At 42.7% G+C, this 72,089-nt stretch overlaps 1 protein-coding gene across 2 annotated transcripts; it reads right to left on the bottom strand.

Annotated features, from left to right (window-relative positions):
• Positions 1–17,166: 17,166 nt before the first annotated feature.
• LIG3 (DNA ligase 3) lies at positions 17,167–49,138 on the bottom strand. Of its 2 annotated transcripts, none has more exons than XM_073664973.1 (21): positions 48,985–49,138; positions 46,812–47,271; positions 46,065–46,208; positions 45,422–45,616; positions 44,319–44,470; positions 43,851–44,017; positions 42,812–42,889; positions 42,209–42,368; positions 37,458–37,613; positions 37,201–37,332; positions 30,821–30,900; positions 30,651–30,738; positions 30,146–30,223; positions 29,836–29,959; positions 29,604–29,746; positions 29,145–29,219; positions 25,385–25,531; positions 24,026–24,218; positions 23,842–23,933; positions 18,763–18,828; positions 17,167–18,069 (listed from the first exon to the last, which is right to left on the bottom strand). In XM_073664973.1, the coding sequence occupies exons 2-21, from the start codon at positions 47,263–47,265 to the stop codon at positions 17,833–17,835; spliced, it is 2,961 nt and encodes a 986-aa protein (XP_073521074.1). In that variant the 5' UTR covers positions 47,266–47,271; positions 48,985–49,138; the 3' UTR covers positions 17,167–17,832. The 2 variants fall into 2 exon arrangements, with proteins under 2 accessions (XP_073521074.1, XP_073521073.1); XM_073664972.1 differs by lacking the exon at positions 48,985–49,138 and adding an exon at positions 48,655–48,890.
• Between the last annotated feature and the right edge of the window lie 22,951 nt (positions 49,139–72,089).

Here is a 72,089-nt window from a genome sequence, read left to right as displayed (position 1 = left end):
CAGGTGGCTTTGATAGCAGCCTTCAGCTCATCTGCATTGTTGGGTCTGGTGTCTCTCATCTTCCTCTTGACAATATCCCATAGATTCTCTATGGGGTTAAGGTCAGGCGAGTTTGCTGGCCAAGCAAGCACAGTGGTAGTGATGTTTTTAAAGGTATTGGTACTTTTGGCAGTGTGGACAGGGGCCAAGTCCTGCTGGAGAATGAAACTTCCATCTCCAAAAAGCTTGTCGGCAGAGGCAAGCATGAAGTGCTCTAAAATTTCCTGGTAGACGGCTGCACTGACTTTGGTCTTGATAAAACACAGTGGACCTACACCAGCAGATGACATGGCGCCTCAAACTATCACTGATTGTGGAAACGTCACACTAGACCTCAAGCTGCTTGGATTGTGGCCTCTCCACTCTTCCTCTAGACTCTGGGACCTTGATTTCCAAATGAAATGCAAAATTTACTTATCATTTACTTAGTGTGTGAATGACTGCCTTCTGGACATCTGTCAAGTCAGCAGTTTTCCCCATGATTGTGGAGCCTACTGAAACAGACTAAGGGACCTTTTTTAAACTTAGGAAGCCTTTGCAGGTGTTTTTTGTTAATTATATTTGTTATTCTAATTTAGTGAGATGCACCTGTAGCTCCAGATTTACTTCCTTCAGCCCCTCTGCATATAATCCCACCTTTGCAGTACATCGCTCCTCTATACACAGCCTCCATATACAGTACATTGATCACAGCCCCTGTAAATAGCATACATATGCAGAATATTGCTCTTCAACCTTTGTATACGCAGCCTCCAGCTGCAGTACTTAGCTCCTCAGCCCCTGTATACGCAGCCTCCTTCTGCAGTACATCGCTCCTCAGCCCCTGTATACGCAGCCTCCCTCTGCAGTACATCGCTCCTCAGCCCCTTTATATGCAGCCTCCATCTGCAGTACATCGCTCCTCAGCCCTGTATACTTACGCAGCTACAGCTCATTGCATCTCGATGCCACACTTGGTGACATGTCCTCAGCCATACACAGCGTGCATCTGAGTGCACATGTACTATTCTTCTTGATGCAGCTGGAAATTTAAAGGTGCATCGCCCCAGAGGCCTGCTCAGGGCCGCTGGGTGCCTCAGCAGCCCTTGCATTCACCAGTGGTCACGTCACAGTAGCACCATACAAATTGTGATGTAAACCCAGATGCTGTTGAGATGTCTGGCAAACAGATGGGCCCTAACTCATCTCTAGGTGACCCGCTCGGGGGCATCTGCCACTTCAGGCCCAGCCCGCCCCTAACATCTTATGAAGTACAAGCACGTTTATGTTGGGTGCCAGTTGGGCACAGGAGGCTTGGGTTCAGGAGCTGAGCCTACTCTACACAACAGCGTCAGGGGTATGATTTCGGGGGATGCACCATTTAGTTCCTATTAGTCCTCCCCTGTGCCGTGATTGCAGGATGCTATGGGTTGCCATGCCTGCTGACGTCCTCCAGAGCAGCCATTACAGTACTCCTATGAAGCTCAGGAATCTTTCTTATATACGGCAATATTGTTGTATAGCAGTGCATACACTCCCTGATAGAAGTTATGTCGCTTATCCATGTTATGTAAATAAAAGCTTATAACCTGACGTTAAATTCATCCATTGGTTTTATAAATTACTCTTTTGAAAGCTGAAACCCTCCCAAATTTGGTTTAGGTTAAGAAAATAAATTGTCATCAATGCTGAAATATTGATCATTGAATGAACACAGAATGGTCAGATTTTGGCAAGACAAAAGTTTTGTCGCCCACAGAAAGTAATGTGATATCCAAACAAATAATTATCTTAAAATACAAATATGTGGCATAACATTGGTGAATGAAGTTGTGGTGCTATTAGAGTCATATTTAATATTTTGTGTGACTTCCATGAGCTTGAAGGACTGCATCCATGCGGTTCAACAATGATTCATCCAATTTATTAATGAAGTCATCAGGAATAGCAAAGAATGCAGTCTTAGGCTAAGTGCCCACGTTGCGGAAATGAAGCATATTTTTTACGCTTCTCCCTGGGAGGAAAAACGCATGCAGGTAGAAGCGTTTGGGAAGCATCTTTGCATGCATTTCTGCATGCTGGTTATCAAGCGCTTTTCCAATCGATTTTAGCATCACTTGGAAAAGTGCTTGACAACTTGTTCACACTATATAAATCCATGCAACCGGCATGGATTTATAGTAGTGTGACCAAGTTATTTAAAATAAAGAATAAGAATGGTGAAAAATAAAAAAAATAAAGTTTATACTCACCTTCCGATGTCTTCCCAGTGTTTTGTCTGCTCCCTCCAGTGTCTTGCACTGCTCGCGGTGGTGTGAAGGACCTGCGGTGATGTCATTGAGCCATGTGATGGGTCACATGACTCAGTGACGTCATGGCAGGTCCTTCACATCTACGCGAACATTGCAAGACACCGGAGGGAGCAGACAAAACACCAGGAAGACATCGGAAGGGGAGTATAAACTTTATTTTTTAATTTAAATTATGTTTTTTACAGTTTCTATGGTACCCAGGTCTGGATGAGAGTCTTCTCTCCTCCAGACTTGGGTACCATCCGCACATTGAAACGCATATAATCCGTGAGTACAAATGTACTGACACGGATTATATGCGTCTCAATGCAAGTCAATGGCGGCGATTACGCCGCGCTTCCGCAAAATTAATGGACATGCTGCGGATTTTTGAGCGCAGCATAAACGCTGCGGGAAAAAAACGCAGCATGGGCATTGAAAGTGCGGCTTGTCATTGGGGACCATGGGGGGCGGATTACCAAGCGTTTATGCTGCGGAAATTCCGCAGCATATCCGCTTGAAAAACGCTACGTGGGCACTTAGCCTTACATGCCTCCCAGAGTTAATCTAGATTCTTTGGTTTTGTCTTCCAAGCTTCCTCTTTCATCGTACCCCAAACATGCTCAATGATGTTCATGTCTGGTGACTGGGCTAGCCAGTCCTTGAGCACCTTGATCTTTTTTGCCTGGAGGAACTTTGTTGTAGAGATGGATGTATGAGATGGAGCACCATCCTGCTGCAGAATTTGACCCCTTTTATGATTTGGAATGTAAGAGGTAGCTAATACTTCTTGATATTTTAGGCTACTGATATTGCCTTCCACCTTGCAAATGTTTCACTCACCCCCATACTGAATGTAACCCCAGACCATGATCTTTCCACCACCAAATGTAACTGTTTTCTGGGTGTATTTTGGATCCATACGGGCTCCAGTAGGTCTCCTGCAGTATTTGCGGCGGCTGTGGTGTAATTCTACTGAAGATTCATCAGAGAAATCCACCTTCTGCCACTTTTCCAGCGTCCATCTGTTTAGCAGGCTGTGGTACTTTGCAAATGCCACACAGTTTTTTATTTGCCTTTTGTTTAGTGCTGGCTTCTGGGCACTGATTCGACCATGGAGGCCATTTCGAGACAGAGTCCTACAAACTGTTCTAGTTGACACAGGGACTTGAGGTGACCAGGCCTGTTGGAGCTCTGCTGCAGTGGAAGAGGGGCTTGCTTTGGATTTTCTAACCAACAAACATTCCTCCTGAGCAGTTGTCTTGCGGGGTCTGCCAGACCTGGGCTTGTCAAACACATCTCCAGTCTCTTCAAATCTTTTTTAAATTCTTTGTACTTGACGCTGAGACACATTAAAGGTGCCAGCCACCTCTGCAGTGGATCTGGTCTTCAGCCTCTTGATAATCAAGGCTTTGGTCGCAGGGTGGATTTTTGGCATGTTGTCAGAGCTCAAGTTGCAGTTCAAGTGAAGGTCTGGGGTGCTGGGTTTCTTTTTATACACACCCACTAATTAACCGATCATTTACGGAGCACTGGTGAGGATGTAAACTAGGATTGGGTGCATTATATGACCAGGCGACAAAACTTCTGTCTTGCCAAAATTTGACCATTCTGTGTTCATTAAATGATCAATATTTCAGCATTGATGCCAATTTATTTTCTTAACCTATACCAAATTTGGGAGGGTTTCAGCTTTCAGAAGAGTAATTTATAAAACCAATGGATGAATTTAACGTCAGGTTATAAGCTTTTATTTACATAACATGGATAAGCGACATAACTTCTGTCAGGGAGTGTAGCTTAAATGATCACAGACGCAAGTCTCCAAAGGAAAACAATTTTTTTTTCTCAGAATGCACAAAAAGTATAAAAATTTGAATGAAAAATAGATAAAAATTTAATATGTAACCTATAAGGTAAACGCTGTAGTGAAAAAAATAAATTGAGACACCAGAATTGTTTTGTTTTTGTTTTTTTGCTGCACTTCTTCAAAAAAAGTTAATAAAAAGCAATCAAAATGTCATGTGCCCCCAAATGTTATCAAAAACAGCAGTGCTTAAAAATCAAAATAAAAACGGTACGGATTGCAGAAAATGAAGACAAACTGTTTTTTTAACACACATTTGAGTTTTTTTTCACCTTTACTGGTTTGGTATTGTCATACTGATCTTAAGAATGACAGCAGGTCTTGTTTACCACACAATGAATAATTGTCTTTCCTCACCTTCTCCATTCAGCCATGACACTTCACCATTCATTACAACTGTCATAATGCTTTTCGAGCCACTCCTCAGGTATAGTGCCCACATAATTGTAAGGACACATTCACACATTCAGTATTTGGTGAGTTTTTTACCTCAGTATTTGTAAAACCAAACCAGGAGTGGGTGCAAAATGCATAAATGGTGGTGTTTCTACTATACTTTTCCGCTCCTGGTTTTGGCTTACACATACTGAGGTAAAAATTCATCAAATACTGAACATGGTTTAACAGTCAATTTTAAGTCAAATTTTTAATTAATCTAGATCACTGCTCAAGCAAACTAGTGGCAAAACAACTGAACAGAGCCCGATGCTTAAGGCCTCAGCCGGGCACATGTGGTGACACAGGGCATAAAGCTGATGGCTCCGGAGTTTTGAACTTGATCAGTTTTCTCATGATGGTGGAGACATCGGTCAATCACTTTGTGTATAGCAGCTTTACTCACGGTGTGTAGTACAGGTTGTGGAAGTGTCACTCACACATGCCTCATGGATGAACCCTGGCCTTTAGCAGCCACAATACGGTCAATGCTGGCATAAGATGGCAGGCAGTGACCTGCACTTACCCACCAATGCTGGTTTACTCCTGGTGACCGCTGCACAGTTCTCCCCATAGGCTGTTGGGTGGCATGTACTCACGCTGGCAGTAGGCAGAGGAAGCTGATATTGGTGTCCAGAGGACCTAAATTAGGTTGCCTTCCCCTTTTGCAGTTAAAACAGCCTCAACTCTTCGAGGAGGGCAATCCATAAGATTTTGGATTGTGCCTGTAGAAATTTGGGCACCTTCAGTTAGGTACTGATGTTAGACCAAAAGGTCTGGCTTGCGTTTGCAGTGGCAATTAATCCCAAAGGTATGTGATAAACCTAAAAGTCATAAGTTACTTACCGGTAACGGGATTTTTCGGAGACCATGACAGTACCACGAGAGATGGGATCCGCCCACCAAGGACAGGAAACCTACAGGCTTAAAAGGGGGCGGCCCTCCCTCTCGCCTCAGTTTGGATTACAGAGCATTGAGAGGACCGCCAGGTTAGTAGACATAGCAAAACAATCATAAAAATAACATTTTTATACAACACCACTAAGTGAGAAAAGACTGTAATTAATAGATGAGAAATGCTCCCATAAAGGTGAAGGGAGGGAATATAAGGGTGCTGTCATGGTCTCCGAAAAATCCCGTTACCGGTAAGTATCTTATGGCTTTATCGGTCGACCATGACAGCACCACGAGAGAATTGCAGAGATGAAAAAGTCTAGGGAGGGACCACAGCCTGGAGCACCCTTCTCCCAAATGTGAGGTCAGATGAAACACCCAAATCCAGTCTATAGTGCCTATAGAAGGTAGATGGAGAAGACCAGGTAGCAGCCTTACATATGTCTTCCATTGAGACACCAGTCTTCTCCACCCATGAGGTAGTCACCGCCCGGGTAGAGTGAGCCTTCAACCCCTGTGGCGCTTCCTCACCGCTGGAGACATAGGCTAGGGTAATAGCCTCCCTGATCCACCTAGTTATGGTGGATTTAGCAACCTTAAGCCCCTTTCTAACCCCTTGGTAGGAACTATCTTTCCTGAAAGCCTGGGTGACCGAAAGGTACCTAATCACACATCTCCTTACATCTAAGGTATGGAACTCTGCCTCTTTTTGGTTACTTGGATTAGGACAGAACGAGGGTAGTATTATTTCTTGGAGTCTATGGAAACGGGAAACTACTTTAGGGAGATATGCTGGGTCAGTTCTAAGAATTATTCTATCGTCCAGGATCTGAGTGAAAGGTGGGGCTGAAGACAGAGCCTGAATATCACTAACCCTTCTAGCTGATGTTAGGGCTGTTAGAAGCGCTGTTTTAAGGGAGATAGACTTAAGGGATGCTGAATCTATTGGTTCAAAGGGTGAACCAGTTAATGCTTTTAGAACTAAATTTAGATCCCAGGGTACTAAATTGCTTTTGATAACAGGCCTGGATCTAAACACAGCTTTGATGAAGCGAGAAATCCAGTAATTTCCTGCCAAGTCACAGTTATATAGGTATATATGGTAGTATACTGATCTCTTTATAAGGTATTTACTAATAGAATTATAAAGGGCAAGAGAATAAAAGATAGATTTAGTCACTTGTTGCAGGCTGTTCATGAGGAATCAGTTGTATATACAAATGTAATAAACAGTATTGTTCTAATAAAAATCTTTTTGAAAAAATTAAAAAATATCAAGGAATTTTTTCCAGAAAAATTATATAATGTTGAATGTGTTTAATAAAAAGAACATTGAGAAATTTAGATGGGAATATTTTTGATACATTTATGAAATGGAATCCATGTTTTAGGATTTATATTCTCATATTTGGTTGGAGATTATTTATATATATGAATTTACTTGTCATTGATATATTTGATTCCATGGGAAATATTAAAAAATCTTAAAAACATTAAGGATCTTTTCTGGAAAAACTATGAAATGTTACATATTTTTAGCTAAAAGAATATGGAGAAATAAAGATATAATGTGGTATATGCATGTAATAAATTTTACAATCTGCGATGTATATGGTTTTATGTGTAGTCGGGGATTATTTAAATATATGAATTCACTTGTTCTTTTTCATTGTGCAACTTGAGTTTATTATTGCTTAATTTTTGTATGTTGTTGTAAATTCTGTTATATATAATTTTTTTATTGGTCTACTCTTTTTTTTTTTTTTTTTTTTTTTTTTTATGTTAATGAGAATTATGTCATTTCCGTGGATTTGTTTATAAATATCTTGACTGAATGTATTTAACCACAATTGAAAAAAGCCTTGGACAGGCTGAAACGTCTTGTGTGAGTTGTGGAATAAATCAACTGATTATCAACACGTGAGTGCCGGGATTTTCTTTTCCTACAGTTATATAGGGCACCTAATGCAGAGACTTGGACTTTAAGGGTGCTTGTTGCCAACCCCAACTCGAGTCCTTTCTGTAAAAATTCTAAAATTTAACCAATTGGCGCTCCCTCACCAACTGTAGAACCAGAGAAAGATAAACATTTTTTCCAAGTTCTAGCGTAAATCCTGGTAGTGACAGGTTTTCTACTACGCATTAGTTTAGTCACTGGATCTCTGGAGAATCCTTTGCGTTCTAACAGGGACCTCTCAAGTTCCACACCGTCAAGTGGAGGCCGGGAGCTTGAGGATGGACTATTGGACCCTGGCTGAGGAGATCTGGAATTTCGGGTAGGACCCAAGGATCGGAGATGGGCATGTTCCTCAGGCATGAGAACCAGGGTCTCCTGGGCCAAAAGGGGGCAATCAGGAGGACCCTGGCTTTGTCCTCTCTGATCTTTCTTAGAACCATGGGAAGGAGATTCAATGGTGGGAAGGCGTAGGCCAGACTGAAATTCCAAGTTATTTGGAGAGCGTCTACTGCCAGGGGGTTTTCTCTGGGATTTAGGGAGCAAAAGAGCTTTGTCTTTCGATTTAGCCTTGTGGCAAAGAGATCTACCACCGGAAGACCCCATTTTCAGACTATTTGGGAAAAAATATCCTGCTTTAGTTCCCATTCGCCCTGCCTCAGAGAAAATCGGCTTAAGTAGTCTGCTTTCACGTTTTCTTTTCCTTTGATGTAGAGGGCCGTTAAGGAAAGGAGATGACATTCCGAAATCTGAAATAGATGATCCGTCACTTTCATCAGTGATCCAGCACGTGTACCCCCCTGATGGTTCACGTAAGCTACAGCTATCCTATTATCTGAAAGGATTTTAACGTTCTTATCATGAAGGAAAGGCAAGAAATGATTAATCGCCTTATCCACTGCTAGCAGTTCCTTAGTGTTCGAGGAAAGACTTTTCTCAGCGTCCAACCAGGACCCCTGGGCAACCATATCCCCCAGATGAGCCCCCCATCCATGGAAGCTTGCATCGGTTGTAATTATTTTAGTGACTCTAAACACCCAGGGAACATCTCGTGACAGGTTCGCCATGTTCACCCACCACTGCGAGGACTCAACAGTTCGGGGAGACAAGGACATTCGTCCTTCTAAGTGCCCATTTAACAAAACCTCATTATGTAGAACGTCCCATTGTAAAACCCTGGAGTGGTATTGTGCCCACATAACCCCAGGAAGGCAAGATGACAGGGTACCCAACAAGGACATCGCAGCTCTAAGGGACATGACCGGGTTTGATAATGCTTTCTCTACCAGAATTTTATTCTTTTGTTTTTTGGCTTCTGGGAGGAAACATATTTGAAGGTCTGAATCCAGCATGATACCCAAGAACTGTGGTATTTTTGAAGGCACTACCCTCGACTTCTCTAGATTTAGGATCCAACCCAGACTTTCCAAGATGGAGGATACTAATTTAAGATTATTATCACATTGGGAGGCTGAGTCTCCCACTATCAAGAAATCATCCAGGTAAGGGATAATCAAAATATTATGTCCCCTAACATGAGCCATAACTTCCGCTATAACCTTAGTAAATACCCTGGGGGCTATGGCCAGACCGAACGGTAAGGCTCTAAATTGGAAATGTTTAATTTCGTCATCTATGACCAAAGCCACCCTAAGGTATTTCTGGAAGTCCATATGTATAGGTACATGGTAATAGGCGTCTTTTAGGTCTAACACTACCATGTAACAGCCTGAAAAAAGTAACTTTATTGTAGATTTGATGGATTCCATCTTAAAGGTGGGAACTAACAAAAATTTATTAAGGGCTTTAAGGTTAATGATGCACCTAAAAGACCAGTCAGGCTTAGAAACCAAAAAGAGGCGAGTAGAATCCTAGTCCCCTTTCTGCTGTCGGGACTTCTACTAGGACCGCTTTATGGACCAAGTTCAGGACTTCCACTTGTAGGGCCCTTTGCTCTAATGCTGAGGAACGGTTTGGGGTCAAGATGAATCTCCCACGAGGAATCTGCCGAAACTCGAACCTCAGACCGGAACCTACCAGATCAAGGATCCAGTTACTAGAAGAAATTTTTGTCCAGGCACGTAAGAAGCCCAACAGCCTCCCCCCCTACCTGGGCTGCGAGTCATTGACTCGGTTTTCGGGGACCTTGGTTAGAAGAAGAAGAGCCGAATAGGAGCCCTCTACCTTTCGGTCTGCGGTCTTCCCATTTCTCCTGACCCTTCTGTGGTCTTTTTCGTAGAAACCTCCTATGGAAAGGATGTTTATAAATGGGGATAGACAAGCTAGGGAACCCTTTCTTTTTGTCACTAGCTGTTTCCAGAAGTTCGTCCAGAACAGGCCCAAAAAGATGCTCCCCTTCACATAGTACAGAGTCTCGTTCTTGCTTGAATATCACCTGGCCAACATTTCATCCACAAGGCTCTACGGGCTGAGTTGGACATGGCGCCTGACCTCGCTGCCAATCTGACTGAATCCGCAGAGGCATCTGCCAGGAAGGCTGCTGCCCCCTGTAGGAGTGACATATCTGATAAAATCTCCTTCCTGGGGGTGTTATTTCTCAGATGGGATTCAAGTTGGTCCAGCCATATCATTAGGGACCTGGCGGTACAAGTAGCGGCAACCGCTGGTTTTAAGGCCCCTGCAGATGTTTCTCACGTCCCTTTGAGAAAAGGGTCAGCTTTCCTATCCAAAGGGTCCTTAAGAGCCCCCATATCATCAAAGGGGAGAGAGGATCGTTTAGATGCCTTAGCTATAGCCACATCAATTCTGGGGGCTTTCTCCCAGGAAGAAGAAGCTGAGTCTTCAAAGGGATATTTTCTTTTAAAGAACGGAGGAAGAATACCCTTTCTCTCTGGCCTTTTCCATTCTCTACGTTTCAAGTCCTGAATTTTATCGTTAAAGGGAAAACTTCTTTTCCTCTGCCCCAGCCCCCTGAACATAACATCCTGGACTGATTTTTCCGGTCTGGCATCTATAATACCCATGCTTGACCGAATTGCTTTAATTAAACCATCGACACCATTAAGGGGAAAACAATTCTGACCCGCACCACTATCTGAGGAAGTGGATGATGAAGAGGCTGCATCGTCCGAGTCCAACTCATAAGCCGATGATAAAGAGTCATCAGGGGCTGGGGAGATCTCACAGTCTGTATCCACCTTTTCCTTAGTTTTTTTGGCGAGGATTTTATTGATTTCAGACTTGACCAAGGTTTTTAATCCCGAGGTCAAGGTAGGGGTCTCCTCTGCCAGCATTTGATTTATACAGGACTGACAATTTTTTGGGATATGAGTCGGGAAGGACGGAGTTACACAATGCACACTGAATATGCTTGGTCTTGGAGGTATACTTCTTCCCCTATTAAAATTAGAAGGGGAGAAGGGATACTCCATTACTAAGGGAACTTTCTCAAAGATCACTTACCCAGGTGGCTCAAAAAGGCTGGTACCGATTTGGAGGAAGGACCCTTCTCAGCTGGGGGATCATCCCTGGAGGCTGCAGATTCGTCCATCCTACTGAAGCCATGATGACTGGACTTAGACGCCGAACCTCGTTTTCCTGAGGACCGGGCATTACCAGAAACACGAGGGCGATGCACTTTTTGGGGCTCCCCAAACAGCCGCTGAGATGGTGGAGATGGCGGCTGCTCAACTTGCTGCTGCAGTAGCTGCTGTTGGTGTTCACTATCAGACTCCATGATAGGGAGAATGAAGCTGGGAAGCCCTGAACAGTGGTGCCTGGCCAGTTAAATAGGCCTTGATCCACCCCTCCGCCACCAGATTCTAATCAATTTCCTCTCATTTTTTTTTTTTTTTTTTTACTATTGTTGCAGGGATGCATGGCGCCCCTTACATACAGATGCCGGTGACTCGACTTCCGGTCACATGGTCTACTCAAGGCGCGGTGACGTCATCGGGCCGCGACTTACAGGAGGACGGAAGTGTGCACCTGCACGAGCCTCGCGCCGGGAAACATCATACACTGCCGGCGCTCCACGTAGGCCCTGCTCATAGTGATGGCCCGCTACTCCGGAACAGGGCGCAGCTCTCCCACGGCCCGCTCCGGGTCAGGGTGGAGGGTCGCAGATGGCCTCAGACCCCGCGTGGGTCGACCTCCGCCGGGTGTCGATGGGGACAATACCTCACGCAACCCGCATCGCTCCAGGGCGATGGTGGGCTTGCCAACCCAGATAGGGGCGCAGTCCCACTGCAATCCGGATCCCAACCAGGGGCAGACTCCTCCACAGAAAGTGAAAACCTGGCTGAAGCAGATAAAAGGGCTGCCACCCAAGATAGGGGCGCAGCTGCCCTGCATATCCGGTGCAAACAAATGCTGTGCCTTTCCCAGATAGGGGTGCACCCGCATAGGCAGAGCGCTGGAGCTGCAGATCCCAGATAGGGGCGCTGCTCGACAGCCGTCGCTATCCAGATCTTCCACGAGCCTGCAATAGGTTCCCTCCATCAAGGACAGGAAACCAAACTGAGGCGAGAGGGAGGGCCGCCCCCTTTTAAGACTGTAGGTTTCCTGTCCTTGGTAGGCGGATCCCCTCTCTCGTGGTGCTGTCATGGTCGACCGATAAAAGGGGTAATCCGGTATACACACTCCAGAGGTCCCCTAGACAATAATTGGATTTCAAGATTTGCTGTTTTTATATATTTTTTTTTGGTGGTGGTGGAGAACTGGGCAATGCCTTTCATTTGTAGAACACATGTTCTCCAAATCAGATGAATCATGTCTTTATGGACCTTTATACAAGAACAAAGTCATGCTAGAATAACTAAAGGGACTGTCAGCACAGAATGATTGTTCAAACCAAGTACAGGCGCTCGGTGCTTCATGGAGGAGCCAATCATTTATATACACCTTCCCACCTGCTTGTTTTCCATCTATCTCCACCCTTCTCTGGTGCTATGAAACCAGAGCTGTCAATCAAAGAAGAGGGGGTTAGAGATAGAGTGACAATTGCTTACCCCCTCCATGATGCACCGAACGGTGGGACCTAGTTTGTATATTGTGTACAGTGGGGAAAATAAGTATTTGATGCAAAATCAGCAGTGTAAGTTTTCCCACCTACAAAAAATGGAGAGGTCTGTAATTTTTATCGTAGGTACACTTCAACACAGAGACAGAATCTAAACATAAAAATCACATTGTATGATTTTTGAATAATTAAATTGCATTTTATTGCATGGAATAAGTATTTAATCACCTACCAACCAGTTTTTCTTTAAGAAGCCCTCCTACTCTGCACTCATTCCCTTGCACCTGTTTGAACTCCTTACCTGTATAAAAGACACCTGTCCACACACTCAAACCTCTCCAACATGGCCAAGACCAAAGAGCTGCATGCAAGATCTTGCCTTGTGGGGTAATGATGATTCTGAGAGAGGTCCGGAATCAGCCCAGAACTACCTGGGAGGACCTGTTCATTGACCTGAAGAGAGCTGGGACCACAGTCTCAAACATTACTGTTAGTAACACATTAAGCCGTCATGGATTAAAATCCTGCAGAGCACGCATAGTCTCCCTGCTCAAGCCAGCACATGTCCATACCCGTTTGAAGTTCGCCAATGAACATCTGGATGATCCAGAGGAGGCATGGGAGGTCATGTGACAAAATAGAACTTTTTGGTAACAACTCCACTCGCTGTGTTTCTGAAGCCAATAGAGAATCTTTGCAGGGAGCTGAAAATCAATGTTGCCCAGCGACAACCCTAAAGCCTGAAAGATCTGTATGGAGCAGTGGGCCAAAATCCCTGCAAACTTGGTCAAGAACTACAGGAAACATCTGCGCTCTGTAATTGCAAACAAAGGTTTCTGTACCAAATATTAAGTTCTGTTTTTCTATTTCATGCAATAAAATGCAGATTAATTATGTAAAAATCTTAGAATCTAAAAAAATCCAGAAAATCACATTGTGTCTCTCACAGTTGAAGTGACCTAAGATAAAAATTACAGACCTCTCTATTCTTCGTAGATGGGAAAACTTGCAAAATCAGCAGTGTATCAAATACTTATTTTCCCCAGTGTATGTTAGTTTGTCAGCACAGGATGACTGGTCAGAGTCCCTTTTAAAGGCCTTTTCCAAAGTCTTCTCACAAAGTTATGCTCTAGCATTAACATCACCCTTTACTAGTAATAAACTACCAAACTCTAAGGCTGTGTGCCCACGATGTGTTTTTTTAAGCATTTCCGCAGCGGCAAAAACACTGCAGAAACACTTGGTATAAGGCCTGCCATGTTCCCCAATGATGATCCGGATGTGCTGTGCACATGCTGCGGAAAATTTCTGCTACGGATTATCATTGCGCAAAAAAAACGCAGCACTACCAATTATTTTGCGGAAGCGCTGCGTTTTTGCCGCCATTGACTTGAATTGGAACGCATGGATTACACATCACGGCATCTGTAGATGCGAAATCCATGCATTTCAATGTGCGGATGGTACCCGAGTGTGGAGAAGAGGAGACTCTCCTCCGGACCCGGGTACCATAGAACCTGTAAAAAAAAAAAAAAAAAAGAATAAAATAAAAAAATATTATATTTACCTTCTGATGCCCCCCGGTCTCCTTGTCTTCCCTTGCCGGCAGATCGCGGTGGACTGAAGGACCTGCGCTGACGTCATAGTCATGTGACGGCAGGTCCTTCAGTGTAATGTACCGCGAGCTGCCGGCAAGCCAGGATGGAGCGAAGCAAGACTCCGGGGGCCATCGGAAGGAAAGTATAGATTTAGTTTTTACCATTCTTTAAGGTCACACTATATAAATCCATGCCGGTTGCATGGATTTATATAGTGTGACCAAGTTGTCAAGCACTTTCCAAGTGATGCTAAAATCGCTTGGAAAGCGCTTGACAACCCACATGCAGAAATGCAAGTGAAGAACACTTCACATCCGCTTGTCCCTGGCAGGAAAAATGCATGTACAATCTGCATGCGTTTTTTCTGCCAGGGGAAAAAATCCGGAGCATTTGTGCATCGTGGGCACATAGCCTCAGGGTATGTGCCCACGATCAAGAGCCGCTGCGGCACAGATGCTGCAGAATAGCCGCGCAGCTTCCGCCTGCATTATGCAAGTAAGCAGCCATGATTTTTTTCACATGTGGCTTTCCTCATTGATGCTAGTCTATGGGGAAAGTCCACGTGGACCCGCAAGGAAAATGGACATGCTGCGGATCGGAAAGACACGCCGCGGGTGATCCGCAGGTGCACAGAGATGCATAGTGAACATGGGATTTCTAGAAATCCATCCACTATGCTGTAACATCTGGACGCTGTGGGTTTGACGCTGCATAGACATGCAGCATGAAACCTGCAGCATTTCCTGATCGTGGGCACATACCCTAAAAAACAGCCCCATTCCTTCTTCACCAAATTTTAAAAGTATGCACCAAGCAGCGTTCCTACTGACAAACCCAGAATTATCCATCACAAATGGTGAAACAAGCTTTATTACTCCAGGGAACACATTTCCATCATGTCACCTCTGTAGAAACTGAGGAAAGGGTGGATAGGCAAATTTTACCTGCCAGCACTCTCTGGTCATGCTCTAACTTGTCATTCCCGAGCCGTTGGACATCCTAAGTGTTTCAACTTAATAACAAAGCTTATCATTTACTTGGCCACTTAATGTAATTTTAACACTGTATGTTGCATTGGCCAATGTAAAAAGCATGTTCTACATGCCCTCTAGTGGTGGCTATGCCATGTAACAGCTAGCCAAGTAATCAAAGATTTTGTGCCCTATCAAGGAGTGCACTTCTACCGACACCAGGAACTGCACCAATTGTCTGTTAACAGGAAGTGTCCAGGCCTGGGGGAAAATGATCAACCTCTCCAGCTGAAGAAACCGCTGCCTCACACGTCTTCAGAGGGCAAATTTATTAAATTAGTAACCACAAACTACAAGCCTTGTCTTCACAGAGCATCCCCACACACACTTGGCTGAGTGAGCAAGTTTTAATGGGGAGAGAGGAATAAAGGATCAAGCATGCCAAGTCACATAAGTTCATTCCAGCACGAATAGCGGGTATGTTTGAGTGGTGTCTGATTTATATATAGCATCTTAAGACAAGCCAGTAACAGGAAAAAGTTGAAAAAGGATGATAATGTAAGGCGTTATGGACCAACAACTCTAAATTGGAGAGCACCAGTCGTGACATAATGGCATGTGACCTCTGTGGTCACTGATGAGCTGCAGCGTTCACACTTTCCTCAGAGAGGACTGTACAGAGAGAAAGGTGAAGGCTACATCTGGTCAGCAGCTGGTGGGAGGCTGACACCCTCATGTGACGTAATGTCACGCATAGGTAGGTACAGCCCTGACATCACTGGTCAGGAAGGCAAGTATGTTTTTTGTCTATCCTTCCCCCTCCCCCCCATCATTTTATATGAGGGGCTGCAACATTTAAAAAGTGGATGTCCAAGTGGTGGCATCGCTTTGATTGCCCAAATTGCAAGACCAGGCCCCAGTAGAAAGTGTTCCTGAGCTACAGTGAAGTCTTGGCATGACAACATAATATGTAATTAGACCCCTAAAATATAACTTTTATTCGAATATGCTAAAAAGGACTCAGTAGTCACCATAACAACAAACACAAAAACAAGACAAAATGCCAGGGAACAGGGATAAGTCACACATCAGTCAGGAAGGATTACGGGCTCTATCTGTCCCTAAATTCTCTCCCTTCCTGACAGCGGAGGTTGGCACCCTAAAAGTTAACTTTTCTCTATCTTTTATTCACGATTGTGGTTTTTTAAATATAAAGATAGATATTTACCAGGGATATTAGGGACACCGACATTGAGCGGGGGCGCCACGGAGCAAAAATTAGGGTGCCAACCTCCGCTGTCAGGAAGGGAGAGAATTTAGGGACAGATAGAGCCCGTAATCCTTCCTGACTGATGTGTGACTTATCCCTGTTCCCTGGCACTTTGTCTTGTTTTTGTGTTTGTTGTTATTGTGACTACTGAGTCCTTTTTAGCATATTCGAATAAAAGTTATATTTTAGGGGTCTAATCTCCTGTTGGTTGTCTAGTTTTGCAATTGGGCCCCGCTTATACATTCCTTGTTCAGGTGTTTAACATAATATGTTACTAAGACTGCTGCTAGGAGCAAATCAAGTGATTGTTTTTGCTTTTCTTCTTTCCATTTCCATGGCATGTACCACAGGTTGAGGAATATTGTTTAAGACCAGGGGTGGGTAATTAATTTTCCCGAGGGGCCACATGAGACACCGTGACTGTTGTAGAGTGCCAAACCAATAGAATGAAATTAATTGTGCTCAATATTAAGTTATTAATTATATTAATTGTATAAGTATGCCAACATCCCCCTATATACAGCCTCCCTACATACACTATGATGCCCCCCACATGGCCTCCTAGGTGCATACAAATATCCCATACACAAAAAGAAAATAACCCACACTGACCTCGTTCCCGTTCCCCCGGTGCTTTGCTCCTGTGCTCTGAGGCTCAGCAGCAGCGCGATGAAATAACATCATGGTGTCTGCTGTCTCACACACTGATTGGTAGAAGATGGATTCAGCGGCCCCTTCCTCCGCCAATGTATTCACCGCTGTCTGCATCCTCAGGACGCAGATAGTGATGACAGTGGGTGGCAGATGGACAGGCAGTCCTAGGACTGTTTTAGACTGTGAGGTCTAGCACGGTGATGGTGTTTTCATTAGTGAAGAAGACACGCATCTGAAAATCCTTATTCTTTAATACATCCATTGCTTTATATATGCTCTAACACACCACATCACGCTGTAGGCGTCACCTGTACAGCTAGTAAAATGGCACATATAAAACGGATGTCTACTCCAGTGTCCAGAACAGTAGTGTTCAGTTGGCTTATTTTGTTTAGGCGCCCCACGTGGTAGGAGCATTGTGCCTGGAAATGCAGCAACATTAAAACTTTACTAGTACATTTTCCCCGTGTTTAGAACATTCACTTCCAGACCCATGATTATATAAAAGCAATAGTGCTCTCACTCATCTATTTACACCGAAAAATAAATGGAGTATTTTAGGGAGCGGAACATAAAGCAACATTACTGGGGAAAATGCCACACACATTTATACTCTGCAGAATAGTGCTGCATCCAGAGGGGATGTTCTTACCCAAGACAATTTGGGTACATAACGCTGTGGATCTGGAAGGAGAAGTTACAGATCTGGTCACACTTCAAAATTGTAGTTGTGAAGGTGCAAGGAAACCTTATTTCCTAGAGAAGACAGCTCTCTGTTAGCTGGTGCATTCAGTACACTAAGTCTCAGACTGGTTATTCAGGCGTTCTACTTTAACATGGTCTGTAAACATCAGGATGTAAAAATGCCCAGAATGGTTGTCTTGGCTAATGATCATTCATTAGCATGGTGCCACAAGTCTACGACGTCGTATGGATTCCCATATCCAGCGCGGGGTGACACGCTTTGCATCGTCAGCACATTCGGAAACATCACCCATCACATGTGTAGCAGATGGAACATCGAATTCTGGGACTAGATCACCATCATAGGCGAGGAAGTAACGGCGCAGTTTCGCAAACTCCTCCAGGGACGATGGGAGATAAAGCTTCACGCCAGTGAAAATATCTAGAAGAGTCTGAAAACACATCACTTTATGAATGAGAATTCTGTACAGTAGGAATAGGATTAGCAAACTCTGGATTAGACAATGCAAGTACATGCATACTAAGACAATCACGCAACTAGTGGTAGATTGAGGGAAGAGTTACATGCAGGAGGAAGTTCAGATCCTGGGTGATTGGAATGTGGCTGTCATGAGGATATCCTCCCCATCTTTCCAGAAATTCCTTAGTAAAGGAGCCCATGAGGAACACACCTGGACATCTATATACAAGTCCGGTGAGGTTATTCCTATTCTCTCCATATGATGTACAAGGTCATCTGTTTATTTACACATTAGGTTTGACTTCTGACTTTTTTTTATATTTGGTGTCAATAAGCCATGATAGTTGGTATATGATTTATGCTAGAGCACCTAATTCTCTACTTTTTTGCAATTGAGGTGCCTATGCATTAATTTCTGTGTTTGTCAAACTAAGGAGTTTAGGTTCTTGAGACCTTTTTACATTTTTAAGGACCGAATAAAAAAAGTTTTAAATGGCCACTTTTTGCCAAATATTTGACATACATTGGTGGTTCACTTTCAGATGAATTCACTGCTAGTTTTCTTCATTTGTTGGTTTAAACACACTACTTCCTTTCCTATAGTCTCCCACATCTTCACTTTTCACGAGGACATCTAGTATAATCATAGAAGATGGATACTTACTTTGGAAGTGGTTGTAGATTGCACCACATTGTGTCCATTGCTTTGGTTAGAATTTGCTATTTTAGCCTGCGGAGAAAAATAAGTAAAAATAAAAACAGATATAGCCATGCAAGGGCAATGGAAAAAAAATGGGTGAACATTTGAACATTGCGTATTTATTTCTGTGGCCATGGTTTTAAATCAAGAGGCTTTTATAACCGCTCGAGCTACAGATCGAGGTTACTAGCAGACCTTGTGCTCAGGATCCTTTGCCAGTATTGGAATCATAGTTATACGATTCCCAGATCAGTTGAGTTTTTTTTTCTAATATCCAGAATATAAAATGAATAGTGATGAGCGAGCATGCTCATTACTCGAGATTTACCAGCATGCTTGGGTGTTTTCCGAGTATCTTCAGCGTGCTCGGGTGTTATGCTTGTCACTCCATGCTCATGATTAGAGACTGTTTGACAGCTTTAATACATGTGAGGAAATCCTCACATGTATTAAAGCTGTCCAACAGTCTCTAATCATGAGCATGGAGTGACTAAAACATAACACCCAAGCACGCTGAAGATACTTGGCAAACACCCGAGCATGCTCGCCGAAAGGCTTAACAGAACATACTCGCTCATCACTAATAATGAAATATTAATAAAATAAGGAAATGGAAGTAGTAATAAAAAAACAAAAAACACATTTTTACACACACAACGGCAACACTACTAATGTGCATGGCCAGGAGCTGTTCTGGTTATGTGAATAGAGCAGGACAGTGATGACAGAGCAGCATTCAACAAAGGAGCAATGTCATGTATGACTGTTGCAGCAACACCACCAGTGAAGAGGAGTATGGGATTTTTTTTTAGTTTTTCCTTTGTATTATAATAAAGTTTGAGTTTGTTGCAAAGGAAAAAAATGCCAATAATACATAGTCATTCAGTACAAAATATTAATAAAAAAAATACACAAAAGAAAAAAAAAATGTGAGACTTAAACGTAACATACATTAGAATTATATGGGTTGATCTAGGGACTGTACAGACAGGATTACAATGAAGGCATGTCAGGAAAATGAAAGTAGGAAAACCATGGTGACCATGGTAGTAAGAGGTGTCAACGGCATCATCTCTAATCACCATCAGATTTTCTCATATCATAATTCTATTTGTCGAGATGCAATGAGGATTCTGACAACCAGTAGGATCTACTGAGCCATTTAAAAGAAGAAGTTAGCATATTTAGAGATTCATCACCCAAAGGACATAAGGTGATATGATGGTAGTGTGGGACAACCTCAATTAGGGCAGTAATACCTAGCAAGAAGGAGGATAAAATTGGGCAGGTGCACCACATATGATGTATGGTGGACCTCATACAACAGCTCCTAAAGCACAAGGGAGAGACCTCTGGGCAGATTGCATGCAAGATGATGGAAATGCAACAAGACTTTGCCAAAATAAAAAAAACTTGCAAACTCTTAACAAAATTCAGACTTTGGGGTTGGTATGGAGATCCAGAGTGAGATAAGGATACGGGTTGGTTATGAATGAGGAAGTCATGCAGTCTTAGCAGTTTCTGTGAATGCCACCAAGCAAAGTCCTCCCCTTTAAAGGGATTGTGCACTACTCTGACAACCCCTTCTTAATTCATATGCTTCCCCCCCAGTAAAATAATAACACTTACACTCCCCTCCAATGCCATTCCAGTGATGTAGACACTGGCTTTCCCAAGGCTCACGTGACATAATGGGTTATGTGATCCCTGCAGCCAATCAGCGCTGGCGTCACTCTACTCTCGTACAGACGTAATTGACATCTGGAGTAAGTGAGAGCTTTGGCTGCTCTCAGTTACGCCAGATGTCTTGATTGGTCTGAAGGAGTGGAGAGCGAAGCCAGCACTGATCTGCTGCAGTGATCGCATGACATTGTCATGGGAGCATCGGGACAGCCAGTGCAGACACCGCTGGAGGCGAGTATAAGGGTCATAATTTTACTGGGGGAGGAGGGTGAGCAACACAGGCATTGAAAAGAGGTTGTCAGAGTAGTAAAAAAAAAATCTGGATTACTAAAACGGGAATCGCTGGGAAGATTGAAGTTTATATTTAAAGCAAACTGCAGTATAGAGACATGTAAAATAGTGTGATCAACGAAGAGTAAGGAATGAACTTGCCCACATCAATGAGGCTAGGGAGTAAAGAGCTACCAAGTTTGATTTAAGAGACCCCCAAAGTGGGGCGTTATGTGCAGCATTAGCTAAAGTTAAATGACTTGTTCTAGCTGCTCTATAGTATTTCAAGAGAATTGGTACAGAATGACCACCCACCCTCTTATTAAGAAACATGACTGTTCTACAGACATGTCGGACTTCCAAATCGATCTCTTTGTAAGCAGTGTATACCTGTAAATTGTACTGGGATTGGGAGAACCCTAACCAAAAGAACTCTCAGGAGGTCTACCGTTGTAAAGGTGTCAATCCAGGATTGAGGTGGAATGTCCCATCTCCGTAAAAGAATGCTGGCCAAGAGTCAATCCAGTTTATTAGCCTGCTTCTAACAGAGCTCGAGTCCACCGAGTCCAAGTATTATGGTGACAGTATGTGGACAGAGATTCTATAAATCTGATGCCTAGTGGTAGAATTGGTCGGGAGTGATTCATTAAACAGGACCTGCCACCAGGTCAGAAGTGGCCAGTTTTTGCTCTTGTTTTATTCCCGATGCTCCTCTGAGTAATCAGTAATTTTTTTCAAATCTGCAATTCGGTCAAACAGATATGGGCCTTTTTTTAATGAATGTTTCTTGTAAAGATCTTAAAAATTCTCAGCGGAGCAGTGGTAATAAAAGAGCAAAAACTGGCCACCTTTGACCTGGTGACAAGTCTTCTTTAAGACGCAAGATAAAAAAGGGTTGGATGGTCTCCCATTATATTGAATTCAGAAAGAAACTAAATTGTGGTCCAACCATGTGCATAAGACAAGTCTACTGTATTAAAAATGAGCTAGTGTAGGGTTTGTCAGAATCGAATCAATTCTTGTGTAATGACCATGTATAGGCAAGAAGCAGTAGCTCTTAAAGGTCTTGTTATGGTCCATTTGTGAGTCAGATAGGCAAAAGTCATTTTGTAACGTGCATTCATAGTGCATTTTTGAGCACCTGTGCATCTTAAGATGCGGGCCTACAGTCACAGATTGAGTGGTGCTACGCCTGCAGCTGTTAACTAGTTAAATCCTGCTGTCAATCACTGACAACGGGAATTAAACACACGCCAGCCATAAGTGCGTCATTCATTCCTCCCATCGGCACCCCTGTCATGTTATTGCGGGGAGCCAATGACAGTTGGGACCCCCATATGGCTGTCATTCCGACCCTGCTGTGAAAGCCGGCCCAGCTGAAGCACAGCTTCAAGTTTTTAAAAAAATAGTGATTTGAACTTGTGTGTGTGGTAGGTAGCTGTATGTATGTATTGTATTTTTCGGACTATAAGACGCACCCCTAATTTTGGGGTGGAAAATAGGAAAAAAAATTTTGGATAAGAAGGGGGTCCGTCTTATAGTCTGAATAGCTATCTTACCTGGATGGGCCACATAGCTGGGGCACAGGAGGCAAGGTCCTTCAGGAAGCCGGGCCTGGTGCTGGTGGCTTGCGCTGGTCGCCTGGCCATCTGGTGCTGGTGGCCTGGGTGCTGGGGACTTGGGTGCCTGGGTGAGTGGTGGCTGGGGCCCTGGTACCGGGGCCGGTGTCTTGCTGTGAGTAGCGTAGCAGAGCGGTTTCCGATGCTCGAGCCCATCTTTCTGAAGCAGAGATCTACAGGAAAATGGCCGCTGGCGTAGCAGAGTGCATGCGCCGGCTCCGGTGGCCATTTTCCTATAGATCAGCTTCAGAAAGATGGCCATGCAAACCGGAAGCAGCTCACGCCGCTCACATCAAGAAACCGGCCCCGGTACCGGGCAAGGCCCCGGCTCCCAGGCAGGATACCTCTTCTGCTGCAGCTGCTGCCGATCCCGCTCTACCACCACTGGTAAGTTACTTTCGGACCATAAGACGCACCCCCCATTTTCCTCCCAAATTTGGGGGGAAAAAAAGTGTGTCTTATGGTCCGAAAAATACGGTATGCATGTATGTATGTATGTATGTATGTATGTATGTATGTATGTATGTATTATAAATAAAATATTATATTATATATAATTTAAAAAAAAAAAACACACGCGTTCAAATCACCCCCTTTGAAAAAAAACAAAATACACATATTTTGTATTGCTGAATTCATAATTCAGATAGGTCAAAATATAAAATAAAATTAATCCAAAAAAAACAAAAACTCCAGGATTATATTTTTTTGGCAGCAGCAACATTGCAATGCAAGGTGATCAAAACATCGTGTTTACCGCAAAAATTATATATCAGAAAAAATATCAGCTCAGGGCACAAAAAAAAACAATCCCTCACTCAGCCCCATATTCCGAAAAGTGAAAATGTTATGGGTCTCGGAAAATGGTGGCAAAAGCAAAAGTTGATTTTTCATACAAATTTCCGAATTTGTTTTTAATTTAAATGGTAAAAAAACAAAACAAAACAAAAACAGAACTATACATGTTCGGTATCGGCGTACTTGCACTGACAAGGAAAATAAATTCCCAGGTCGTCAGTTTTACTGTATAGTGAACACAGTAAATAATTTAAAAAACAATCGTGAAATTGCACTTTTTTTTGCAATTTCACCACACTTGGAATTTTTGTCCCGTTTTCAATTACACTATATGGTAAAATCAACGGCGCCATTCAAAAGTCCAACATGTCCATAAAACAACAAGTCCTCATACAGTCATATTGATGGAAAAATAAAGTGATGGCTCTTGGAAGAAGGGGAGAGAAAACGCCCGAACCAAAAAACAGAAAATGGCCGGGAATGAAGGAGTTAAGACAACAGCAGCTTGAAAGGTTTTATCAATAGCTACATGATTTGTTCTTAAGCCCAACCTCTGTGCTGGACAGGCCAACATAACAAAGCTTAGTCCCTTTTCTAAAAGACATGACCATTCATGAAGTAGCTATATCCTGCTACCACTATACAATTAGAGAAATGTGGAATAACGGCTCACCTTCTTACTCTCCGATGGGACAAGAGACACAGTTTTCCTCTTCTGTGCCTTAGGTGGGTCTTCACTTTTCTTGGTCTGTTGTGGCTTAGCACCTTAACACAAGAAAATGAAAGTTAGAACATTTACACCACAACCACAGCTTATATCTAAATAAATTACATCCTGTGATGCAAGTAAATCTTACTGTTACTCCTTTTGTCTTTCCCGGGTGACTTTGAGGTTGACGTCTTAGGACCTTTCAGTGATCCACTTGGTGTTGATGGTCTTGAACTTCCTTCGTTTTCACGACTACTGTTTTCAGATGAGCCTTCATCATCTTGAGAAGATGTGGCAGTAACAATAAAATCCGATTTCTCTTTGGAGACCCGGTAAAGCTCCTAGATGGCAGAGGAACCAAACTATCATTACACAGCAACTCAAAGGCTTGTCTCGAAAAGTAAAGCTCAACTAAGAATTGACAAGAGTTTTCTCATCATCAGTGGAAGGATTACTATAACAGGTAACACCTTTATACCCTGGTGGTCACAGAATCCACCATTCACAACAGGCAGTGTCACAGCTCCCCTGCTCCCAATCCCTTCACGATAATATTTGCACATGCTCATTAGACACTTCAATACAAAAAGATAGAGCTGGAATCCGAGTATTGTGGTTAATGTACATGCATTTCCTGAAACAGGAAGTTAGGGTCAAAAAAAAAAAAAAAAAATCCACCAGTGGCCAGTGTGAAAATTGCACATTTTTCATTTTTTTTTTAAAATAAAGATTGTGCCATGTAAGAAAAAAAATAAATACATGCAACACAAAAACCTGATTTAATCAACAGGTCATTTTATGATGATGGCTTCCTTTTGGAGAGAATACATTTACTCCTCTGTTGTACTAAAGATGCATTTTGGACAAGTTTTATCCATACAAGCATCAAAGTTAACGCAATGAACCACTTGGACCCGTTTCATCAAGACCGGCGGCTTTCACTCCAGTCTTGATAAAGGGGACTACTGGAGTCAGATGTTCCCGATTCATTAAAAGGCACACGAGCATCTGAAAACTGGCATACGCCTCAACATAAATCTTAGTCCAGTTGTGTATTGGGGTGAGATCTGTGGCGAGGCGAACACCACTGCTCGTCATGAATTTGACAATGGGTGGGTGGGGGAGGGATTGACAGGCTACGTCCCACCTCTACCCACTTTGTCAGAGCTGTGTGAAAAAGGCATGAGAATGCCAAGTTGTTACATTTTAGCACAACCTTGCATTGTGCCGAAACTTTGTGACGTTTCAAAACTTTTTACGACAGAATCTTGTCAAAAACTTTTTTTTTCTGCAACACCATTTCAACCAAGAGTTTATTTTCAGCGCATTCAATGGTAAAGTGAATGATGATATTCAAAACTACAACTCGTCCCATATGTAGAAAAAAAAGAAATAAAATTTATGACTCAAGCACAATAGTAAACAATAACAGAAGAAAAATGCCATGTAATCCTGACCAAACCTACAAATCTAAATCCAGCCTGCCAAGTATTTGCTCTGCACCAACCTTTAGCTGCTGCAGTGTAGTGGAAGACTTCCAGTCCTTGTCGTCTCGGAAGCGGGTGCAGCGCGGGAAACGAATGGATATGCCACCAGCTGTATGAGCCTCCGCCTTGGAAAACTCCGCTCCAGTGATTTCCCAGATAGGGGCTTTCTATTAAATGGGTATAAGGAAAAAGTTCAGCTTTATAAGCTACCTTTACTCATGACTTTCAGTAAGCATGAAATTATTTTATTTTTTTAATTCATTCAGCTGATATTAGTCCATCCTTGGCATGTAACAATAACACAACTATAGTAATCATCACATCACAGATTTACATTATGTTTACTGCCATCCCCTTGCTCAATGCACTTTACATCAGAATTCCCCTACTTTGTATAAATTATTAGCCACCTTAGTGAGTTATGGCCGAGAAACACAATCATGACATTTCATTTTGCAGAATAATATTTAAGTTTGAAATATAGAGAAAATCTGGGCAGTGAGAAAGATAAAAAGTAGAAAAAGAAAGGAGCACAATCTAAGCGCAGTAAATAACATCACATATGGAATTTTGAAAAGGTAACGGGAGAGGCTCACGTTTGTGGGTTGTGCAGATCCAGGCACAACTCTAGTAGAGATTTAATAAAATGTTTTACAGGGTCTCCACCAACGGTCTGCCGCTCATCCGAAAGCCGTGGTTGCACACCTTGTCCTGGCCCGACAGGTTGCCTCCACGTGGGTTTCTGACAAGAGATTATCATTATCCACGGGAGCGCCTCCGGTAGAGACTCCACTGTTAGTTTAGTGGAAATGTTCCAATAGGCTCGCAGGTGACTGCTCAAAAGCGCATAGGTTCAAGATATAAACATTTATTTGGAATTAAAAACCACTCAAGGGATGAGTGATTGACGTATAATAGCATATAATGGCAACGCGTTTCTGCTCTCAAGGAGCCTTCATCAGGTAATGTTGAGCTATACAATATACAAGCTTTAAATACCCTATTTGTATAGTAAGGGGTGGGGCGCTCTCCCCCTGCATTGAGCTGAACTTCATTATATAAAACAGCCTACACCTTTCCACCCGCAATAAATACATTTTTTTCCCTTTTTTCTTTTGCAATAGAATAAATATATTAAAATGGCACGACTCCCCTCAAGTCCGAAAGTCTTTCCTCCAATGGGAATTCAAACAATGGGCTATATTTGTATATATTCCATCTGTGAATAAAGAACATTGCAAATGTGAAACTGTTTTGCTTTGATAATGGATAGTAAATATCCGTCTGATAACTATATTTGTATAGTTCATCATCTTGAGATTGAAAAAATAAAAAAAAATAAATAGAAAGTAAATATGTATATATTAGAGAAAAAAAATTAATATATATATATATATATATATATATATATATATATATATATATTAATATATATATATATATATATATATATATATATATATATATATATATAAATATATATATTTATATATATATATATATATATATATATATATATATATATATATATATATTTATATTTATATATATATATATATATATATATATATATATATATATATATTTATATTTATATATATATATATATATATATATATATATATATATATATATATATATATATATATATATATATATATATATAAAAAAATGTATAGAAATGGTGTATACTGTAGAGGAGGAGCCAGATGGAGGCTCCCTAGTTTATAAATCCAGAAGGATTCTTTGGAGGTAAGGGTGGCTCTTCTATTTCTGATACCTGCAGGGATCTGTTCCAAGCGGTGTGACTACGACAGAATCATAATTTTTATTATGCACTAATGTGATGTGCTTGGATAGACTTTGCTTGAGAAAGCCTGTTTTGGCATTATGCCTGTGGCCGTTCATACGGTTTCACAAGGTCTGAACTGTGCGTCCCACATAATTGAGCCCACAGTTACACGTGACTGCATATATAATAAATTCAGAACCACATGTGAACTCATACGTAGGCTTCGCAGTAACCGGAGCTATTTTATCGTTTGTTGCTCTCTTGTCAAAGTTGATAATTCTACAACATTAACATTTTTTTTGTTCCCGCATTTAAAGATTCCCACTTTTCCTTTATCAGGCCTCGGTACAGTATAAATATTTTCATTCTTCAACAGACTGGGTGCTATAACTACTTTTTATTCGTTTTGCCCCTTCTAAACACTATATTGGGTCTCGGGCGGACTAGATCTTTTTAAATGGGGTCCTTCCTAACAAGATACCAATATTTATTTAATATTTTACGAATTATGTGGTTTCCTTTATTATATACTGTAATGAAACTATGTTTCCAGTCGGATTTGCTCTTCTCTGGATTGCTTGGTGGTTTCTGAATCAAACAATCGTTTTGAGTGAGCGCTAGATTATTTTGCTAGGAGGATGCGATTCATGCTCTAGGGTAACCCTTCTCTTTGAATCTTGTGATCAAGGTGTTTGATTGTTCCTGGTAATCTGCTGTTGAGGTACAATTATGCCTAATGCGTCGGAATTGACTAGAAGGGATATTTTTCTTCCACTTGGGGTAATGTGCGCTTGAGTAATCAAGGAATCCATTTGTGTCTACCGATTTGAAATATGTTCTACTTTGGATTATTTGACCTACAGTATATAGTTCAAGATCCAAATAAACATTTTTTTTCTTTAGATGTATTGCTATTCACAGATGGAATATATAAAATATATACAAATATAGCCCATGGTTTGAATTCACATTGGAGGAAAGGCCGTGCCATTTTAATATATTTATTCTACTGCAAAAGAAAGAAAAATTTTTTTTTGCATTTTTTTAAATTTTTTTTTTTGTTTAATTATCGGCCCTTTATTTATAATACATACATATATTTTTCTATATATCTAAAGGCCAGCTATACAAAACATGAATCTATTTATGAATGAATATGAAGTAAATGGGGAATGCAAATGTAAAACTAAAAATCAAAAATGGTTCCTTTAGAGATCTATTTTATCAATCCAATACATCATATTGGGTTGTGAGAATCTCATTTTTTCCTTGGTTATTCTCTTGGTTTTATTTTTGTATAGAATCCTTTCAACTAATTGTGTATTTCATGTGTATGTGGGTCATTTTTTGGATACTGGCAGTCTTTTTTTTTTTTTTAATGTGGTTGTGATGGAGTGTTCTTGCAGCCTGTGTGCGGGTGGGAAGGTGTAGGCTGTTTGATATAATGAAGTTCAGCTCAATGCAGGGGGAGAGCGCTCCACCCTTTACTATACAAATAGGGTATTTAAAGCTTGTATATTGTATAGCTCAACATTACCTGATGAAGGCTCCTTGAGAGCAGAAACGCGTTGTGCCATTATATGTCAATCACTCATCCCTTGAGTGGTTTTTAATTCCAAATAAATGTTTATATCTTGAACCTATGCGCTTTTGAGCAGTCACCTGCGAGCCTATTGGAACATTTCCACTAAACTTACAGTGGAGTCTCTATCATTATCCACGGGAGCGCCTCCGGTAATAAGTTTGAAATAGAACAGATCACCCAAATTGCCATATTGTAGCGCAGGCATACGGATAGCTGGGTGGCTCACCATGGCTGGACACAGTGTACATGTCTTGAACTATATGTGACCAGTTGGAGACTATGGCGTTACATATTTGAAGCCTAAATCAGTGAGATGATCAATTGTATTTCTACCAATATTTGTCAAAGACATTCTTGCTAAGCTTATCGACTATAACAATAGTGTAGACTCAATGGACATTACCTCCGGCTCTCGAATAATGAAGTCTGGGTAATAGTTCTTGTTGATCTTCAGCCAAGTCGGGATTTTAGCTGGGTCCTACAAATGAAGTAAAAAGTGTAAGATCCGAGCACACTGCTCCAAAAAAAATAAAAATAAACATATAATACTAAACCCATTAGTCAAAATAGATATTACTGATCGTACGTGGATCAAATTATTTACTTTAAATTTTATTTTATTTAGACCATTAAAAATGCAAACATTACCCAGTCAGAACCGCCCCCTTGGTAAAAATCATGAAAATTAGCACTAAATAAAAAAAGCCCATATCTATGGAACCCTTATGGCGGATAAGAAAAAAAAACAAAAATGGAGTACTAAGTGAAGCAGCAGGAATAAGATAAGAGAATAAGCACTTTGTCCTGGTGCCAAATCCGGTTTGACTTCATTCACTTTGCTCCAACATCAGGAATATCTAACCTTGCTAATCTTCACCATGTCCAGTTCCTTCTGTAAACGTGCAAGGGTGGCATCATCATAGCCGCTCGAACACTTTGTTACTGTGCACCACTTACGAGTTTCAGGGTCATAGCATCCCATGAGAAATATGGACATTAGGCCACCTACAGTGAAATAAAAAGCATGTGTGAGAAATAGGACACTTAAATTTTTGCAGTTTGAAGATGAAAAAATGGTTGATGGGTACACGGACCATTTGCTCCCTTTCCGTAGAATGCGCCCAATACTGCGAGATCAGCAGTATCTGCCATAGCGCCTTCATTCAGATAATCCTTCTTCACTTTCAGCCAATGGCGCTTTCCAGGCTCATAGATGGACTACAACACAGAATGACAAAATATCAGGATTCAGTTCAAGACGGCATATCTGCTCTCGAGCGGCATTTTCTAAGTGATCATGCATTCAGATATTAATATACAAAAAGCAGTACATTGAGAGAAGAACACACTCGTAACATGGTAAGAACTCATCATGTAATGACTATTAGGCAAAACAATAGACACCTTCAAGTCTTTAAGGACAAGGCCTTCTAAACCTTCCCGGATGACTCTTGTGATCATATCTGCAAGATCTGCCGCTTTCTAGAAATAAGAACATATAGTTAAAAGTGTAAAAGGTGGACATACTGAAAAGTAAAGTAGAGGTGGCCATACACAATAGGCAGAAGTAGGGTGTCAGGACTTTGATCATTTTCATAGAACAACCCTTGAACAATCATTCTGCCAGCACAGTAGTTCACATTTTTAGTCCATATTGACCATTGCGATCATTTAAAATGGAAAGTTTGGAGAACATTCTATTACAGAACAATTGCTGGCGATTTGGCAACCATTGGACCAAGACATTAAAACATAACCGACGTATATTCAGCCATTGTTCAATTAAACAAAATTGTATGTTGTTACATTTCACTAAAAGAACAATCATTTCGCTTGAACTTGTCTGGTTCTAACAACTTGAGTATATGGCCACCTTAGGACATGCAGAATACCCCGTCAATGCACTCACTGTAACGTGCTTCATCTCTGAGAACAGGATATGGTTAGGGATCTCTATCATGTTGTCTCGCATAAACTTTCGTCGCTCATTAAGTGGTCTGTAATAAGAACAAAGGATCATTACAGAGATACATTAAAAATAAATGACAGATTACATAATTCTGGTTATTTCATACTTACCTGTCCATTAAGCTAACGCCATTAAAATATATGCAGTCAAAGACAAAGAGGCAAACATTGGCGTCCTTAAAGGCAGCTTTCTAAAAACAGAAAATTGAGGTGTTACAGATGAATAAAAACACTCGGCACAAGCCATAAAAAAGCAGCTTATACTGGAAAATGCCCATCTATTACCCCAGAGTATCGGATACCAAGGTTCATTCATTTATCTAGATCACCTTGACCACTGTCCAATAAAAACACAATCAAAATACAGAAAACCTCCTTACCTTTGGCCTTTTAAAAATAGGAATTATTCCTACCGTTAATTACGTTTCCAGGAGTCCATCATGACAGCACGACAGGAGGTAGTTCCTCTGACCTTCTAGGGACAGGAAACACATGGGAGGTTAAGAGTCCCCCCCCCCCACCTTACCCTCAGTGTTTGTACCGATCACCACACCAGGATGGATGCAACTATTTCATTAAATTCACCAATGTTACATTCACATTAGCAAAGAGTAGGGGAGGGAATATAACGGTGCTGTCATGAAGGATTTCTGGAAACGTAGTTAACGGTAGGAATAATTCCTATTTTACCAGTTCGTCCATCATGACAGCACAACAGGAGAAATACCAAATCAAACGGTCATTAGGGTGGGACTACTGCTTGCAGAACCTTACGACCATAAGCTAGCTTTTGGCTGGACAGAACATCTAATTTATAGTGTTTCCTAAAGGTACATATATTAGACCAAGTTGCTGCCTTGCAGATTTTCTCTACTGAAGATCCTGCCTTCTCTGCCCAGGAAGTGGAAACTGCTCTAGTGGAGTGAGCTCTGACGGAAATTGGCAGGTCCTTTCCCTCTGACTCATACGCAAGAGCGATAGTCTTGATTATCCATCTTGGTTTAGAGGCTTTCCTGCCTTTGTTTGCTCCTGAATATTGGAGAAACAGATTTGAGTCCCGTCTCCAGGGAGATGTCGCTTCCATATAGTAAATGACTGATCTTCTGACGTCTAGAGTATGAAACGATTTTTCTTTGTCGTTTTTTTGGAGATTGGCAAAAGGATGGTAGGATTATTTCCTGGTTCAAGTTTGCCTTGGATACCACTTTGGGAAGGAAAGAGGGATCCAATCTGAAAACCAACCTGTCTTCTAGTACTTTCAGGTAAGGATCCAGAACCGACAGTGCTTGGATCTCCCCTACCCGTTTTGCCGTGGTGACTGCTACCAGAAAAACTTTTCATGGAAAGTAGATCTATCCCTGACAGCTCCAAAGGCTCAAATGGAGACTTACATAAGGCTCCAATACTAGGTTTAGGTCCCATGATGGTACAAGATTTCTAAGCATAGGTTTTAGGCGAGAGATTGCTTTAGTAAACCTTGACACCCATGGGTGATCTGCAAAGGGATAGTCTAGGAAAGAACTCAGGGCAGAAATATGCACTTTTAATGTATTTGGCCTAAGGCCTTTATCGAATCCCTGTTGGAGAAAGTCTAGTATTTTAGGGATATTGGGCTTAACTGAGTCCGTGCCTGATTCTCCTGAAAATAGGCAAAATTGCTTCCACACCCTGGAGTATATGGTTGATGCTACCGGTTTTCTGCTGGCTTGTAAAGTCGAGATTACACAATCTGACAAGCCCTTGGAAGCTAGGATGCGCCTTTCAGGATCCACGCTGTTAACTGGAGATGATGGACATCTTGATAATACAAGGGACCCGGAGATAGAAGGTCTACCTGGCATGGAAGAATAAGGCTATGTGCCCACGATGCAGAAATGCTCAGGATTTTTTCCTGAGCATTTCTACATCTCCCTGGGACAAGCGGATGTGTTCTTCACATGCATTTCCGCATGCGGGTTGACAAGCGCTTTCCAAGCTATTTTAGCATCACTTGGAAAGTGTTTGACAACTTGGTCACACTATATAAATCCATTCAAACGGCATGGATTTATATAGTGTGACCTTAAAGAATGGTAAAAAAAAAGAAAAAAAAAAAAAAAAAAAAAATCTATACTTCCCTTCCGATGGACCCCGGAGTCTAGCTTCGCTCCGTCCTGGCTTGCCGGCAGCTCGCGGTACACTACACTGAAGGACCTGCCATCACATGACTATGACGTCAGCACAGGTCCTTCAGTCCACCGCAAGCTGCCGACAATGGAAGAAAAGCGCAGCGGGGGCCATCAGAAGGTAAATATAATATTTATTTTTTATTTTATTCTTTTTTTTTTTTTACAGGTTCTATGGTACCCGGGTCTGGAGGAGAGTCTCCTTTCCTCCGGACCCGGGTACCATCCGCACATTGTAACGCTTGGATTCTGCATCTACAGATGCAGTGATGCGTAATCCATGCAAGTCAATGGCGGCGAAAACGCAGCACTTCCGCAAAGTAATTGGTAGTGCTGCATTTTTTTCCGCAATGATAACCCGCAGCAGAAATTTCCGCAACATGTGCACAGCACATGCGGATTATCATTGAGGAACATGGCAGGCCTTCTACCATGCGTTTAAGCGTTTCTGCAGCGTTTTTGCCGCTGCGGAAACGCTAAAAAAAATGCATCGTGGGCACACAGGGTAAATGGGTGATCCATCGGCATTTGTTGTAACAACGGAAACCAGATCTTGGACAAACAAGGCGCTACTACAATTAAAGTTGTCTGCTCCTGTTTTATCTTTCTCAATACCCTCGAGATTAGAGGGATTGGAGGGAAGGCATATACAAGATCTCTTCCCCAGGGCTGAGAGAGCGCGTCTACCCCTTCCGGGTTGTCGTGCGGGCTGATGGAGAAGAATCGCTGGAGCTTCCTGTTCTTTTTGGTTGCAAACAAATCTATGGAGGGCAAGCCCCATATCTGGATTATTTGCTTGAAGACATCTGGGTTCAGCTCCCACTCGGAGGACCAGACTTTCTCTCTGCTGAGATAGTCCGCTATTGTGTTGTCGGATCCTTTGAGGTGAACTGCTGACACCGAAAGAACATTCACTTCGGCTCACTGGAAGATTTGTGTTGCTAGAACCTGCAACTGTACTCCTTTGGGGCCCCCTGCCGACGAAGGAAGGCGATCGTCGTCCTGTTGTCCGAAATATTTTTTATGTGATATCCTCTGAATAGATCTTGGCCTTGTTGAAGAACTTCCCAGACCGCCCTTAGTTCCTTGAAGTTTGAAGACCTTTTTTGTAGTTCAGAAGGCCATGAGCCCTGAAAGCATCTGCCCTCTATATTCGCCCCTTAGCCTCTTTGACTGGCATCTGTAGAGATCCGCAGCATAGGAAGGAGGATCCATTCTACCGCCTTTCTTAGATTTGAGGGTCTTGCCCACCAAGAAAGAGAAAGTTTTATTTCTGGTGTCAATTTCATCTTTTTGTTTAGACCTGAAGATTGTTTGTTCCAGGTAGATAGGACTGCTCGTTGCAGGGGTCTCGTGTGGGCCTGGGACCATCTTACACTGGGAATACATGATGTCATTAGACCTAGAATTCGCATGGGGAACCTGACCGTCGTGAAAGTCTTTCTGGAAATTTTGGATTTTCAAACCGATTTCCTGTTTAGTTAGAGGCAGGGAAGAATTCTGGAGATGAGAGTTTAGAAGCACTCCTAAGAGCACCTTTTCGGTGCTTGGTTGGAGACTTGATTTTTCCCAGTTGACTCCCCATCCTAGAGATTGTAGGGTTTCGATTGTCCGTATTTGTTGTTGGAGAAAAACGGGCTCTGATTTGGCCATTAACAGTATATCGTCCAGGTATGGTATTATAATTATGCCCTGTTTTCTTAGGAATGCTGCAACCTCCGTTATTAGCTTTGTAAAAATTCTGGGAGCAGATGACAGACCGAAAGGAAGACAAGTAAACTGGAAGTGATATACTCTGTCCCTTCGCTCTAGGGCAAACCTCAAATATTGATGATGGGTCGGATGGATAGAAACATGATAATATGCATCCCTAAGATCTAGGGTGCACATTACCGAATCCTTTTGTATTAAAGGGATGCTGGACCTGTGTCTCCATCTAGAACCTTCTGTACTGCACTGAATGATTTAGGGGCTTTAGATTTATTACCGTACGTCTTTTGCCCGACGGTTTCAAGATCGAGAAGAGGAGGAATAGTGGCCTAGTCCTACTTCCAAGGGAGGTACTTGTTCCACCGTCCCTACAGACTCCAGGGTTATTATATCGAGCCAAAGAGCCTGAGATGCCGTGGGAGAGAGAGCGGGTAATTTGAAAACGTTGCGGGGGAGGATGGGAGAATTCTATTTTGTACCCCTCTTTTATTGTCCGCAGGAGCCATTGTTTTTTATGGCCTGCCATTTTTCCCAAAAAAAACGAAGCCTCCCCCAACCCTCATAGAGTCAGGGTCTACTCGAAGGGCCAGAGAAAACCTGGACTGCTCTATCTCTTCCCTTATCTGTAGGACCATCTCCCCATTTTACCTTTACCCCTATAGTCTCATTTAGGGGACCGGGGTCGGGATTTACGAAAGGGCTGATATCTCTTTGTTTTTACTTCGGGAAACCCTTTCTTTTTATCCGACGCCCTTTCCAGAATCTCATCAAGGACTTGACCAAAAACCTGGGAACCAGAAAAGGGGATAGAACAAAGCTTATTTTTTGAGTGGCTATCCCCAGTCCAAGTTTTGAGCCAAATCGCGCGCCTTGCCGAATTAGATAGCACACTACTTCTGGATGCGAATCTAACTGATTTAGCTGATGCGTCAGCCAAAAACTGTGGCTATTTTTAATAATGGCAGGGATTCTGATATTATTTCTCTAGGGGTATTAGACACTATGTGATCTGACAGCTCGTCTATCCATAAACATATAGACCTAGCTACGGAGGTAGCCGCTATATTGGTTTTTATAACCGGAGCCTATGTTTCCCAGCATCTTTTCAGCATAGTTTCTGCTTTCCTGTCCATTGTGTCCTTTAGACAGGAAGTGTCCTCAAAAGGAATAGAAGTCTTTCTTGCCACTTTTGCAATAGGAATATCCACTTTGGAAACTTGATAGCTTGATATCCTCAGGGTTGAATGGAAGCCGTGCCCTAAATTCTCTTGGAATGGTGAGTTTCTCTGAGTCTTCACATTCCTCGAGAATCATAGCTTTTTTTCCTTTCTTACGAAGGTATTTGGGAGAGAGTTTCTTCCTCTCCTTCTTGGCTCTGTTCCAAGGAGGAATTCAAATATTCCCCTTCCTCAGATGATTCCTCCATTTCCCACCTAGGTCTCTTATGGTGGGAGGAGGACTGTACAGTCTGGGGTATCTGGGATGTCTTGGTGGGTATGAGATTGGAAACCGTATTTCTAACTTCCTCTCGGATCATGGATCGCATGTCTGTAGAAATGATGCCTTCTCCTCCTTAAGAACTTTAGCGATGCATTCCTTACAAAATTGTTTTTTATAGGAATCCTGTAGTTTAGAATTACAAGATCTGCATCTTCGTGATTTTTTAGAGGAGGATCCGGATCTCTGGGTTCCTCTATCCTATTTTAAGGTAGACATGGGAATATTTATTTAATACCCAATTCTACCAAATTTTTAGTGGATCTGAGGGATTATTGAGGTAGCGAATACTTACACTACCCAGGGACTCAGATGGGGCTTCTGACCTTACAGGGTTAGACTCCATTGTGTCAGGCAGTTTGTGTACAAGGGTACTCTTTTAAAGGGTCTTACCTGATCCAGGTGATGTAAGGCCCGCCCTCGAGTACAGCCACTGCGGTTTTCTTGTAGCGGTGTATTCCTCTGCTGCCCTGTATGCCCCACAAAATCCGGCATGCACTCCACCGTGGAACGCACACCCAAGGGGCACACTTCTGGACCTGCGTGCGCTCCACCATGGAATGTACGCCACACTTCCGGATTGTGCGCGCTCCATCGCGTCATCATGGTGCGCCCCGGAAGTAGCGGTGTCGCTCCAGGGCGTCTGTGCAAGGCAGTCTCCAGCCCATACGATGAAGGCCAGGAGGTTTCAGCGTGAAGACCACTGGCGGGCAGCAGGATGCAGCCTAGAGCCCTCTGTACGAGGGGTGCTGTGCTGTCGGGAGTCCTCTCCACCGACACGGCTGAGGGACCCTTCAGTGGAGTATCAGCGCAGAGCCTCTTAACCGGGGGGGAAGGGAAGAGGTCAATCCCCCCTGACTCTCAGGTAACTTTTCCTTCGTCCTCTCTGACAGCGTCCTGTCCTGCTAGGTCCAGGAAAAACACTGAGGGTGAGGTGGGGGAGGGCTCTTAACCTCCCATGTGTTTCCTGTCCCTAGAAGGTCAGAGGAACTACCTCCTGTCGTGCTGTCATGATGGACGAACTGGTAAATAAAGCGGTGATCCAATCTGAACCATGATGTACTTTTACAGGTGAGGGAAAATGTCGTGGAGAATAAAACGCAATATTAAACAACATACCTTATGAACGCCCAATGTTCCAAATGGAAGCGGCTTGCCGGTATTGGTGTCAATTAGCAGCACTTCAGCGTCCAAGATCATGCTATTCCCACCTGGAAACGCTTTGGGAATATAATCTTTGAAATGAGCAACCTATGACCAAAATGTAATGAAGGTTCACTAAGGAATATTAATGAACATGGCCCCCTTCCCTCAAAAAAAAAAAAAAAACAACAAACAAACAAAAAGAAACCTTACATAGTACCCAGCTGAATCACCTTATGCGGAAGAACAGGCTTGAGACTACGACTGAAGTAACTAAAGTGATCCCCATTTTTGTGCACTTGGACTCGCTCCCCGTCATACTTGATTTCTGCATACATTCCATTTGGACATTTCTTCATGGCGTACGCTATAGATTTGCAAGCTTCGGCCTACAAATTTTAAGGAGGAGATCATGTGAGTGACAAATGTGTTACTGCGTCCCACTGACACAAATCAGCATGGATCCTCTTGGCACACACCAAACCCCTACCCGACTATGGCACGACAGGAGCAGTAAGACAGACCCAATTCACTTTTAGCATTTTTCTGATGGCGCACACATAGGACGGTTTTTAAGTCTAACTGGGGTTTGTAGTCCCCCTATATTGATCACTGTATGTGTAGCAGGGTGACCAATACCAGCCTTTTTAGAAATGCATGTCATTTCATGGTTAGTGATCTCCTTCTACATACCCACTTAACCCCTTCAGGACCCAGCCTATTTTGACCCTAAAGACCTTGGCATTTTTGTCAATTCTGACCAGTGTCCCTTTACGAAGTAAAAACTCTGGAACACTTCAACGGATCCTAGCGATTCTGAGATTGTTTTTTCGTGACATATTGGGCTTCATGTTAGTATTAAATTTAGGTCGATAATATTTGCGTTTATTTGTGAAAAAATCAAAAATATGGGAAAAAATTTGAAAATTTTGCAATTTTCAAATTTTGAATTTTTATTCTGCTAAACTAGAGAGTGATGTGACACAAAATAGTTAATAAATAACATTTCCCACATGTCTACTTTACATCAGCACAATTTTTGAAAAAAAAAAAATTTTTGGTAGGAAGTTAGAAGGGTTCAAAGTTCATCAGCAGATTTTCTTTTTTCCAGCAAAATTTGCAAAGCCATTTTTTTTAGTGACCACATCACATTTGAAGTCCCTTTGAGGGGTGTACATGACAGAAAACACCCAAAAGTGACACCATTCCAAAAACTGCACCCCTCAAGCTACTCAAAACTACATTCAAGAAGATTATTAACCCTTCAGGTGCATCACAGGAACTAAAGCCACATGGAAGAAAAAAATGAACATTTTTATTTTTCTAACAAAAATTTTCTTTTAGCCTAAATTTTTTAATTTTCACATGGGTAACAGGATAAAATGCATCCTAAAATTTGTTGGTCAATTTCTCCTTAGTACACTGATACCTCATATGTGGTCATAAACCACTGTTTGGGCACACGGCAGGGCTCAGAAGGGAAGGAGCGCCATTTTACTTTTTGAATGGAAAATTAGCTCCAAAAGTCAAATTGCGCTCCTTCTCTTCTGAGCCCTGTCATGTGCCCAAACAGTGGTTTACGACCACATATGAGGTATCAGTGTACTCAGGAGAAATTGACCAATACATTTTAGGATGCATTTTATCCTGTTACCCATGTGAAAATTAAAAAATTTAGGCTAAAAGAAAATTTTTGTGAAAAAAAAAGTACTTTTTTGTTTTCACAGATCATTTTGTGAAGCACCTGGGGGTTCCAAGTGCTCACTATGCATCTAGATAGGTGCCTTGGGGGGTCTAGTTTCCAAAGTGGGGTCACTTGTGGGGGAGCTCCACTGTTTAGGCACATTAGGGGCTCTCCAAACGCAACATGGTGTCCGCTAACAATTTGAGCCGATTTTCCATTCAATTTGTTAGCGGACACCATGTCGCGTTTGGAGAGCCGCTGTGTGGCCAAACATTGGAGCTCCCCCACAAGTGACCCCATTTTGGAAACTAGACCCCCCAAGGCACCTATCTAGATGCACAGTGAGCACTTGGAACCCCCAGGTCATTCACAAATTAATCCGTAAAAATAAAAAAGTGTTTTTTTTTCCACTTTTTCATTTTTATGAATCAATTTGTGAAGCACCTGGGGGTTCCAAGTGCTCACTATGCATCTAGATAGGTGCCTTGGGGGGTCTAGTTTCCAAAATGGGGTCACTTGTTGGGGAGCTCCAATGTTTGGGCACACAGCGGCTCTCCAAAAGCAACATGGTGTCCGCTAACAAATTGTCGGCTCAAATTGTTAGAAGACACCATGTTGCGTTTGGAGAGCCGCTGTGTGGCCAAACATTGGAGCTCCCCCACAAGTGACCCCATTTTGGAAACTAGACCCCCCAAGGCACCTATCTAGATGCATAGTGAGCACTTGGAACCCCCAGGTCCTTCACAAATTAATCCGTAAAAATAAAAAAGTGTTTTTTTTTCCACTTTTTCATTTTTATGAATCAATTTGTGAAGCACCTGGGGGTTTCAAGTGCTCACTATGCATCTAGATAGGTGCCTTGGGGGGTCTAGTTTCCAAAATGGGGTCACTTGTTGGGGAGCTCCAATGTTTGGGCACACAGGGACTCTCCAAACGCAACATGGTTCCAATTTGTTAGTGGACACCATTGTGTAGTGTATGTCAGGTTGGTGTGCGGTGTGGTATATTGTAGTGTATACACCACACACACACACACACACACACTACAACACACACACCAACCTGACATAGCCTACTAAGCTGAGTACGCCCTAGACTGGGATGAGTGGGACGGGCGGGACATTTTGTGTGCTGTGTGCGTGTGTAAAAAAAAAAAAAAAAAAAAAAAAAAAAAAAATCGAAACTTTATTATAGTGTGAGTGTACGTGTGTGTGTGTGTGCTTGGTGTAACCTTCTGCAGTCACGTGTGGGGGCTGTCAGGCGTAGGGGGCTGTCAGGCGTAGGGGGGCTGTCAGGCGTACGGGGGCTGTCAGGCGTACGGGGGCTGTCAGGCGTACGGGGGCTGTCAGGCGTACGGGGGCTGTCAGGCGTACGGGGGCTGTCAGGCGTACGGGGGCTGTCAGGCGTACGGGGGCTGTCAGGCGTACGGGGGGGGGCTGAAGAGATGGAGGAGCCAGCAGCTGCAGCAAGGGGGGTGATCACTGGGGCAGGAGCCGGCAGCAGCAAGGGGGGTGATCACTGGGTTTGCGGGGGGGTGAACACTGGGGACAGGGGGGGTGAACACTGGGTTTGCGGGGGGGTGAACACTGGGGACAGGGGGGGTGAACACTGGGGACAGGGGGGGTGAACACTGGGGACAGGGGGGGTGAACACTGGGGACAGGGGGGGTGAACACTGGGGACAGGGGGGTGAACACTGGGGGAGGGGTGATTATTGGGAGGTGGGGGGTGATATCACTGGGACTGGGGGATGGTGGGTTTGATCACAGGAGCAGGGCATTTACACTGAGCCTGCTGCTGCTGTGATCACAGTCCACCGGCTGTCAGAAGGAGAGCAGCAGCCGGTGGATGAAGACGTGGGAGAGGGAGCAGAGGTCGGGGTGCAGGTATGAAAGTGGAGGGGGGGGTCGGGGGTGGAGGGGGGGGCAGGGTGGAGTGGAGGGGGGGTCGGGGGGGAGCGGGGGCAATACTACCTGATGCAGATCAGCGGCGGCAGCAGGCGATCAGCGGCGGCAGCAGGCGATCCACGGGGGGGCAGCTGCAGAGGGTCCACGGGGGGGCAGCAGCAGAGGGTCCACAGGAGGCAGCAGCAGAGGGTCCACAACGGCCGGCACCCGATCCATGGACGGGCAGTTGCGGCCATCATTAAAAACTCCCTCCACATCTGATTGGGGCTAGTATCCATGTGACGCTAGCCCCCCAATCAGATCTGGGGGGAGGGGGGGACAGAGGTGACACTCCCCCCAGCCAATGGCTGATGCTGTAAGCATCAGGCCATGCCCAGATTTAAATATTACACCAATTTTCATTGGTGAAATATTTAATTCATACCGATTGGCAGTTTCATTAAAAGTGAAAATGAAACAGCCAATCGGAGGGGTCCCAGGCACGGGGGGGTTAATCCACCCCCCGGGGGGTCGACTTCAGGATGTCCAGTTGCAGTAGCAACTGTGACACCTGAGCGACCCCGCTCGCAGGCGCTGCAGGGGGTCTTTCCCTCCATGTCACAGACGCTGTGACATGGGTCGGGAACGAACTGTTTTCCATGTCACAAACGGTGTGACACGGGTCGGGAAGGGGTTAATATTGTTGGTATGGATATGTGTGTGTGTAAATTGTGGCTTCTTTGTTTTAATGCAAATTTGCATAAAGGTTAACCTTTAGAGAGTGTTTAGACAGACATTCTTTCAAGTTCTGTAATATTTGGGCTGACCCATTTAGCTGAGGCCACTCAAGTTACCAATATTTGACGCACATCAATCTAAACATTTAACAGGATCATGCCCAGATGTGACACAGGCTGGTCTTTAATGCGAATCTGGCAGCAGGTTTTTCTATATATTCTGTAAGCAGCATGATGTAGGGACAAAAACCCTGCTTCTTGTGATGTGTCACTTGCTGGTTTGCATGCTGTCATTTTCACACAATGTTTTCTCCGATACAGATCTAGCACTGCTCAGAATGCGGAGTTCTTATAAAAAAAAAAACAAAAAAAAAAAACCCAACACCACCGGTTGGCAGCTCTCTGCTCATTGACAGCAAGCTGCCAATCCAGTGGTGGGGTTACAAAGAACTGGAGGACAAAAGGAACACAAGACAGCTAGTTCTGCACTAATCTCCTGCTGATAAAACACAGTTTTCATTAAAACAGCAGCACACATCCCAGTAAGAGACACATCACTTGAGTCAAGGTCTCAGCCCCTACATTATGCTGCTCTCAGATTACATACCAAAAACCTGCTGGCATATTCCCTTTACATGCAATGCATACATTCAAAGGAGAACTCCAAAACGATTTTACCAGCATAGGTTGAACTGGCGTCATAAGAGAAGCTTCCACACTAAGTGTTTTTTTCATTCCTGGACCTTGCTGTCTGTTGCGCAGAACACGTTCTACAACATCCCCTAAATTACGAGAGGCTTTGAAGGCATCATATGCATTAGGGTCCAGAGCATCAAGACTGAAACAAAGATAGAATTCAGTTAAGTTTATATAATGTCTTACAACAAAGAAATTATTCGAAAAAAAGAAAAATGTTTTTTTTTTTTTTTTACATCTATAAAAGTGGGTTGTCACGTGAAAGCAACCATCTGTGATAAAGGAGATCCCCCAACAGCAAGATAACTGAGCAGTATGGCTGCTTTGTGGACGATCAGTCATTGTTGGGCAGACTGCACATTTCTGCAGGTGAAATCTAGCAATAAACGGCACACAAAGGGGTAATTATGGAACGCCTGGCTCACAGTCCTTCAAAGCAAATGCAGATTTTTCTAACAGCTTTCCCCCCTCTTAAGAGGTCACTGAACATATGGACTGGACAACTTCCGAGGCTGAAAGCCGAGGTTTAGAAGTTAATGAATTTTCAGGAATATACAGCATGTATCTAGATGTAGCATCACTTACACATGTTTGGCTCCAGAGTTCATCTTCAAATCATGCTTGATAAGACGAATTATGCACTTCAGGTCATTGCTGGTACATCTAGAACAAAAGTAATGAATCCACTTTTAGAATGAAAACGCCCTTACCCTAGTCAGATATGGATAGAAGAGGCCAATTTATACATACACAAGAAAAGAAACCATTAGGCCGGTTTCACGATCCAGGTATGAATCACGATGTCAGGACTGGTCAAGGATCTCCTGACCATGCGTTTTGGCATGGAGACCTACGGTCAGTCCAGACATTGCAGTCCGTAGTAGGACATATGACCCTGGCTTTTGGCGACAGTCCTAATAAAATTGGCCTTTGCCAATCATGCCATTTCATTATCAATGCAGTGATGTGCTTTGTACGGATTCTCTCAGGAAGACCATCCCTAAGTGGCCAATTTCCATTTTGAGTTTTAGTTTTTTCCTCCCCTTCTACCCAGAGCAATAACTTTTATTTTTCGGTCCACATAGATGTGAGGACTTTTTTTTTTGTACAAGATGGGTTGCACTTTTGAATGGCACCATTCATTTTACTGGAAAACAAAGAGAGAAATTCCAGGGTGCAGTGAAATTGTGAAAAAACACACAAATTCTGACTTTTTGGTAAATGTTTATGGCGTAGATTGTGTGGTAAAAATTCTCGCAACATGATTATAAGTACGATTATGGCTATATCAAACATGTCAAGTTTTTTTTTTTTTTTTAATTTATAGTGGTTGAAAACAAAACAAAAAAATTTATGGCTTGTGTCGCCATTTTTCGAGACCCGTAATGTTTTCATTTTTCGGTTGATAAAACTATGTGAGGGCTTATTTTTTTTGCGAGGCAACATTTTTAATGATACCATTTTGAGATAGATGACATTTTGATTGCTTGTTACAGGATTTCTTATGGTATTTTAGCTACAAAAAATAAATTAATTTGTCAGTTCTTGAATTTTTTTCCATTCGCTGAAACTGGTGAAAGGACTTCAAGTGACCGAATAAACATTCAGCCCTATGATGTAGTACCTGCGTGCTATGTCCTCCAGGACCTTCTGTTGGTCCTCTTCTTTGGTCATTTTGGAAAGTTGATTCAGCATGTCCTCCACTTCATGTATTGTCAGAAGACTCTTAGCGGCAGGTGGGAAAGTTTTGCTTTCTTCAAAGAAAATGCGAACAGTTTCTGACACATCGCCCTAAACATAAACACATGAAAGTGTAAGAACAACAATCAAAAGCCGCCATGAAAAACAGACAGCCTCTAATTAAAGGCTTGTCTAGCATCAATCACTTTTGCATCGGATGGAGTGTTGCTGATGACATCATGTCTGCACAAACCTGCCAGGACACTTGCACCATCGACCACCATCATGCAGGTGGAATAGGACTCGTGCCCATATTCTGGTGGATAAGTGCAGATGTAGTGTCAGCATTGGCCTCGCTCCTCCCAGTGTAGAGGGGAGCAGCGCTAGACTACCATTTTTTTTTTCTCATTACCTGTTCAAGGTCTCGAACCATTTCCTCCTGGTTGCAGTTGAACACCCGACTATAAAGCTTGACAATCTGCTTATCATTGAGGTTGTAGACATTCTTGATAACACCAGGTAACAACAGCTTCACCGTCAAGTATGTGTCTCCATGAAAGACATCTGTTTGAAGGTAAACCAAAAATTCATATCAATTACCTGTCTCAAGTAAAAAGTTCCCAGAATTAGAAAAATATAGCACTCGACCACAGCTTGTGTGTGTCATTGCACATCAGCCCCATCAATGGAGCAAAGCAGCATAATACCAGACACTATCTATGGACTTGTGTGGTGCAGATTCGGGAGAACACAGTGGTGTTTTTATAATTCTTGACAACCCCTTAAATATTCACATGCAACATATATTTAAAGTTGACCAAACATTAATTCAACAGGTTATGATGCAATAAGATTTTCATCTATAGTCTTGGGGTTTAAGGGGTAACATTTCTACATGTAGAGAGAGTGACAAGCCAAGCTTGGCATGTCAGAGTGAGGAGATTTATAAGCCATGCATGCTCCTCTGGGAAATTAAATATGCAAATTGTCTCTTCAGAGAGGAAGAGGACTAGAACTCTAGCACCACTTATTGGAAGCAGCGATCCTAAAAGTCATTATTGAGTCTTCCATTTTGAAGAGAGAATTTGCATGTTTAATTACCTAGAGAAACACGTTTGGCATACAAGTGCCCTCACTCTGACATTCCAGGCTTGGCACTCTCAACAAGGAGAAATGTTAGCCCTTTGACCCCAAGTCCAGAGCCTCTCACCCAGCCAAATCAGTTCTCAAATTTGTCAAGAGACAATCTGCACATCTATGGTCTTGTAAATGCCCAATGATCTGACCGGTCCCTGAATTAGGGTAAACTTTCCAGGTGCACAGCTGAAATACATAGTCTGATCTCTGGATAATTGGGGTCATCTTGTTGGAGTCCCCCAGACCTTTGTTATAGATTATAACTGCCACATATATTTAGGCATAAGTTTCAACTAAGCAATTTTTAAAAGGAATAGCTCAATACCCCCCCACAAACCAAAAACCGTCTAGTGTCTCACTTAGTGTTAAAAATCTTACCTCCGCCTGTTCCCTTAGTCAGAAAGTCCTGAATGATCTGGGTCTTGGTATTGTAGCTTGCCTCTTCTGCTACCATGGCACACAGCTTACGGAACTCCCGCAGCAGACAGTCCTTGTGCTTGGGCTCACACTGTGCGGTGGAGAGACTGGAGCCGCTGCTAGAACTGGGTGCAGGTGAAGATGGATCTGATTTTGCTGGAAGAACAAGAAATGGAAACGTTTAGACCAACAAAGTTTCTCCTAAATTTCTGCGTACAGTGACTTGGTGAGAGTCTTGGCGATTTTTTAACAATAACAATCAACACATGTGGCAAGACAAAATTCAGTATTAGGGCATGCCGAATTTTGTAGCTTTGCCCCATTCATAAACACATCTGCCATATTTCCCCACTGCTTTCTTATAACAGAATAATGTGATCTGCTTGAAGAATAAACGATTTTATCAAACAAACCTGAAAAGGAGATGAATGTATAATGATCCAGCTCCAATGCATCAGTGCAGGATCAATATACATGTATGTCCTTTCTATATACCTGGGAACTAACCCAGCTTTCTGTATGCCATCTATGCAGGAATCCACAGTTCTATCTCTCCAAGAAGTGGTGAGCTGGAGAGTTTTATTTATGTATTTTTTTTACCTACCCGAAAAGCCTGAAAACTTCAGAGGTGAGGGGTTTGCAGCGGGTGCTTTGGCAGGAGTTGTACTCTTTGCTCCTGGGGACTGGTTGGCTTTGGATGGTGTCTTTTTCCGAGGAGTGGGTGCAGCCCCTGTTTTGGCAGCAAGTTCTGAAGAAGGTAGAAGTTATAAGATTACAATGAATTTTTAACAATAGTCTACTGAAAAGAACCAACAAAGTGTAGATTTTGACTTAAAGAAAACACTACTATTCAAAACTATTCACCAAGCTACGACTTGCCTACTGTGGACCCATCATACAAAGAAGGACATCATGGTCGGAAGAATAGAAGGAACAACATGAAGAGGAAGACCAGCAACTCAATGGCTTGATACAATCAAGATACCAGAAGAGAAGACCCTGGTGGACCTAGCTGGGCTTGTACAAGATCGATCATCCTACAGAGCCTTCATACATCAAGTCGCCATGGCTCGAGATCAAGCTGAAGGTTGTTATTTCAAAACTATTCTCACCTTTACTGTATACATCAGTTATATATTACGCATTGGGGAATAAAGCTGCATATGGACTTCAACCACTGAAACAAGAGGAATAATGGAATTCATACAACTTTTATAATTTGTTACATTGCTGGAATCAGGCTCACTGTCCCTACCTCATGCCGCTGTCAGATTACATAACAAAATCTGCTGATTGATTAACTTCAAGAAAAAGGGCCTTCTTCATGTACCAACATGTTAACGCAAATTACCTTTGACATGCTGGTTAATCAGCTCTTTCTCTGGGTCTTGTAGTTCTTGCCAGCCTTCGAGTTCTGTAAGGTCATCAATCTTCTTGGTAGTTGCCCGAACACGTTCCAGTTTCTCAAACATACACTTGACATGGTACCACTCCTTCATATCGCCGGCGGATTCACTAAAGGGATTTGGAACGATTTTTCCAATCCGAACTAGTCCTTTGCCAATCTTTTCCTTACATTTCTTACAACCAGCAGTCCCACGCTTGGCATACTCTATACAGTACCGCTGCTCAGCCATGCTGTGGCAACTAGATATCTGAAGAGCAAACTTTAAATGTGAGGTACCAAGGTGAGCTAAGTGAGAAGAATAGCAGTGTAAAGCAGTGGGACACTGCAGGGTTTTCTCTGTTGCTAGCTGGTAGAAGGTTCTCGCTGCTTGATGAAGAAGTTTAAATGTTCCCTTCATAAACAACTGAAATAGAAAAAGACAATAGTTTTATGTCCAAACATAGGCAGCAGAGATACTATGTGGCTCCATAACTGTACCCCACGCTCTGCAATGGAGTCCCAATGTACAACGCCTGCTGGAGAAGATCAAGCCTCATCCAGACGGCCGGGCTGCACGTACCTGTTCAATCCCTTTTTTCTCAGATAGAACTTGTACCCATTATAGTCTCTGGTGTTAGCCACAAGTCTGTTTATTCAGGGACAGCGGTTGTGTGCAAAACTCAGACCTGTCCGTTTTTCAACGGTATCACTGATGAAACATGCCAACATAAGTCGGTGGCATCTGGGTGCAATCCGTATTTAACATTGTAAAGGATAGATAGGAGAAGCTGTGTCATTTATTTATTCATGTGTGAAAAACACTGATGGAGGAAAGAGAAACGACCCCCCGACCGCTGGGCGACGGGGAAAGAGAAACGACCCCCCGACCGCTGGGCGACGGGGAAAGAGAAACGACCCCCCGACCGCAGGGCGACGGGGAAAGAGAAACGACCCCCCGACCGCAGGGCGACGGGGAAAGAGAAACGACCCCCCGACCGCAGGGCGACGGGGAGAGAGAAACGACCCCCCGACCGCAGGGCGACGGGGAGAGAGAAACGACCCCCCGACCGCAGGGCGACGGGGAGAGAGAAACGACCCCCCGACCGCAGGGCGACGGGGAGAGAGAAACGACCCCCGGACCGCAGGGCGACGGGGAAAAAAAGAGACAACATACATACACATAAATAACGTGAAGATTTGATTCAGCAGTTTAACTTGTGGAAAACATGGAGAGTGCAAAGAAAAGAAAAATAGCTTTCTTGAATATCTGAGTTACAAATAATTAGTGCATAAATTACACAATACTAGATCTATATAGGTATCACAACCACCTCCCATAACAAGCGCATGGCTGTGTGTACCTGGGGTTTGGCTTTTCATAGGGAGAGGAGAATCTGACAGCTGCTTCTCTCCAGTAGGCACAAAGGATGGGCATACCGAGTGCCAACATGCCTGATCATTCTGCTCCCCATATGCTGCTGATCAGATATTGGATACTTCCAGGCACCCTCATACACGTTATTCAGTCACGTGACTCTTATGTAACAGCCACCATAGAGCCAATATCAGAAAATCTAGGGGCTGCCAACAGCAACCAATCAGAGCCCAGCTCTTACTACAGGCTCTGCGGAAAATAAGAGCAGCAATATGATAGGGCAGCAGGGTCACTTCTGCACTAGTAGAAGAACTCGCGCCCCAGTGGTAATAAAGAGCCGTATATCAATGCGAGGAGCTCCCACTGCTGCACACACCGCTACCACCCTGCGGAGAACACATGGATCCTCACGGCCGCCGTCCTCTCAGTTACCTTCTGTCATGGCCGTACTGCGCGTCCTCGTCTCTGCTGAGCGGGCTGCAGGAAACACCGGGGACAGTGGCAGGCCCAGCAGGCCTCGGCTAGTTAAGACTTTCCCTTTAAAATCGGAGGAGGAATATAGTTCTGATGTTAAAGAAGCGAAGCAGGGAGTGCGTGACGTCACGTTTAAAGGCGTAGAAAGGAAATTGTGCCGATAACAATGCATCAGGCTGGTGGACGTCAGCACGCTGCGTGCTACGTGTTGTATGAGCCACGTCTGCGGCTATGTGGGCGGAGGAATGTGATTAATAGAGAAAGAGTCACAGCATTTGTCAGCTTTACCTGCGTGCGTCCTGCTGCTCCCGGGCGCGCCTCTTCTGTCCCTGGTGGCAGGACGGTGTCTGCTGCGTGGTGCGGGAGCTCGTGGGGAGGTGACCGTCTGGCACTAGGACCGCCTGTCAGCGGCTGTGCAGACAGAGCCCGCCCGTACTCTCACTTGTGCCATGGAAAATGTGACCACTAGGGACATGGAAGGACTATTGGCATCACCCGGTGCTATAGAGCAGTGCACGGGCTGACCTTAGTGTGACCGAGCTTCTGCTGCTGGCATGTGCCCCAATCAGTGCTCCCTCCCCTGTGCCCCAATCAGTGCTCCCTCCCCTGTGCCCCAATCAGTACCCCCTCCCCTTGCCCCAATCAGTACCCCCTCCCCTTGCCCCAATCAGTGCTCCCTTACCTGGACCCCAATCAGTGCTCCCTCCCCTGTGCCCCAATCAGTGCTCCCTTACCTGGACCCCAATCAGTACCCCCTCCCCTTGCCCCAATCAGTGCTCCCTTACCTGGACCCCAATCAGTGCTCCCTCCCCTGTGCCCCAATCAGTACCCCCTCCCCTTGCCCCAATCAGTACTCCCTCACCTGGGCCCCAATCAGTGCTCCCTCACCTGGGCCCCAATCAGTACCCCCTCCCCTGTGCCCCAATCGGTGCTCCCTCACCTGTGCCCCAATCAGTACCCCCTCACCTGTGCCCCAATCGGTGCTCCCTCACCTGTGCCCCAATCAGTACCCCCTCCCCTGTGCCCCAATCGGTGCTCCCTCACCCGTGCCCCAATCGGTGCCCCCTCACCCATGCCCCAATCGGTGCCCCCTCACCCGTGCCCCAATCGGTGCTCCCTCACCCGTGCCCCAATCGGTGCTCCCTCACCCGTGCCCCAATCGGTGCTCCCTCACCCGTGCCCCAATCAGTACTCCCTCACCCGTGCCCCAATCAGTACTCCCTCACCCGTGCCCCAATCGGTGCTTCCGTGCCCCAATCAGTGCCCCCTTGCCTTTGCCCCAATCAGAGCCCCCTCATGTGGGCCCCCAGTAGTGCCTCCTTGCCCATTGACTGTTAGGCTACATACACACTTAGTGGGTTTTCTGCACACATTACTTGTGGAAATAAATCAGGTTGTAAGAAATGTTTCTGAAGTTTCCTCCTGCAGTATGGCAGTCCTGTGGATTCACCCTTTGCACAGTACATACAGTAAATATCATGGCAGATCTGCTTGTAGCCCACTCAATGGTTGCTGTGGATTAGATGCAGCTTTGGGGTACGTGCACACATTAAGCATTTGTCACATATGCGCTTTTTTGCGCTTTGAACTGACTTTTATTGAAACCATTTTAGGGTACATAAAACATTTTGATCACTTTCTATATTTTCATAGATTGGACTAACACAGATGTGATACCAAAAATGTTTTTTTTTAAGTCCCCTCTAATTGCAATATATATGAGTACTTTGCAGCTGAGCTTTACAGAAGTACAAAGATGGCAACCATAGGCCCTTGACTGCTATGGTAACCCATCAGCTCCTCATGATTGTGTCAGACAGGCCATTTAAATGCTGCATTCAGTGGCTGAACGTGCCCTGACCTCTGGGTCCCCTGACTTGAGCTAATTGCCTTATAGGCAGAGACAGCTCAGGTCAGGAGACTTGGTAGTCTGAAACTGGCCTAATTCTGTTGAGGTGACCCCAACTCTTAACCTGGATACAGCTTTAACCACAAGATATAAACAGTATTATGTAAATGCATAGTGATGGGCGAGCGTGCTCGGTTAACCCTTTAAACGAGCACGCTCAGGTGCTGCCCAAGTATTTGCGGAGTGCTCAGCATCTATGTTTGAGCTGTCTCGGCTGCATGCAGGTGTTGCCTGTTTGTTAGGCAATCCCTGCATGTGTCGCAGCTGTCTAGCAGCCACGACACATGCAGCCGCGGCTGCTGGAACATAGTTGTCGAGCACTCCGAAAATACTCTGGCAGCACCCGAGCGTGCTCGGTGAAAGGGTTAACCGTGCACGCTCACCCATCACTATAGATGCACCCTTCCGGATGGTAAACCCACTGTGTATTACATCTCCGGTGTTTATCTAAACACTGTATAGAATATTTTCAGCACATATTAAGTGGCCCGGCAGATTGGATATTTCCAGCAATTTGGATTTGAGTTTACTGGCTGTGGTAATGTCTGGACGTTTCCCAGTAAGTTAAAGGGGTATTCCCATCTCCAAGATCCTATCCCAATACGTAGTAGGTGTAATAATAATATTAGCAATTACCCCCAATTACAAATGTATAGTTTTTCTGATTCTCTATGTCTCTTTCCTCATGTGCAGGCATTGCATGACCTTAGGTATCCATTGTTACGACCACTAAGAACTAGCTGTCACTATATCAGTGGTCCTAACCATGGATATCTAAGGTCCTGCAATGCCTTCATATGGGATAAGAGACATAGCCAATCAGAAATACACTGCTCAAAAAAATAAAGGGAATACTTAAACAACAGAATATAGGTCCAAGTAAATCAAACTTCTGTGAAATCAAACTGTCCATTTAGGAAGCAACACTGATTGACAATCAATTTCACATGCTGTTGTGCAAATGGAATAGACAATAGATGGAAATTATTGGCAATTATCAAGACACACTCAATAAAGGAGTGGTTCTGCAGGTGGGGACCACAGACCACATCTCTATGCTTTCTGGCTGATGTTTTGGTCACTTTTGAATGTTGGTTGTGCTTTCACACTCGTGGTAGCATGAGACGGACTCTACAACCCACAGAAGTTGCTCAGGTAGTGCAGCTCATCCAGGATGGCACATCAATGCGAGCTGTGGCAAGAAGGTTTGCTGTGTCTGTCAACGTAGTGTCCAGAGGCTGGAGGCGCTACCAGGAGACAGGCCAGTACACCAGGAGATGTGGAGGGGGCCGTAGGAGGGCAACAACCCAGCAACAGGACCGCTACCTCCACCTTTGTGCAAGGAGGAACAGGAGGAGCACTGCCAGAGCCCTGCAAAATGACCTCCAGCAGGCCACAAATGTGCATGTGTCTGCACAAACGGATAGAAACTGTCTCCATGAGGGTGGTATGTGGGCCCGATGTCCACAGATGGGGGTTGTGTTTACAGCCCAACACCGTGCAGGACGCTTGGCATTTGCCACAGAACACCAGGATTGGCAAAGTCGCCACTGGGGCCCTGTGTTCTTCACAGATGAAAGCAGGTTCACACTGAGCACATGTGACAGACGTGACAGAGTCTGGAGACGCCGTGGAGAGCGATCTGCTGCCTACAACATCCTTCAGCATGACCAGTTTGGCAGTGGGTCAGTAATGGTGTGGGGTGACATTTCTTTGGAGGGCCGCACAGCCCTTCATGTGTTCGCCAGAGGTAACCTGACTGCCATTAGGTACCGAGATGAGATCCTCAGACCCCTTGTGAGACCATATGCTGGTGAGGTTGGCCCTGGGTACCTCCTAATGCAGGACAATGCCAGACCTCATGTGGCTGGAGTATGTCAGCAGTTCCTGCAAGATGAAGGCATTGAAGATATGGACTGGCCCGTCCGTTCCCCAGACCTGAATCCGATTGAGCACATCTTGGACATCATGTCTCGCTCCATCCACCAACGTCACGTTGCACCATAGACTGTCCAGGCGTGGGAGGAGATCCCACAGGAGATCCTCCGCATCCTCATCAGGAGCATGCCCAGGCGTTGTAGGGAGGTCATACAGGCACGTGGAGGCCACACACAATACTGAGCCTCATTTTGACTTGTTTTAAGGACATTACATCAAAGTTGGATCAGCCTGAAGTGTGTTTTTCCACTTTCATTTTGGGGGTGACTCCAAATCCCGGCCTCCATTGGTTAATAAATTTGATTTCCATTGATGATTTTTGTGTGATTTTGTTGTCAGCACATTCAACTTTGTACAGAACAAAGTTTTCAATGAGAATATCTCATTCATTCAGATCTAGGATGTGTTATTTGAGTGTTCCCTTTATTTTTTTGAGCAGTGTACTCTACTGCGTTTCTAATTGGAGGTAGTTGCTTAATCTTATTATTACACCTACTACATATTGTGGGATAGAATCTTGGAGATGGGAATACCCCTTTAAGGTGAAAATGATTCATGATGTAAAAAGTTGAAAGTAGATTTTCATGCTTATTCACATAAAATTCCACAATGCTTAAAGTAAGATTCAAATGAATATTGGGAAATGCTCCTATAGTGCACATTGTTCTGCACAGACTAAAAACAGCATGTAATTTTTCACTGCTGAAAATGGTCCAAATTTTTCCATTAGTTAATATGCCCCATATTATTTATGCGTTTTCTTCCAGAAAAAAATCCATGCAAAAAAGCTCTGTGAACATAACCTAACCCTAGGTGAAAAGTTAGACAGCTGTATAACTCGGATGGGGATTGCAATGCAATGCTCGGATTGGCTATCTTGTGGCCGCGTATATTTCTATGCAGCTGCCATGTTTGGGTTGGGAAAGCCAACGGCCAGTCTGAGAATTGCTTTGTGTGACTTTTCCCTAACCATATTACTTACACCCTAGTTCAGTTTTTAGCTATGCAGTGTTTCAAATTTTAGGCCCCCATACACATTAGTATGTATATGTATGGGTGCCTCCTGACTCTCCCCCGATAGATGATGTCGAGGGAGAGAAGTATCCTGCCCGCTAAATTTCAGTGGCCGATTATTTTTTTCTATTGAAGATAAGACGCTGCTAAAGGAGTCTGAGAATGGTTCCCTCGTAGAGAACACAAGAGCCCTCGGCTTAGTGCTTCTGTATATGGGGGTAAATTACCAGTTTAAGGTGTTGTCACAGCATTCCAATGGGATTCAAGGTAGACAACTAAAAAACCTGAATTTTGTTTCTTTTGAGCCATTTAGATTGGGACTTGCATTTTTGCTTTGTATCATTGTCCTGCTGCCTAACCCACCTGCGCTTGAGGTCACAAACTGACAAGCAGATATTCTCTAATTTTCTCAGAGAAGAATTCATGGTTCTGTCAACTGACAAGTAGTCCAGGAGTTGCAGAAGTAAAGTAGCCCCACATCATTACACTACCACCACCATGTTTGACTGTTGGTATGATGTTCTTATGGTGGAATACTTTACTCCAGACATAATACATTCCTTCCTTTGACTTATCAGTCCACAGAATAATATTATGTTTGTACTATTTTTGGGCAAATGTGAAATGAGTTTTTGTTTTGATCAGCAGTGATATGTGCCTTACGACTTTCCCATGGATGCCATTTTTCCCAGTGTCTTTTTTATTGTGGAAACATGTACATTGACTACAATTGATGCAAGTGAGGCCTGCAGCTCTTTTGATGTTTGTCTTGGTACTTTTGAGACCTTCTGGATAAATCATCATTAGAGACATTTTGGTAGGCCAGCCACTCATGTCAAGGTTCTCCACAGTGTCGAGTTTTCTCCATTTGTGAATAATAGCTTTCACTATAGTTTACTGGAGTACAACAGCCTTAGAGATGGCTAAAACAGTCTCCTGACTTCCAGCTTCCAACAATCTGTTTCCCATTTATAGTTAAATCTCTTTAGAATGGGGCATTGTGTTGCATTCTGAGACCTTCTCGCGACAGCGCTGACTTCTGGGGAAGGTCGTGTCTCCACATTCCTGCTGGGGTGTGTTCACAATTGGCAGGTATTGTGCACCTGTCCTATTCATTATACTTTTACACATACATCACTTGCCGATCGAGCATGCATCCCGACAGGTGTACTTAAACATAAAATTGAGACCAGTTGGCAATTAAATTTGGTTACCTGATTAATTATTAGCTAAGGGTGCAATTACTACTTCACTTAGGACAAGGTAGGGCTGAATGGCTTTTTTCTTACAATACATGAAATCATCATTAAAAAACTGCATTTTTGCACAAATATGCAAAAATAGAAGAAATTGGGAAGGGGGCAAATGCTTTTTCACAGCACTGTATATGAAGAGCAGAACATATGACCAAGTAATGATGATGCCTCAGTATTTGTAACTATATATTTTTATTATTATAGCTTCGATGTAACGCTTTTCTTCAAATCTCAGAATTTAAGAGCAATTTCCACAAAATATAATGTATGAGAGCAGTGAATAACATCTGGTGAGATACATGTCAGCATGTCTAATTTCATCACTATACAGGCGAAGATGATGTACACAGAAGCTCGTTATTGGTCACATCGACCTGAATTAGTATTTACAGAACGTGTTAAGTGCTAATTAATTACTGCAGTGTAAGAAGCTGCACGTAGGTTACTCATTATATACCTACAAATAAATAGCTTTATACATTGACTTTGTAAACAACATGGAAAAATATCAAACAGTGACAGTTAATATTGTGGTGTCAAACACTCTAATAGCAGTAACCACTGATGTAATTTGTTTCTTCACACAGAGTTAATATATTGCAGTCCGAGTTACTACTGACAAAAAAGGGAGAAATTATACATTCCTGGCACAGTTTCATCTGTCAGGAAATTTGACATTATTATTAGGTCTGTTTGACAGACCTGACTGATCCAATTATTGTATAACAGCATCTGATCTGTTTATACTAGCTCTACATCCTTAAGAGGCAGCGCAAGGGAGACGAAATTTAAAGCGCAAGAATACATTGTACTGCATGTATATCTTTTCAAATATCATTGAGACATTGGAAAACATAGATGGTGGTCCATAAGCCAAGACCTTCACCACAAGCTAGAAAGCTGGGAAATACTGTACCACTTTGATAAGGTTATAGATCGTTATAAATTATCAATAAGTCAGGGATGGACATACCATTTGTGCAACCTGTGCAACCGGTAAGGGGGTTCCCTATCACCTCCAAAGCAAGTGGAACTGTGCATTGTGATGAGCTATTTAACTGCTAAGGGCCCATATATTGTTCTTGCACAGGGGCTCTCTTCTGTCTGTGTCTGTCCCTATTAACCAAGTGATAACTCGGCTAAAAGTTGCTATAGTCAATCCTATCTTTACGGCAAAGAAGGTCTCGACTAAGATCCTTTTACACCGAACGACCGTCGGCATGATACATCCGCCAATCGTTGACCGTTTACACAGGCAGACCAAAGTAAACGACTTACACTGAGCGATCTATACTGAGGTGTCCAGAGTTCGGGATCCAGTCCTTTGTCTGCCCTATTCATACTGACACATTGGAAGGTTTTAATATTAGACAGTGTAGGACCGTCCCCAATAGGGTCACTGTGTCGCTGATGGGATGGCTTTTCTGCATTTTTTTATCAGAAACAATGTTGACTAAGAACCGTATGTTATTTAAATGCCCTTTTGGTTTTTACTTATTTAGTTACAGCAGGGTATATGATTATTTTGTTTCTTTTGGGTTTTGTTGTTTTTATATCACGTAGTGTGCATAGGGTGCCATTTTTCTCAGCAGTGAAAGGGACATTGCACAACCAAGAATTATGCTGCTTAAAACATAATTTCACCCAATGAACGATTTGCTCGGCAGCCGGTTTATATGGCAAGATAATCAAGAAACAAGTGTTTTTAACAACGCTCGTTGACAATATCTTGCAGTGTAAATGCCCCTTTACCCTCTGCACCTCTGTCCTCTGCTACTTTAGGGTGCCAAGTATTCCCCCTGGAAGGAGACAAAACAATTATGATGTTTTGAGTACCACATTCATTGAGTGTTATGAATACCATTTGTTTGGTCACATATACTGTAAATGATCTACTTGTACTTGTGTTTTATCCTATAGGGATAAATAGATTTCCATGACATTTCAAGAATTAGCGTTAATTCTATCTACAATTCTTGGAAATGGATGAACACTACTTGTACATATTTATTTGTAGCACTTTAAACAATTTAATCCAAGTATGATCACTTAAGTATTACTAATGGGCTCAGCATTACTTGTGCTTAAAAATTGTTATTAAAACAGCAGTTGTTTTGCTAATATGTTTCATTTAAATGCCTTACAGTTCTCCTAAAGACAAGGACCATTGTGTGTCTCTAGTAATGCACTAAGGAAGTCAATTAGCCTTGAACTGTTTTCCCAATAAAAACAAATCAATTTGTTAAAAAGTTTTGTGCATGATTATTGAATTGACAAACAATTAAGCAGAACGGCGCTAGCAGGAAATAAAAAGAACGCGGTTAGTGGCGGCTGTTTTCACCCTATAATTAACCATTAACTATTCCTATGAGCCCATCTAGAAATTGATTTAAATTACTATTGGATTGTAATTATTCCATTCAAGGTCATGTAACCTGACTAAGTAATAATTGCTCTGCACTAGGTTAAGACAATTAATCTACAAATACATTTAAAGGTGTGTAAACACCAATAGAGACTCAGTGCCGGCACATCGGGATGCTACTTTAGGGAGATTGGGCTGCACCATATAAAGCAATAATATTTCTATAATATATATATATATATATATATATATATATATATATATATATATAGAAAGCTGCGGAGAGGATTTCACTACAACTACATGTTTCCATGTAAAGTTCCAATTTATAGTGCTGCACTCAGGTCATCAATTGTTATGTTAGTTTGTAATCTTTAAATTACCTAAGTAATTATGTAAAATTCCCCGCTGCTTGCATTTAGTGAACGCATTTTGTAAACCTCACAACAAGGTAATTGGCTTCAACAACTGTACATAGAAAAATGTGACTATAGCGATATTGTTATTTCTAGAAGAATCTAAAGAACAAAGACTCTTTCAATCAGGCTTTGAAAGAAAGAAAGGAAGATGAAGTCATTTAACCCAGAATGTAAATGGCATTCACAAAGGTCAGGTACTTATGTTTCAACCAATAAGTCCATCAAGCGAAAATTAACTAATAATTTCTTTCACATTTTAGTTTTAAGAAAATCCATCAAGAGTTAAGAATCTTGAGAGTTTAATTGGTTGGAAAAAAAATCACAATCACCACTTGCATATGTAATTTCATTAATCTTCCGATTGCTGGCATTTGTACATGTAGATGGTGTAACACAGTGAGAAACTGAAGCGGAATCATTTCCTTCTTGTCTTCCATTTACTGTTTTACGCTAGATATATTACTGGGTTCTGTGAAGGAAAATTGAGTGTTTTTTTCTGCACTGCTGGTGGAGTTCCACAGGAAGGATCCAGGACACATAGAGGTTGAAGACATGTGGTTTTATTATGGACTCGTTTCAAAGTTAGCAAACTTCTTCCTCAGGATACAACCACTTTGTTGTGTCCTGGATCCTTTCTGTGGGGCTCCACCAACAGCGCAAAAGAGCACTCAATTTTCCTTCATAGAACTCTCTTGGTTTTGTAACCCGTGGTTCTCAGTGGCTGTTCTACCAAAGCTTTGAAATTGTTGTAGTCTACACAACCCCATCGGGTGAGCAAGTATTTCCTACTTGCAGTGGTGTGGAAAAGTGTTTGCCCCCTTCCTGATTTCTTATTCTTTTACATGTTTGTCACACTTAAATGTTTCAGATCACAAAAGGAATTTAAATTTTAGACAAAGATGACACAAGTAAACACAAAATGCAGTATTTAGTTGAAGGTCGTTATTATTAAGGGAAAAATGAATCCAAACCTACAGGGCCCTGTGTGAAAAAGTGATTGCCCCCTAAACCTAATAACTGGTTGAGCCACCCTTAGCAGCAACAACTGCAATCAAGTGTTTGCGATAACTGGCAATGAGTCTTTTACAATGCACTGGAAGAATTTTGGCCCACTCATCTTTGCAAAATTGTTGTAATTCAACCATATTGGAGGGTTACCAAGCATGAACTTCCTTTTTAAGGTCATGCCACAGCATCTCAATCAGATTAATGTCAGGACTTTGACTAGGCCACGCCAAAGTCTTAATTTTGCTTTTCTTAAGCCATTCATAGGTGGGCTTGCTGGTGTGTTTTGGATCATTGTCCTGCTGCATAACCCAAGTGCTTCAGCTTGAGGTCACGGAACAGATGGTCGGACATTCTCCTTCAGGATTTCTTTGTAGACTGCAGAATTCATGGTTCCATTTACCACAGCAAGTCTTGCAGATCCTGAAGCAGCAAAACAGCCCCAGGCCATCACACTTCCACCACCATATTTTACTGTTGGTATGATGTTCCTTTTCTGAAATGCTTTGTTACTTCTATGCCAGATGTAATGGATCATATACCGTCTAAAAAGTTCAAATTTTATCTCGTTAATCCATAGAGTATTCTCCCAAAAGTCTAAAAAGTCTTGGTGAGACTTGCCGATGTTTTCTGGCAAAATTGAGATGAGCCTTTATGTTCTTTTTGCTCAGCAGTGGTTTTCGTCTTGGAAGTCTGCCATGCATGCCATTTTTGCCCAGTCTCTTTCTTATGGTGGAGTCATGAACACTGACCTTAAAGGGGTTTTCCCATGAACAAAAGTTCATTTTAATGAATAGCTGTGTCTGACCGTGTACGGAACATACCACATCTCCTGGGCAGGGGCGGAAGCAAAAGACACTAGAAATATTACAGCAGGGGATCGCAGAGGATTCATTTTTTGAGGTAAAATATTGTTTAAAAACAGGCAGTGAAAAGTTTTACCTCATAAAATGAATTCTCTGTGATTCCCTGCTGTAATGTCTGTATTGTCTTTTACTTCCTCCCCTGCCCAGGAGCTGTGGTATGTGCCATACACGGTCAGACACCTATATTCATTAAAATGAACTTTTTTCGTGGGAAAACCCCTTTAACTGAGGCAAGTGAGGCCTGCAGTTGTTTGGATGTTGTTGTGGGGTATTTTGTGACCTCTTGAATGAGTCGTCGCTGCGGTTTTGGGGTAATTTTGGTCGGCTGACCATTCCTGGAAAGGTTCACTACTGTTCCATGTTTTCGGCATTTGTGGATAATGGCTCTCACTGTGGTTCTCTGGAGTTACAAAGCTTTAGAAATGACTTTATAACTTTTTCCAGATTGATAGATCTCAATTACTTTGTTTTTCATTTGTTCCTGAATTTCTTTGGATCACAGCATGATGTCTAGCTTTTGAGGATCTTTTGGTCTACTTCACTTTGTCAAGCAGGTCCTACTTAAGTTATTTCTTGATTGAGAACAGGTGTGACAGTAATCAGGCCTGTGTGTGGCTAGGAAAATTGAACTCCGGCTTCCAAAGACTTGAAAAACCACAGATAATTTATGTTTTATGTGGGGTGGAATCACTTTTTTACACAGGGCCCTGTAGGTTTGGATTTCTTTTTCCCTTAAAGAAGTTGTCCACTACTTTCACATTGATGCCCTATCTGTAGGAAGTTCTTACCTGCAGTGCTTGGCCGTCAAGTTATAGTGGTCGGCGCTTGTTACTGCACATCCACCTCCTATTCAATTGAATGGGAGGCGGATGTGTAGTACCCCGCGGCGGCCACTACAACTTGACGGCTAAGCAACGCAGGTAAGCAATTCCGGCCGCCGGCACCGATAACAGCTGATCGGCGGGGGTGCCGCGTGTGGGACCCCGGCCGATCATACATTGATGCCCTATCCCATGGATAGGGCATCATTGGGAAATTAGCGGATAACTCCTTTAATAATAAAGATCTTCATTTAAAAACTGCATTTTGTGTTTACTTGTGTTATATTTGTGTAATATTTTAATTTGTTTTGTGATCTGAAACATTTAAGTGTGACAAACATGCAAAAGAATAAGAAATCAGGAAGGGGGCAAACACTTTTTCACATATACACTACAGACCAAAAGTTTGGACACACCTTTTCATTTAAAGATTTTTAAAAAATTGTACATTCACACTGAAGGCATCAATGTTATGAATTAACACATGTGCAATTATATACTTAACAAAAAAGTGTGAAACAACTGAAAATATGTCTTATATTCTAGGTTCTTCAAAGTAGCCACCTTTTGCTTTGATGACTGCTTTGCACACTCTTAGCATTCTCTTGATGAGCTTCAGCTTCACAGGTGTGCCCTGTCACGTTTAATAAGTGGGATTTCTTGACTTATAAATGGGGTTGGGACCATCAGTTGTGTTGTGCAGAACACACAGGTGGATACACAGCTGATAGTCCTACTGAATAGACTGTTAGCTGCTTTTTTCTTGCCATAATATAAATTCTAAGTAAAGAAAAACGAGTGGCCATCATTACTTTAAGAAATTAAGGTCAGTCAGTGCGAGAAATTGGGAAAACTTTGAAAGTGTCCCCAAGTGCAGTTGCAAAAACCATCAAGTTCTACAAAGAAACTGGCTCACATGAGGACCGCCCCAGGAACGGAAGACCAAGAGTCACCCCTGCTTCTGAGGATAAGTTTATCCGAGTCACCAGCCTCAGAAATCGCAGGTTAACAGCAGCTTAGATTAGAGACCAGGTCAATGCCACACAGAGTTCTAGCAGCAGACACATCTCTACAACAACTGTTAAGAGGAGACTTTGTGCAGCAGGCCTTCATGGTAAAATAGCTGCTAGGAAACCACTGCTAAGGACAGGCAACAAGCAAAAGAGACTTGTTTGGGCTAAAGAACACAAGGAATGGACATTAGACCAGTGAAAATCTGTGCTTTTGTCTGATGAGTCCAAATTTGAGATTTTTGGTTCCAACCACCGTGTCTTTGTGCGACGCAGAAAAGGTGAACGGATGGACTCTACATGCCTGGTTCCCACCGTGAAGCATGGAGGAGGAGGTGTGATGGTGTGGGGGTGCTTTGCTGGTGACACTGTTGGGGATTTATTCACAATTGAAGGCATACTGAACCAGCATGGCTACCACAGCATCTTGCAGCGGCATGCTATTCCATCCAGTTTGCGTTTAGTTGGACCATCATTTATTTTTCAACAGGACAATGACCCCAAACACACCTCCAGGCTGTGTAAGGGCTATTTGACCAAGAAGGAAAGTGATGGGGTGCTTCACCAGATGACCTGGCCTCCACAGTCACCAGACCTGAACCCAATTGAGATGGTTTGGGGTGAGCTGGACCGCAGAGTGAAGGCAAAAGGGCCAACAAGTGCTAAGCATCTCTGGGAACTCCTTCAAGATTGTTGGAAGACCATTTCCGGTGACTACCTCTTGAAGCTCATCAAGAGAATGCCAAGAGTGTGCAAAGCAGTCATTAAAGCAAAAGGTGGCTACTTTGAAGAATCTAGAATATAAGACATATTTTCAGTTGTTTCAAACTTTTTTGTTAAGTATATAATTCCACATGTGTTAATTCATAGTTTTGATGCCTTCAGTGTGAATGTACAATTTTCATAGCCTTGAAAATACAGAAAAATCTTTAAATGAGGTGTGTCCAAACTTTTGGTCTGTACTGTGTATATATATATATATATATATATATATATATATATATATATATATATATATATATATATATATATATACACACACTGCTCAAAAAAATAAAGGGAACACTTAAACAACAGAATATAACTCCAAGTAAATCAAACTTCTGTGAAATCAAACTGTCCACTTAGGAAGCAACACTGATTGACAATCAATTTCACATGCTGTTGTGTAAATGGAATAGACAATAGATGGAAATTATTGGCAATTAGCAAGATACCCTCAATAAAGGAGTGTTTCTGCAGGTGGGGACCACAGACCACATCTCAGTACCAATGCTTTCTGGCTGATGTTTTGGTCACTTTTGAATGTTGGTTGTGCTTTCACACTCGTGGTAGCATGAGACGGACTCTACAACCCACAGAAGTTGCTCAGGTAGTGCAGCTTATCCAGGATGGCACATCAATGTGAGCTGTTGCAAGAAAGTTTGCTGTGTCTGTCAGCGTATTGTCCAGAGACTGGAGGCGCTACCAGAAGACAGGCCAGTACACCAGGAGACGTGGAAGGGGCCGTAGGAGGGCAACAACACAGCAGCAGGACCGCTACCTCCGCCTTTGTGCAAGGAGGAACAGGAGGAGCACTGCCAGAACCCTGAAAAATGACCTCCAGCAGGCCACAAATGTGCATGTGTCTGCACAAACGGTTAGAAACCGACTCCATGAGGGTAGTATGAGGGCCCGACGTTCACAGATGGGGGTTGTGCTCACAGCCCAACACCGTGCAGGACGCTTGGCATTTGCCACAGAATACCAGGATTGGCAAAGTCGCCACTGGAGCCCTGTGCTCTTCACAGATGAAAGCCGGTTCACACTGAGCACATGTGACAGACGTGACAGAGTCTGGAGACGCCGTGGAGAGCGATCTGCTGCCTGCAACATCCTTCAGCATGACCGGTTTGGCAGTGGTTCAGTAATGGTGTGGGGTGACATTTCTTTGGAGGGCCGCACAGCCCTCCATGTGCTTGTCAGAGGTAGCCTGACTGCCATTAGGTACCGAGATAAGATCCTCAGACCCCTTGTGAGACCATATGCTGGTGCAGTTGGCCCTGGGTTACTCCCAATGCAGGACAATGCCAGACCTCATGTGGCTGGAGTGTGTCAGCAGTTCCTGCAAGATGAAGGCATTGAAGCTATGGACTGAATCCGATTGAGCACATCTGGGACATCATGTCTCGCTCCATCAACCAACATCACATTGCACCACAGACTGTCCAGGAGTTTGCGGATGCTTTAGTCCAGATCTGGGAGGAGATCCCATAGGAGACCATCCGCAACCTCATCAGGAGCATGCCCAGGCATTGTAGGGTGGTTATACAGGCACGTGGAGGCCACACACAATACTGAGCCTCATTTTGACTCCTTTTAAGGACATTACATCAAAGTTGGATCAGCCTGTAGTGTGCTTTTCCACTTTAATTTTGGGGGTGACTCCAAATCCAGGCCTCCATTGGTTAATAAATTTGATTTCCATTGATGATTTTTGTGTGATTTTATTGTCAGCACATTCAACTTTGTACAGAACAAAGTATTCAATGAGAATATTTCATTCATTCAGATCTAGGATGTGTTATTTGAGTGTTCCCTTTATTTTTTTCAGCAGTGTATATATATTTGAAACCAGAAGTTTACATACACTATATAAAAAGACACATATGCATGTTTTTGTCAATATCTGACATGAAATCAGAATAAACCTTTCCCATTTTAGGTCAATTAGGATTACCATAATTTTTAATATTTGCCAAATGCCAGAATAATGAGAGAGAGAGAATGTTTTAAGGCATTTTTATTACTTACTGCAAAGTCAAAAGTTTACATACATTTCATTAGTATTTGGTACCATTGCCCTTAAACTGAAAGACTTGGCTCAAACATTTGGGATATCCTTCCACAAGCTTCTCACAATAGCTGGTCGAAATTTGGGCCCATTCCTCCTGACAAAACTGGTGCAACTGATCCAGGTTTGTAGGTCGCTCTGCTCGCACCTGCCTTTTCAGATTTTCAATATCATTGAGATCAAAATATTGACTTTGTTATCCTTAAGCCACTTTGTTAGCATTTTGGCAGTATGCTTCAGGTCATTGTCCATTTGGAAGACCTATTTCCGCTCAAGCTTTAACTTCCTGGCTGATGTCTTGAGATGTTGCTTTAGTATTGCCACATAATCTTTTATAATAATAATATAATAATCTTTTTATTTATATAGCACCAACATATTCTGCAGCGCTTTATAATTTAGACAATTTACAGACATCTGCACTGTTCCCATTGGGGCTCACAATCTACATTCCCTATCAGTATGTCTTTAGAGTGTGGGAGGAAGCCGGAGAACCCGGAGGTAACCCACGCAAACACGGGGAGAACATACAAACTTCTTGCAGATGTTGTCCTTGCTGGGATTTGAACCCAGCACCCCAGTGCTGCAAGGCTTCAGTGCTAACCATTGAGCCACCGTGCTGCCCTATTCTTTTCTCATGATGCCATCTATTTTATGAAGTGCACCACTCCCTCCTGCAGCAAAACAACCCCACAAGATGATGCTGCCACCCCCGTGTTTCACAGTTGGGATGGTGTTTTTAGGCTTCCAAGCTTCTCCCTTTTTCCTCCAAACGTAACGATGGTCATTATGCCCAAAAAGTTCAATTTTAGTTTCAACATACCACAGGACATGTCTCCAAAAATGAAGGTCTGTGTTCCTGTGTGCATTTGCAAACATTAATCTGGCTTTTTTATGTTTCTTTTGGTGTAATGGCTTCTTCCTGGCAGAGTGGCCTTTTAGCCCATGTTGATACAGTACTCGTTTCACTGTGGATATTGACACAATCTTACCAGCTTCCGCCATCATCTTCACAAGGTCTTTTGCTTTTGTCCTTGGGTTGATATGCACATATCGGACCAAAGCACGTTCATATCCGGGACACAGAACCCTTTTCCTTCCTGAGCGGTATGATGGCTGGACATTCCCATCTTGTTTGTACTTGCGTATAATTGTTTGTACAGATGAACGAGGCACCTTCAGGTTTCTTGAATTGTACCCAAGGATGAGCCAGACTTGTACAAGTCCACAATTCTCTTCCTGATATCTTGGCTAATTTCTTTAGACTTTCCCATGATGCTACACGAAGAAGCAGTGTATACAGTGTACAAAAAACTGCAAAAAATCCCTAGTATATATAAGGTGTCCCAAATGGCATTATTATTTGTAAATATATCCAAAAGCGAAGAAAATGCCAGGACCAAAGGTACAGCAAAATTCATAAAAAGATATCAATTTTATTGAATAAAAACCAAACAAATACTACCATAAACAATCAATATACAGCCAGAATGATACATACAAAGATGAGTGACTAACTGTAGTAACCCAACGATATATAAGTAGTTAATTAAATTTAAAGTGATACAGTGCTACATAAATCTTGGGTTACAGATGAAATATATCAGCTATGCATATTAAATACGTATATAGAGAAAGTAGATATATATACATCATAATTATGAACCAACATGATTGCAGAGAAAATAATGCATGATTAAGTAAAATCCCTCAGCAGTATATAAACAGTTCATGACTACACAGTAATGAAGTCACTTGCCCACTCACCGGCAAACCCAGTTCGCATTTCAGGGGTGATTCGTGAGGGAACAGGCCCTCCTTAATAAAGTGAGGCAGGTACAGGTGCTGTATAATATAGATAAATATAATCAACATACCATGCATGTTACGGACGCCAGCGCATGTGCAATGAAAGTACCCCTCTCACATCGCGCAAGCGCATAGTCCATCTGTTCCATTGGCTGCGCATGCGCAAGCAGTCATAATGACTGCCGAGTCACAAAGTCAGCTGATCATCACGTCACAAAGTCACCTGACTGCTGCGTCATAGTCATCTGACCGCTGTGTCATAAGACCCTTCACTGCAGTTGTAACAGGTCCTATCAAATCAATTACGCATATATAGTCAGTTACAACGCAGGCACACAGTGCCAAATAGATGATCAAATCTTGCCCCCAGGTTGAATATATTTGGCCCTTGACACCAGAACCACAACCCCTATGTTGGGCCATTATTCTGCATGGAGGAGCTTGTAGGGCCCATTATATTGTATGGAAAGCTTTGTAGGGCCCATTATACTGTATTGAAACCTATGTGAGGTCATTATACTGTATAGGGGACTATGTGGGGCTTATTATTCTGTATGGAGGACTGTGTGGAGTCCATTATACTGTATACTGGTTGGCCCGACACTTTGTCCACGTTTTTCATTTGGCCCTCTGTGTGTTTGAGTTTGACATCCCTGCTCTAGATCAATAGTGTGGGACAAATTCCTAAAATGTTTACTTGTACCCCTTTCCTTCATTCATATCTTCTATAATCCCTTGGCTGAACCTATTGGACATGTGTCTTTTTACAACCGTGTTATGTAAATGAATGAATACTGTGGTAAAGCTACTTGCTCGGCTCTCACGGAGGCAGACATAGGAAACACGTCTTGGGTTAACTTCCTGCTGGTTTATTAATGTATGACATAAACCATGGCAGGGTTTCACAAAATAAACGCAGCCTCTCCGGGATAACAGGAAACAAAAAGATAAAGTATAGAACAGTTCATAGCTGAGGGGGTTTCGCTCCCTCCTGGTAGCACAATGAAGTTTCACCAAACAAAAGTCCTTCTGCGGAGCTCTCTGGCTTCCACACACACAGTCTGGAGACTTCCTTCTCCAGACCACACCAGAGAACAAAAAACAGTGACTGAGCATTTAACTTTCCCAGCCACACCCTTGAGGTGGAGATATGGTGAATGGCCTCCCTCCCGCTCTATAATCATTCACACAAAAACAAGCCCTTTTAAAATGGTGGTTTAACCCCCCAGCACATAACATACTGGAGAAAACTTCAGGGTACAGTTCACTGAAGCTAACAGCCGCAGTGAAACATATCTCCCCTCACATACTGTATATCACTAGTGACTCTGTCACAATACATTAGCCGGATCTCAACAGACCCTATTGTAAATCATCATCATCTATTGGATTCCAGCGCTATCTGTCATGCATGTATCAGTCATTATTATTATTTATTATTATAGCACCATTTATTCTATTGCGCTTTATTTGTGAAAGGGGTATACATAGCACAAACAATTACAATAATTTGAACAATACAAGTCAGCGACTGGTATAGGAGGAGAGAAGACCCTGCCCATGAGGGCTCACGATCTACAAGAGATGGGTGAGGATACAGTAGGTGTGGGTAGAGCTGGCCGTGCAGCGGTATGGTTTAGCGGTGGTTTCTGTAGGTTGTAGGCTTGTCGGAAGAGGTGGGTCTTCAGGTTCCTTTTAAAGGTTTCCACAGTAGGCGAGAGTCTAATATGTTGGGGTAGAGAGTTCCAGAGTAGGTGGAAATGCACGAGAGAAATCTTGTCTGCGATTGTGGGAAGAGGAAATAAGAGGGGAGTAGAGAAGGAGATCTTGTGAGGATCGGAGGTTGCGTGCAGGTATGTACCGGAGACTAGGTTGCTGATGTATGGAGGAGACAGGTTGTGGACGGCTTTGTATGCCATGGTTAGGATTTTGAACTGGAGTTTCTGGGTAATGGGGAGCCAGTGAAGGGATTGACAGAGCAGAGAGGCTGGGGAATAGCGGGGGGACAGGTGGATTAGTTGGGCAGTAGAGTTTAGGATAGATTGAAGGGGTGCAAGAGTGTAGGAAGGGAGGTCACAGAGCGGGAAGTTGCAGTAGGCTGGAGATGATGAGGGCATGCACTAGTGTTTTTGCAGATTCGTGGTTGAGGAATGTGCGGATCCAGGAGATATTTTTGAGTTGGAGTCGGCAGGAAGTGGAAAGGGCTTGGATATGTGGTTTGAAGGAGAGATCAGAGTCCAGGGTCACCCTGAGGCAGCGAGCTTGCAGGACTGAGGGGAGTGAGCAGCCATTGACTATGATGAGGGAGTTGAGTGAGACGGTGGAAAGATGATGAATTCAGTTTTATCCATGTTAAATTTTAGAAGTCATGTAACAAATGTGCCAATGTGTCGAAGTTCCCATTATAAATGAAAGCTGTGACATAAGTGTTAACAGGTCTTAACATACTCTACTTTAATCAGTTAGTTTCACTTGTTCTAAAGTATTTGTAATAGTGACAGAAGTGATTGCATTATTAGGTCTGTTTTGTCTGTTAACCATTAACCCCTTAGTGACCAAGCCACTTTTGACCTTAATGACCAGGCCAAATTTTTGAAATCTGACCTGTGTCACTTTATGTGGTAATAACTCTGGAACGCTTCAACGAATCTCAGTGATTCTGAGATCGTTTTTTCATGACATATTGTACTTCATAATAATGGTAAAATTTGTTCAATATGACTTGTGTTTATTTGTGAAAATATCGGAAATTTGGCGAAAATGTCGCAATTTTCAAACTTTTAATTCTTATGCCCTTAAATCAGAGAGTTATGTCACACAAAATAGTTAATAAATGACATTTCCCATATGTCTACTTTACATCTGTATCATTTTTGAAACAGAATTTTTTTTTGTTTGGAAATTAGAAGGGTTAAAACTTGATCAGCAATTTCTAATTTTTCCACCAAAATTTACAAAAAAAAAAATCATTTTTTTAAGGACCACATCACATTTGAAGTGACTTTGGGGGGCCTATATGACAGAAAATACCCCAAAGTGACACCATTATAAAAACTGCACCCCTCAAAGTCCTCAAAACCACTTTCAAAAAGTTTATTAACCCTTCAGGTGATTCACAGGAACTAAAGCAATGTGGAAGGGAAAAATTAACATTTTAATTTTTTTCACAAAAATTTTAATTTAGCTCCAAATTTATAATGTAGAGCTGTGAAAATAAAAAATATAATTTTTCCCCAAAAATTTACTTTTAGCCCAAATTTTTTTATTTTCACAAGGGTAATAGGAGAAAATGGACCCCAAAATGTGTTGTGCAATTTCTCCTGAGGACGCCGATACCCCATATGTGGGGGAAAACTACTGTTTGGACACATGACAGGGCTGGTAAGGGAAAGAGCACCGTTTGACTTTTTGAACGCAAAAATGGCTGGAATTGAAAGCGGGTGCTATGTCACATTTGGAGAGCCCCTGATGTGCATAAACAGTGGAAACCGCCCACATGTGACACCATTTTGGAAACTAGACCCCTTAAAGAATGTATCTAGATGTGTAATGAGCACCTTGAACCCCCAGGTGCTTCACAGAAGTTTAGAACATTGAGCCGTGAAAATAAAAAAAATAAAATTTTCCCATAAAAATGTATTTAGCCCCCAAATTTTTATTTTCACAAGGGTAACAGGAGAAAATGGATCCCAAATTTTGTTGTGCAATTTCTACTGAGTACGCCGATACCTTGTATGTGGAGGATGGATATGTGGAAGAAAACTACTGTTTGGGCACACAGCAGGGCTCGCAAAGAAAGGAGTGACGTTTTGGAACGCAAACTTTGATGGAATGGTCTGCGGGTGTCATGTCACGTTTGGAGAACCCCTGATGTGCCTAAACAGTGGAAGCCCTCCACAAGTTACCCCATTTTGGAAACTACACCCCTCAAGGATTTTATTCAGGGGTAAAGTGAGCAATTTGAACCCGCAGGTACTACACAAAATTTGATAACATTAGGTCGTCATATTGAAAATTTTAATTTTTTTCACAAAATTGTTGTTTTAGCCGCAAATTTGTAGTTTTCACAATGGATAATAGGAGAAAACAGACCCCATAATTTGTTATGCAATTTCTTCTGAACGCTATGACACCACATGTGTGGTCAAAAACATCTGTTTGGGCACATGGCAGGACTAGGAAAGAAAAGAGCGCAATTTGTCTGAAACAGATTGTGAATTCCATGTTGCATTTGGAGAGCCCCTAACATGTGAAAACAGCAGAAATCACCCACAAGTGACCCCATTTTGGAAACTAGACCCCTCAAGGAATTCATGTAAGGGTTTACTGAGCATTTTTAACCTACAGGAGACTGACAAAACTTTATAACTTTTAGATGTGAGAAAAAAGCAATATTTGTTTTCCACTAAAATACTGTTTTAGCACTAAATTTATAATTTACACAAGGGGTAATGGGAGAAATTGGACCCCACAATTTGTTATGCTCCATTTGTGGTTGTACGCTACTGTTTGAGCACACGGCAGGGATTGGATGGGAAGGAGCGCTACTTGGCTTTTAGAACACATTTTATTTGAATAGATTGTGGGCTCTATTAGCTGAGCCCCTGAGGTGCCAGAACCGCAGAACAAACATCCCCCCCAGGTGACCCCATATTGGAAACTTCACTGCCTAAGTAATTTATCTAGGGGTGTAGTGAGTGTTTTGAACCCATAGGTGCCTCACAGAATTTTATAACATTAACATGTGGAAATATTACGTTTTAGTGGTAAAATGTAATTTTTGTATTTGCTGCAAATTTGTCAGGTACACAAGGGTTAATAGATGAAACTGGACCCCATAATTTATTTTGAAATTTCTCCTGAACGCAGTGATGCCCCATATGTCGGCAGAAATTACTGTTAGGCCACACGTCAGGGCTAAGAAGGAAGGAGTGATATTTGGCTTTTGGAGCATAGATTTTGCTTGGATAGTTTGTGGGTGACATTTGTGAAGCCCTGAATGTGCCAGAACAGCAGAAAACCCCCAAAAGTGACCCCATTGTAGAAATTTCACCTCTCAATGAACCCATCTTCGACTGCAGTGACTATTTTGTAACAACCACGCCAGACTTTTATTTCTGGAGAATTACAGTTAGGTCCATATATAGTTGGACAGAGACAACATTTTTCTGATTTTGGTTCTAGATATTACCACAATGAATTTTAAACAAAACAATTCAGATGCAGTTGAAGTTCAGACTTTCAGCTTTCATTTGAGGGTATCCACATTAAAATTGGATGAAGGGTTTAGGAGTTTCAGCTCCTAAACCCTTGTATATTAGTATGATGAAAAAGCATTATTTTTGGAGTGTTTTTTATTATTTTTTCGGTGTTCGCCATACAGAATAAATAACGTTCCTGTTTCATAGAGCTGATCATTCTGGACATGGGGATACCAATTATGTGTACTTTTTTTTGTTTATTTTTGTTATTTCACAAAGGCTGAATTTTGTGTGGTGAAATGTCTTTTCGTGATTTTTGTGCCTTTTTGTGTTTTTTACTTTGTTACATATTTTATTTAACTTTTTTTTTCTCTTTTTTACTTAGTCCCACTGTGGGACATGTATAATTTTTATTTTACATGCAGTGCATGAGACTGTCAGTGTCTCACTGACTGTGCCTGTGAGACCCAGCTTATAGCTAAATCTCATAGGCCACCTCAGGGTACTATGGTATCCATCGGCACCTGCGATTCTCATTGTGGGGGTCTGATGGTTACAAAGGGGGTTTTGTGACCCCCTAGCAACCACTTAAATACCGCTGTCGCGATTTACAGCGGTATTTAAGGGGTTAATCGGCCCTGATCGGCTTCAAAACCGGCCGATGCCAATACCGCAGGGTGTCAGCTGTCATGTACAGCTGACACCTGTGAGAATTTCAGCTGCGGGGCTGCACTATACTTTTATTCCTCAGCGCCGCTTTTTAACGGCGCTGAGGAATAAGGCCCCTTAATGACCGCCGTTAAAAGGCATATTGGCAGTTGTTAAGGGGTTAATAAAACATAAGTGAAGATTTCATAACAAAGAATCTTCCTGATTTTGTCTGAAATGTCCTTTGCATATCTGTAGAAAAGAAGCTCGAGCTAAAAGGGGTTTTTACCATGAATACA

The sequence above is a fragment of the Phyllobates terribilis genome, unplaced genomic scaffold (assembly GCF_046119375.1).
Source record: "Phyllobates terribilis strain yellow unplaced genomic scaffold, ASM4611937v1 Scaffold_2__4_contigs__length_985480577, whole genome shotgun sequence".
In the NCBI taxonomy this organism is placed as follows: domain Eukaryota; kingdom Metazoa; phylum Chordata; class Amphibia; order Anura; family Dendrobatidae; genus Phyllobates; species Phyllobates terribilis.
The sequence above is the reverse complement of the archived record's forward strand: the minus strand, read 5'-3'. Positions and strand labels throughout refer to the sequence as shown.

What these genes read in the sequence shown, in the direction of transcription:
- LIG3 (XM_073664973.1), bottom strand. Translation starts at nt 47,265, where the DNA reads ATGAAGGGAACATTTAAACTTCTTCATCAAGCAGCGAGAACCTTCTAC. An exon ending in CAGAGATGAAGCACGTTACA is followed by an intron (nt 30,224 to 30,650) that starts GTGAGTGCATTG and finishes TCTTATTTCTAG; the next exon opens with AAAGCGGCAGATCTTGCAGA. An exon ending in TCCCATCGGAGAGTAAGAAG is followed by an intron (nt 18,829 to 23,841) that starts GTGAGCCGTTAT and finishes TTTTCTCCGCAG; the next exon opens with GCTAAAATAGCAAATTCTAA.